We start from the raw sequence: 72089 nt of genomic DNA, 5'->3' as shown, positions 1-72089 counted from the left end.
AGAAATGTTTCAATCATGATTTAAAATATTTATTAAAAATCCAATTCAATGGTCAGGATTGTTCATAAAAATTCAGAAAAGTTACTTTTAGAAAGTTATCTTTTTCTCTAAGTGAAGGTCTTGGTGGCTAATTTGCATTAGTCTGCAGGAGCAATGGCTTAGGACTGGTGGTCATGATGGGCGGGAAATAAGGTATATGACACCTGGCAGCACAGAAAGAGCCACTGGGACTGTTCAGGATTTTAATTTACTTCAAAGGGGCAATGGTGAAGCCTGGCCATTCTCTGTTAAGTGTAAGAGGAGACCTGAGGAAGGAAAGGCTTTTTTCTTTAGGCCTTCTATAGCCAATTTGGCACCTGCCTAGTGGGAGGGAGAGCTGGTCCCAGAACCAATGTATTATAGCTGTGGAGGAGGGACTGCTCTTCTTTTCTCTAATGATGCTCCTGACAGCAGTCTTGAGCCATTCTGGATGTCCTATAGAATACAGCATGCTGGGATAGTGGGCATCAAGGCAGATAGGTTGTGCTTTAAAAGCAGTAAGGGTTGCCCAAGGGAGCATTTCCCATTGGTTGGGGAGTGTCCAGGAGTCACCCCACGCACTAGCTACAGAACTGTACAAAACTGAACCTCACCACTAGCTCATCAGAACACATTCTGGCCCTGCAGAGAAGAGAAGAGGACTGTACATGCTGTATGGAACATGTATGAAAACATCAAGAGTAGGACCTGCTCCCAGTTGTACCCAGGACAATGAAGTGCACTCCAAGGGCCAGTTTGCTAAACACCTGTGTAGTTGCCAGATGCAAGAGGATTTTTCCTGAAGTGCACAGCTAACTAGTAGCAACTGGAACTAGACCCTGCAGAAGTAAGGCCTGGCTCTTAAGTTCTGTCCTTGAGGTCCGGGGAGGCTTAAAAGTGACCAAGAGGAGCTGCTCTAGAAAGTTTGAAAATGTGGACTTCCAAGACATCCAGAGCATAAGTGGAACATCTTGGTAAAGGTGTCCAGTTGTTATGCTACTTCGTGAGAAACAGATTTAGGCTTGACCAGCTGGAGGATTTTGATTTTCATAAAATGTACCAAGTAAAAGTGCAGAAAATATCTACTTAGTGAGAGTACTTAATCTACTGCAAATTTGTATCCCACCCGCTTGCAACTGCCCTGCCAAATCCAACAGCTTCAGCTAGACTACGTCCAGTGGCTATCTGGCTTTGAGAGTACTTGGGTGACTAGAGGTTGCAGCCTTGCACATATGAAGGGGTTTGACTTCCGTTTCAAGTTAATATCTTCAACCTGAATGAACCTGGTTGTTGTATCTGAAATATGCTCCATCAAAGTTGTCCTGAAATCGTGCCTATGCCCAGATCTCCCTGAAAAAAACTTCTCACCGATCTTTTACTTTTTCAAGGCATTTTTTTCTCTTAAGTCTTTAAAAATGCATATATCTAGTTCCTCCACTGAATTGTTCTCCTATTGGTGTCACTTTGTTTATTAACTTTTACTCCACGGTTATACATTTGAGTGGGATTTTTATTGTATTGTCTTGCCATTTTTTGTTGTTGTATAGCTAAATGTGTTACACATCTTCACTGTCCAGTCTGTACCGTAGCTACCAGGGACTAAGTTCAAGTTTGTTTACGGAAACCTTTACTTGGGCATCTAAGGACAGTGTCTTTATTACTTTTGGTTTACTACCATCCACCCAAATTAATTATTCACATTCTTACAATACAATTATATCTTTCAGATAAAACATAAAATACATTGACCCTTAATTACAGTTTGGGAGACAGGATGCGGAAGTAAACATTTTACAAATATCTTGTATGCCAAATTACAGGGGCCATGGGCTATAATGCAGTTTTAATATCGTGGGCAAAGAATCTGCAACAATAAGACCCATGTCAATATTAACAAAGTGTATTGCTTGAAGAGGGTTTTAAATAAGATGAATGAAACAACATTGATAGGTTTGACATAAAACTCCCCGAAAACCATTCCCCACAAAGTCATACAAATAACAAGAATGATATAGAGTGCAGGGAGGAGGAGGATAGAGAGAACAAGACAGAGACACAGACTCTGAGAAATAGTTAAAGAAGGGGAGAGTGGCAGATTCTAAAATGGCAAAATAATCTCACTAAAAGACACAATTTGTCAGAGAAAGACCTAAAAAGAAGAAGTAAGAAATGAAGTTTAAGGAACAGAGACTTAAATGAACATACAAAGGGAGTTCTCGACACAGCAAGCAAGTGGTGGCTAAGAGCTGCAAACAGATACAGTGAGACAGATGAAGAGTGACAGAGAAGTAATGAATGAGTGAAAGACAATGAGGATAAAGGATGCACACATGCAAGGTCGACAATGAAGAAAGGTAATGTAAGGGGGAAAAGCATAAAAAATGAGGTTGACTACATGAATGTACAGAACAGAGAACAAGCATTTGCAATGCAATAGGTCTCGCATTTGCAAGAGTTTGAGCTATTGATATTGTAAATGACAATGCCTTTTATTTATGTTTTGGTTTTTAAAACATAAATAAAAGGCATTGTTATTAACAATGCCAATAGCTCAAACTCACGTAAATGTGAGACCTATTGCATTGCAAATGCTTTTTTTTCTTTCAAATGAAAAGGTTTTTAGAATATGTAATTAAAAGGTTGGTTCCTGGTTGAGGGGTTATAATATTTACTTTGTAAAAGACGACTGCACAACATTCACAGTTGGATCGTTTATAAATTAGGTGACACCATATATGCCTGACTTTTGAAATGGGGCGGCTGATTGGTCACAGGCAAATTCACCACTTGGATCGTTAGTAATGCATTAACCATTAATCAAGTTTTCATTGCTTGTTGCAAGAGAAAGAAACATCTAGATCCAAGTGCAAAAAAAAATGCCATTATTAATGCTTGTTTAAGGCTTATATTCAAATTGAGCCCAAGTCTGTAAACATGAAATAGATATAGTGGTGTTTCTTTGTGGCATTCATCTACGGCTTATCTTATCCCTGATCCCAGTACTGGCATACAGCATGGTCAAAAGTATGCATGCCTAAACCAAGCAATGTTTTATGCCTTTATTTATTAGATCAGATCTGTACAGAGGATAGTTAGGAGAGTACATTTAGAAAGATGTGCAACATAGGCCCAGGAGGGTTGCGTACTTACCACAGTTTCAAAAATACCGACCCTACTTAGCTTTATCGATTGTAAGTTTATGTTACATGGTTATCCTGTCAATCTAGTAAAGATATGGCTATTCTGAATATACGTTGGACATTGCAGATGCAGGACTGTTAATTAAGGGTATTTGACACCACAGGACTAATGTACTGAAATGTGTGAGAAGGTAGAAAAAACTAGAATGTGTTATTTAGAACAAGTTCCAGTACTTTATGCAGCATGTGTAGATAGGGATGTGTATAACATAGGGTGTTAAAGTGTAGGTGAAGGAGGGTTGAATCTAAAGCATAATTTGACCACATTCATCTGCTGGACAAAATGACAGTTCAATTTTAAAGACATTATAGAAGACTTTGGATATTACAAGATGGGGTCGTAAATCCTGTTTTCATATGGCTTTTATCAAAAAATCTGTTGGCCCTGGCAGCTGCTACGAGGCTGTGGGTGGAGCTGAAGTCTGACCACCCTCTTCAGTGGTGGGTTAGAACCTACTACTCAGTAATCAAATAATACTAACAGTTGCATATGTAAACCAGAACTTACATACAGTCCAGCATGCATTTCTCCAAAGAAGGGAAAGGGCACCGAGATGGCAAGCAAATCGGAGCTGACATCATCCTGCTTGTGGGTCACCGCTTTGCACGGAGATTAGCGGCATGCAGGAAGTGAGCTCACCTATGCCAGCTGACGTTCTAGTGGGTGATGGGGAAGGTGACACACAAGGTTTGGCTTAAAAGAGTTTAACAAACTAGGGGCATGCAGCTGGAACATGTCTCTCCCAAAGAAAAGCCCACATAACATGCAATTAGTTATAAAATGAAAAAATATCGAGTATTATTCACGTACCACGAATCCAGAACACTGGCTCCTACCAACGACACTGAATGAGGGAGTCGGGAAGGGGGGTCCTGAAGCGTGTGCTCTCAGTCTCTAGCACGACAACACGCCCCCACCACTCGACGAGTGCTTTCCACCCATCTGAGAATCTGTCCGCTGGGTTCTCCTGGGCATTTAAAATGTTCTTAAAATCACATTCACTATGTCGTTAATGAGTTACATTTTGACGCTGTGAGAGCACATTCTGTTAAATTAAAGCGGAAAAAGACGTGGGAGCAGGCTCGGCTTTAAAGTAGCGGTGTGGAGTTAGAAACATTAGAAAGTTTATTAAACATTGTGAAAAGAAAGTAGTTACTCTACTGTGGAATTGGGTCCGAGGGCTTCTTATGGCAATCCAGCTTCCTCTGAGACACAGTGGTGCGCATGTCACACACAGCGCAAAAACAAGACGTGCATGTGCACTGGTGAAAACGGAACCTGTGGTGGGGCGGGACTTCCGTCTTCTGTGAGAAGCCCGCGCACATGGAGTGCCTGGCCAGAGAAGCAGTGGAGACGCGGGGCTCCCATGCCCGAGGGAGAGCCCCGCGGAGGCTGAAGAAGTCCGGAGTGGCACCGATGAGGTGAGTGGGGCTTAGTTGTAGGGGGAGGGGGTGTGTGTCTATGTACGCTGTGTGTGTGTGTGTGTGTGTGTGTGCGCGTGTGTGTGTGCGCTCGTGTGTGTGCGCACAGCGGCGGAGGGGGGTGTCTCTATGTTTGCGTGCGGGTAGGTGCGCTCGTGTGTGTGCGTGTGTGTCTCTGTGTGTGCGCTTGAGTGTGTCTGCTTACAAGGAGCTAAAAGGAAGACAGGAGATGGTGAACGCGCGCGCGACCTGATCCGGTTCCTGAGGCTGCGCGTGCCCATCTCTTGTCTCCCTTTTAGCTCTTGTTAAGCAGAGCTGACAACAATAGGTCTCGCTGCGACATCGCTTCGCGATGCGTCACAGGTTCGAGACCTAAAAAGGAGTGCAGTAAAAGGAGGACAATGCAGGAGACATAATTGTAAAGAGTAATGATGAGGTAGACATTGGGAACAACTGGAAAACCGGAAGATGAAAGAAATGAGGTAAAAAAGAGAGTGAACACAGGGTTAAAGGGGTAAGGTGTTTTAGTATCAGAGCTAGCAAGAGACAGAGAGAACATTAAACACAGATTTAAAGCAGGTAGGGTTAAAGACTGAGAGAGGGAAGGTGGAAAATGAACAAAAATTGTGAAGGGTAGGGTGAGGGGTAGGAAGGGACACAGTGATATAGACCTGAGAACATGTGCAAAAGGATCACAGTGAGAGAAAGAGAAGAAGACAATAATAAAGATAGTGTGTGACTGAAATAGTTACAGATGTACATTGGCATTATTAGGGACAACATTTCTGTTTGGATGTGGTGTTCTTTCTCTAAAAAGTAGACACAATTTCAAGCCAGTTTTAAACACAGTTACTCATTTCTCACACATCGCAACCTAAATTACTGTGCTGTGTTGTGGGAGAGGAAAAGAACAGAACAGCACCATGTCTACTAAGTAATGGCATGTCTGCTCTCTCACTAGCTGCTTTTACACTTTCTGAGTGCCTAGGGCCAGGCATGCACCTTTTCACCTTAGGGCCTAAGGATAGGGGGACAAAGAGAGTGAGTGCGAGAGCAAATAAAAAAGTGGTTGTTGGTGTCAAATGAACATAGGGCCAGAAGATGTATGAAGAGATTTTGTGGTTGCAAAGACTCGATTTGCAAAACTACAGCCTTTGCAACTGCAAAATGACCCTTTGGTATGTACAAATCCAAACCATGATTGGAATAAAGTTGATGAATCATAATTTGGACTTGCGAGTACATACCAAATTTCTATTTGGAAGGGGTCTATTTAGGATGTCCTTTCCAAATAGTGACTTGCAGTGGTGTGCATTAGGGTGAGGGACCAAAATCCAGTTACAAAACATTAATATTTTGCTGTAGTGGTAATCTAATTGAAAATGGGAATAGGACCCTTTTGTTAATGTTGAATAATCATTTTTTAGTCGTAGCCTTAAAAAACGATTCTAAAACATTTCATTATTTTAATGCATTCCTTTTTCCTTAAAGATTGCTTTATTCAAAAGTAATTAAAATTATGGTCGTCTGCTTACCCCACTAAACATCCATACATGTGATGGCTTTGGATCAGATTTGGTCCAAGTTTGTGACCTACCTCATCTGCCTCATTAATATACATGAGGTAGGTCGAATTGCACCCCACTATTTTTGGACAGGGAAGGACTTGCTCCCCCTTCTGCATTCCTTTATTTGAGTTGCCATGGGAATCAAACAGTAACAGGGAGAATTTAATCTTAGAAGGAATATGTAAACCTTTTAATGTTTAGCCAGGTAAATGGCAGGTAACACCACTGTTAAACTTCGAGGGGCAGATTTATGATAACTGGCGCATCCCCAGGGATACGCCAGTTATTTTGCGCCGCTGCTCCGCCACCCATGGTGCGCCGCATTTACAATGCAGCGCACCATGGGGCAAAAACGGCACAGATGCGTGACGCATCTGTGCCGTAAAGGTGGAGCATTGCTGGAGTTGCGTCGCAAGCGCGACGCAGCTCCAGCAAGGCTCGGGGTGCCCCATCTTTACAATGCTGCATCAAGACCTACGCCTGCTTCAAGCAGGCACAGGGTTTTGACGCAGCATTGGCCTGAAAGTGACTGAGTGAAATCTTATAGATTTCACTCAGCCATTTTTGCGAGGCGCACCTGGCCCGGAATGCCCACCCTGCGCCGGAACGCCCACAAGTGGCGCAGGGCTTTACAACGTGACGCATCTGCCTAGATGCGTCACGTTGTAAATGGGTCGTAGGGATGTGCCACGTTTATGCCGCAGTTGCGTGAGGCAAACGTGGCGCATTCCCAACATAAATCTGCCCCCAAGTAGGCAACATAACAAACTATGAAATATAAAAAAAGATGACAGATATTCAAAGTCTAGTGTTTCCATTGATTCTGTATTACTTAATTAACCGTAATCTGTGAATTTGAAGTTTGTGCAATTTTGAACAAAAGACATTACGAAAATAGAGATATTGATCTATTTGGCTCCTAATGATTTGAAGTCTGCTCTCATCATTTTATATTGTTTGGATGCTACCAAGAAATGTAATGTACACATTTGTATCTGTTATATGAACTTTATGTAGCTGTTAAATTATTTTGTCATTTTTACACAAGTAGCTGCAGTCTGACTGCAAAGCCCCAGATTCTTCCTAGGTCAATTATCATCGTTTTATGGCAAAGAACATGAGGGGAACGTATCAGAAAGAAGGGTTTCCTTTCAAATGTATCCAATTTCATTATAATATTTTGGAAAATTTGATGGAGAGTAATCTTAGGCTTTTTAATAACAATAGCAGCTTTAAGATATAAGAAGCATGTTTGGTGGGTCTTAAAATATTTGGATCAATCACCCTATTGCAAAGAATGTTTTAGAAGGTATGAAGCAAATAAAGTAGAAGTATGCAATGAAATTGGTTCAGGTCCATCAAGTATTTGAAGATGTGTAGTATTAAAAGGTCACCTTCCTGTGTTTCAGCTGCATAGACCAGTAATTACCAGAAATTACATTTCCTCTATACCACTTTCATACATACATGCTTGCAATTGCGTGGAGCAGAATTAATGTCTGGATGCTGTACACTTACTGCCAACTTTGTTAGGAAAGACATTATAAGATTATATTGATTTCAAGGTAAATAACAACTTAAGGCTATATGCTATAGGCTAAGCAAACAAATATTGAGGTTTGAATTTGGCTGTCTCTAATAAATCTGTTAACTGGTGAATGAAATGAAAAGATAAAAGAGACATTACGTTTTTATTTGTAGTATGGATTGTCTAGAAACGTTTGCTGATTGATACCATATTTGGAAAAACAATATTAAAACACGAACATTTTCCCCAAAAATACAGAAAATCTAATTATTACAAACCTGTACATCGACAACATAAACACATATTTTGACAACGAGAATGTTGAATTAAATATCTAAAATACAGCAATATCAACACAAAAATTACCAAACACAGGGGCCTATTAGGATTACGGACGGAAATGTGTTCTGTCCGCCAAGGTCGCGGCATAACCACTCCGACCGCACCGCGGATAATCTGCGGCTGCGATTAGGATAATATTGTCAAGAAACTCCGACCGTGGCGGACGGATCACATCAAACACCGTCCGCGCGGACGGAGCACACCAAAGACCGCCGCAAGCGGACTGTACCAAAGAAACCCCCTCCGCCGCGGACGAACATGACCGCGGGAACAGGCACAGCCGCCGCCATACCTGCTGAGGCTCTGGCCTCGCGATTAGGATAACGCCGCCAGTTCAACGGAATCCACCACCTTCCTCGACCGCTGCGGAAACAATGCATCGACAAATGGAGCATGATTGCGGAAGGACCACACGAACACCATCCCTTCCGTCAAACCGATTACAAAATGGCTGACGGAAGTAAATACAAAACGCAATAAACAGGACACCGACTCACCTGAAACACCCACCCCCAGCAACTACACGCCCCAATGACACCCCCCCAAGCACCGAAAAATGCACCCAAGTCAACACACCCACAGAACACCTGACTGCCAACAACCATTGGGACAGAACCACCACACAGAGTATAAAATGGCTCCCTCCCCCAACCACAATCCTTTGCATCACTGCATAGCTGCAAGCAAGAGGCTGAATACCACGAACATCAGACACACAAAAACACACATACAACCTGTACACACCACACAAACACCCACCACACCATCCCTACACACCACACACCTGCACATCCCATCCCACCCCACCAACACCTTGCACATCACACACCATGGCACCAAAGAAAAATCCCAAGTTCACAGACAGTGAGTTGAAAATCATGGTGGATGAAATCATCCGTGTGGAACCACATCTCTTCGGTACCCTAGTCCAGCAGACCACCGTGGCAACCAAAAACAACATGTGGGACAGGATAGTGACCAGGGAAAATGCGTCAGGAACTGTGCCACGCACCAAACTCGAGATCCAGAGGCGGTGGCACGACCTCAAGACAAGGGTGAAAGGCATCAGGGCAAAGAACCACCTGCGGGCACACCACACTGGCGGCGGCACTCACCCGGAGCCCATACCATATTCAGAAAGGGAGGAGAAGGTGCTGGGCATACTGCACCCTGAGAGTCTGGAAGGAATCGAAGAGGGACTAGAGGCTGGTAGGTACAAACCAATGACCACTATCACACTGCCATGGTCTGCCTTGCGCAACTGCCAAGACACATCTCCCAGGCTCCAATCCATGCATGTGGGCCACATAGTCACCCAAATGTGAAGTCCTGGGCTCAAATGCACCCACCATGACCAAACACAAATGTTGCCACCAGCCATGCATGTTGTCAAAGCAGCCAGCACCACAACTCCCAACAGGCCCCCATGTCCACAGGGAGGGTGGTGGTGGGTGGGGTGTGTGAGAGACCAGCACTACAACTCCCAACAGGTCCCCATGTCCACAGGGAGGGTGGTGGTGGGTGGGGTGTGTGATAGACCAGCACTACAACTCCCAACAGGCCCCCATGTCCACAGGGAGGGTTGTGGGGTGTGTATGACAGGTGGGTGGGGTGTGTGAGAGACCAGCACTACAACTCCCAACAGGCCCCCATGTCCACAGGGAGGGTGGTGGTGGGTGGGGTGTGTTAGAGACCAGCACTACAACTCCCAACGGGCCCCCATGTCCACAGGGAGGGTGGTGGTGGGTGGGGTGTGTGAGAGACCAGCACTACAACTCCCAACAGGCCCCCATGTCCACAGGGAGGGTGGTGGTGGGTGGGGTGTGTGAGAGACCAGCACTACAACTCCCAGCAGGCCCCCATGTCTACAGGGAGGGTTTGTGAGTGGTGGGGGTGTGTGAGAGGTGGGTGGGGTGTGTGAGAGACTAGCACTACAGCTCCCAACAGGCCCCGATGTCTCATCCCAGAGCAAGATTGAGTCATCACACCATTTGCTGACCACTGCATCTCCTAATGCAAACTGACAGGTAGATACACATCTTCACAGGGGGAACATCCAATAGCAGGACAGGACCACACATATCCAAGTATTGCCTTCCCAACTCCACGCCACCATATAGGCCTGTACTGTCAACCACAACAACATGATTACAACAACAACCATGTCCTGATTACATAATAATTTGTAATTTTGTTAACAAAAACATGTCATGTCCACAACATTGATCATGAAATCTTGTCCCTCAGGTGATCGCAACTTGACTGGCGAAAGCAGCAACCGCCAGCACCAGTCGCCCCCCTCCCAGCACGGACTCTCTGGGGACGATCCCATTGCCAGCTCGGGTGCAGAGGACGATGCGGGCCCAAGCAGACTCCCAGGGCCATCAGGCTCCCAGGACATGCCTCCACCACCTTGGCCTGTGTCACTACTCCCACACCTGCCATTGTGAGCTGTGCAGCCACCACCACCACCACCTCCACCACCACCACCATCACCACTCCTTCCTGTGCCACCCTGCCTGACCCATTGGCCGATGATGGGCCATCGACATCCCAGGCAAGCAGGGAGAGTGGACGTGAGAGGACACAGGTGAGGGCACAGTTCACAACCAGGAGTGCAGTTGTCAGGCGAGGTGGGAAAGGACACCCACCCCATCCTGGCGCCGAAACCCTGGAAGCCATCGCCAGAGTCCATGCCTCCTATGAACGGTCGCAGGCACAGTCCGATCGGGCCCACCAAGACTCGCAAGAGAACAGCCAGCTGTTGCGCTCCATTGATACACGCATAGGCCAAATTGTGGACCTCATGGGCCAGCAAACTGCTCTGTGGAGGGATTGGTTATCCCGCGCCACACCACCACCCCCTCACCCAAGTGCCCAGCGGGACCGGTCACCAACACCACCGCCACCCACACCTGAGCCCACGGACAGGGACGTGGCCCCTGACCAACCTGCCCCCACAGCTGTCTCCGCTCCGGCTCCAAGACGGAGGGGCCGTCCGAGGCTGGATCCAGGTGAGAGCAGTGTAAATGCCCCATCTACCCGCTCTAAGAGGGGCCGCCAATGACTTCACCCATGCTTGAGCCTGCCATTCACCCTGCCAACTATCCTGCCCCACAATGCCAAGCATTGGCACACGTCTGTTGGACTAGGTGGACATCACACAATTTGGTGTCCCCACGGTGTTTTCATCTGCCATGACCTTCAACTCTCACTTCCCCCCCAACACTTACTTGTAAATATGCACCAACATCAATCCTCAACCTGTTAATAAACCTCACGTAAACACTCAATGATGTGTGACCTCCAAGTGGGTCCTGCCACGCCTGTGATGCAGCTATAATCTCTGATATCATTACTTATAACGAAAAATAAATTAAGTTACGTCATTTGTCGAACTGTCGCAGCAGCAATATTGTATACATCATGTTCTGCTTATGTGGATTAGCCTACATAGGTGAAATTGGTCGTGAATTTCGCCTGCGATTTAGTGAACATAAGTCTGCTTTTAGGACTAAGAAGGTCACGGCACCTTTGGTACAACATTTCATTGAAATGAACCACAGTGAGAAAGAACTGAAATGGTCTATCCTTGAGAAAGTGCAATTGAAAGTAGGACAGTCAGGGGAAATCACCCGCAAGAAACGTGAAACGTTTTGGATCTATCATCTTGACTGCATAAAACGTGGCCTTAATGAAGAAATTAACAGGTATGTCACAAAATGATCCGGTTCCTCCCTGCCTATACCACTTTCTATATCTGTACCTCTTCATATCGAAGTTGCAAATGTAACAGCAAATGTGGCTTATTATCTTACTTCATCCTACTGTAGATGAGATGTATATCATATATGATGCAGTATTTGTATTCTTTGTATATATTTAGTTGGGATTTGTTCACTGATTTATTATCACGTCCTTGGTAATTTGTTGAGTTTATATGCTGACATGTTTTTTTTATAAAATAAGATATCACTGTCCCTTGGTTGAACTCCTGATTAATTTTTTATTATATCACATACACCGTCTACATCACGGTGTATCAAGTTAGAATTTTCTTTTATTATGAGTACTGTAAGTGCTATAGGCCTCCTTTGCTGAACATTAGCACAATGCATTTCTATCTTTTTGCATCGACCTTCACGTTTACTTTTCTCCCCAGTCAATTGCGGCGCCATTGTAGGACGTCGTTGATGTTTAACATCATAGCGTTTTTCTAAACGGCTATTATCCCAGTCGATCATGGCGGCATTGAAGTACATCGTTTATTTTCAGTACCGTTTTTCGCTTCCCAAAATCCCTTACGGCTACATTTCAAACATCGCGACATTTCATTGTGTAGCCGGATGCACAAAAACAGGGGCGGCAACCGGACTTTTAATCACTCGTCATGGCGCACTAAGCGAAGTTCACGCCAGTGCGGTTATCAATTTATGGCCAGGTGAGTGTTTGAGATAGCAGGAGTATAAAGAGCTCTATTCGGTGATTTATTTGGTATAGTAATCGTGTTAATCGGGGTCTCGCTGTGTGTTACACTTTTTCTTTGAGCAACTATCGCGGTGCATTGTACAGCATAAATAATGATTTATTTATCGTGTGGGTTTTAATCTTTCATAGAACCGCATTGCATGTATATACACTATGGAGGGCAATTACGAATCGCTTTTGTGCTTGCTAAGCTTTAAAACAACCTGCACATATTTCCATTTGTTAACATTAGCATTTGCACCTAAGATTCACAGGTAGACTTGGTCTAGTTAGTCCTAAATATCGATATATCTAGTTTGTTACACATGGGCAAGTGTAGTCTGCCAATCAAGCTTCTGGAGGCTGGATGCATAAATCCTTTGATGTGATATGTAGTTACTCGTTTAACTTTTATATCACCAGCTTAGATGGAGAAGCGCTTTACATCGCTTTTTGTATTATTAAAGCCTTGATTGGCTCATAAGTGCCCCCTTTTCTTCGTCACTCATATCGGGGCCATGAGCCTAACCAGCAGTGAAATGTGCTTGCAGGCACGATATGTCAGGTCGGGCCGTATTTCGCATCTGTATGATTAAGACCTCCTTTTGGCTTATTAGGCCCTCGACTAATACCTAATTTTGGGCTTGGAGTACACACATTAGTGAAATATGTACACAGGCATTTTTTGTATATACTAATTCCCTCTAATAAATTTAGATTTGTACATATGTTTTGACAGGACATTGGGAAGCACTGGGAGTCGTCCGTTCCAATATATGTGACATAGAGATCACGGTTGAAAGAAACCTGGGATATAAAATCCAGCTAATAGAGGTAGGTATTGGTTATTGGATTTAGCCTACTAGGAATATACCCGTTTGTAGTGATAAAATGATCCTTTACTACTCCTCTTTAACTTTTAGTATTTCCAGTTGAAGAGAAAATAACAAACACGTCACATGAAGAGATTTAAAGTGCCCCTTTGAGTATCCACCGTTGTGGTAAGAATGAATTAGAGATATTTTCATTATTAATGTTCTTCCTATACCGTTGAGAGGCCATAGATTGATTTGTTGGTCTTTCCACCAATAGAATGCTGCATCTAAAGGCGAATAACACAAGAATACCTAACCCGGACACTGAGTCTAGAATATTTGCTCCTCTTTGTAAGTATATACCACCTTTATTTACTACATAAGATAAGCTACGACTAATAGACTCATTGCAGATTCCACCAGTTGCACTAAATAGGATATCCCTTAGTGGATAGGAATAGAGTGTTATCCATTGACCTCTCCTTACCCATGTTGGTTTGTCATGCACTGTGACTTTGTAGTTTATGCACTTTTGTATGGTTTTCTTTAACTTTCTCTTTTATTAGTGACAGACTGGTCTCTGTTTATGGGATGTCTTGATGTTGTTCTCAACAATGTCATGTATTTATTTATATGGCAGATCTGGTTTTGGTGACAAAAATTATTCTTGTATATATATTCCAGATCCCCTGGACACTTGGGTTGTTTTCATTGGAAGAGGTCCTGAAGAAGGTGGCCTTGAGCCGCCGAAACGCGCGTCGACCAAGTGCGGGATCTCACATTGGGTGTTGAGACCTGTATTCACGATTTTTTCTTCCTTGTTTCATATGGTGTGGTGATGTATGTAGATAGGGTGAGAATGTTGTGAATGTTGGTTGTGTGATAGCATTGTGATTTTTGTTTTTCTCCAGGGGTATAATAAAATTATGTTCATTTGTGAATAAAATTTAGATTGTATATAGCTGCATATTACATGTTTTTATGATGTCTTTTTTCTCTTTCTACTTTTTTGATTTATTTAAAAAAAATCTATATATAAAAAATTGTCTTCTGTATAAAGAATAGTAAAGAATTTTAATGTATTAGCAAACGAGAGAAATGAAAGTATTGAAATATAATGAAATAAAATCTATACCTTTTTGAAAGAATGGAATGTATTGTTTAGCGTTTGTCACCGATTTGAGGTATATTGACATTTAAAGTTTGTGGCCGTGAAGGGAAATTTCTCTCTTGTTGTGTGTTAGTTCATTCCCCTCCTTTGCCTGGCTTGTACTAGCTTTGAGGGGGTCCCATCAATCTTGCTATTGGCATGCGCGTTTTTTTAACCGTGGGATTTATACTGTGTATCTTTTCTTATTAGGTTCAGTTACTTAGATATAAGATTATTACCTTGTTGAATTCAACACTGACATTCATTTATGACCAGATGTTCATTTACATGTTTTAGGAGGTGATTGGTATATCTTGCTAAACCCTTCTTGGGTATATCCCCTGTACTCACTTCTTCCCTTTTAATACACTATAATTTCCTTTTCGGTGGTGAATGGGATATGTTGATGGTTGAAAAAATTCATTCGATATAATTTGTTGTTTTATCTCTAGCAATTTAGATAGAGATATTGCCTGTGTCATCACTGATTACTTAGTAGATCCTCTTCTATTTAGTGCCACATAAAAATGGATAAGTTTCAAACCTTTGGTTTTACAGATGATGATTTCAACTCACTTATGGGTAGAGTTACTGGAGCTACAGGTACGACCCCCTCTCACCATTTAGAGAACAGTGAATGGCAGAATCTATTGAATATGCGTAAAAAACTTAAACGGATTGCGTCTCATGCGTATTATATGTTTGAGTATCTCAAGGAAGGTGTCATTCCCACTGGTTTGAGAGTACGTAATGCCCCTGCATTATTTGTGGAGATCAGAAAGTTCCTGGAGCAGGGGTCCCTAATATCTAACCGCTGCTCCAGGGACTGAATGATGCTTATTATTGAAACAGCCAAGGAGATAGCATCTACCCTCATGCAGAAAATCAGTGATTTAGAAACCAAACTGAATACCTCCACGGCTGTGGACGATGCTAAGAGTTGTCTTGATAAAATTAAATCACAAATGAAAGACTTTGACATCTACCTCACAAATAAGAAGACAGAGAAACTACGGAAAGACGTTAGATGGTTTACCAAAGAGAAAATCTACCCTTATCTCAACTCCACCTATTACCAAGATGGTGGACAGGGCAATTACAATACTAACTGTAATGGTTACCAACACAGGAGGTATACTAATTTCTCAGACTCAGGCTCATCGGGCTCAGAAGGGCATAATTATCAAGATCAGAGTAGTGGACAATACAACACCAGACCCTTCAGGGGTAGATCTACCCAACGAACATTCCAAGGGCGGGGTTTTTTACTCCGGGGCCAATACCGAGGGAGGAATGTACGATGGCAGGATCAGGGAGCCCAGCAACACATGAGCCCTCAACCTCCTCAACAATACGTAAGGACTCGCAACCAACAGTATTGGTGGTAGACGAGATAATGAGGAAACCTGCTACCCACACTGAGATTAGTTTACCTATTTACAACCTTTCATCTGTAAGTCTTAAACCTGAAGATATCCAACTACTAAGTAGGGGCGTGTCATTCGTCCCTAGTACAAATCTCAATAAATTTAGACTACATGAGGATTTGTTCGCCTTCTTTCGGAAGGTCAGACTTAATAGATTCTTCTCGGACCGGCCATCCATGGAGGAAGACAATAATTTGTCTAGATGTAAACCTCCTTCTACATTCACCCCTACTTTGGATATGAGGGGTCCCGAGGTACGCATCTTTGAACAAAGAGTACTTCGTGATATTGCTCGTATCGTGAATAATCCATACAAACCTCAATTTAACCTGTCTAAATTAGAAAATACATCCTTAGAGAGAATGAAAGGGGATTCTACTTTAATGATTAAACCTTGTGATAAAGGTGGCGGGATCGCCATCTTTGATAAAGAGACCTATGATCAAAAAATGACTGCCATGTTAGCTGTAACTGACCACTACAGACCGGCACAACCCAGAGAGCTTGATAGATTGAACGCACAGATCCTTGACATGACTCTTGCAGCTCTTTCAGATGGGTTCATCTGTGACGATGAATATGTTTTCATGAATAAAACCTGTCCGGTAACATCTACCCTCTATGGTCTGCCTAAGACTCATAAATCGGAAATTGACCCCCCCATGAGACCTATCATATCAACTATTGGTTCGTGCACTGAACCTTTATCAAAATATGTTGACTCTTTTTTGTGCCCATTAACACATAAATACATCTCCTATATTCGCGACACTGGCGATATTACCAATAAAATAGAAGGAATCCCATTCAACCCAGCGACTGACATTCTTGTAACGCTCGACATTGAGGCGTTGTACACCAACATTCCTCAATGTCCGGTGTTACTTGCAGTGTCAGCCTTACTTCAAAGATTCCCAGACAATCGGCCAGGTAATTTTATTCTGCAGTGTCTTGAGATGGTACTGATGAATAACTTCTTCGAATATAATGGCTCTTTGTTTAAACAAATCAAGGGCACTTCAATAATAAGCATCTTGTGCCCCCAGTGTAGCCAACACGTTCATGGGAGAGTGGGAAATACATAACATCTATAATGAGATGGCTCCGTTCTTCGAGAATGTATCTATATGGAAAAGATTTATAGATTACATTTTTTTTATTTGGAGCGGTTCTGTTGAGATGTTACAAGCCTTTGTCCTTTGGCTGAATGCAAGTGACACTAATCTAAAATTCACAGTGAATTACAGCCAATCTCAGGTAGATTTTCTAGACATCAAGATTGATGGTACTAGTGGGCATCTGAAAGTAAGTCTGTTTAGGAAGGAAATGGCGAAGAACACAATTTTACAATTTAATAGTTTCCATCCGAACTGCCAACGTGAATCAATTCCATTTGGTGAGTTCCTACGTATTCGCCGTAACTGTAGTGACATGACTGCTTTCCATAAACATGGAGATGCCCTTAAGGAGAGACTTCTCCAAAGGGGCTACCCGCACATGCTTGTGCGACATGCCTACAAGCGAGCAAAGTATTATGATAGGGAAGCATTGTTGCAGGGTTCAAAATGTGTTAAACAAGATCGTATTACATGTATTATTAACCATTCCACTCTTAATCTTAAAATAAGGAATGTTATAAACAAAAATTAGAAAATCTTGAACTTTGATGATGCTCCAGCCATACCATTGCCCCTACTGGCATACAGACGTAATAGGAACCTTAAAGACATATTGGTTCACACACGTCAAGGGAAGAAAGCAGCAAGTGACAGCCAACGCTCTATTACAGGTTTACCAATGATATTGGGCAATCACAGATGTGGGTCCTGCCACGCCTGTGATGCAGCTATAATCTCTGATATCATTACTTATAAGGAAAAAAAAATTAAGTTACGTCATTTGTCGAACTGTCGCAGCAGCAATATTGTATACATCCTGTTCTGGTTATGTGGATTAGCCTACGTAGGTGAAAATGGTCGTGAATTTCGCCTGCGATTTAGTGAATATAAGTCCGCTATTAGGACTAAGAAGGTCACGGCACCTTTGGTACAACATTTCATTGAAATGAACCACAGTGAGCAAGAACTGAAATGGTCTATCCTTGAGAAAGTGCAATTGAAAGTAGGACAGTCAGTGGTAATCACCCGCAAGAAACGTGAAACGTTTTGGATCTATGATCTTGACTGCGTAAAACGTGGCCTTAATGAAGAAATTTGCATATGGCCTGGCGCCTAGAGGCCACCAGGACTCCAACACGCACTACTGAAAATGAAATATTTCGTTTGTCAAATTACCAACAATTTTATCCAATATGGTTCATCAAAATTTTTTTTATCACATAACAGTCATTGTAAAGAAATATACTTTGTAAATTGTCAATTTCACATTACATTTGAATGGCAAGAGTACAAGGAGGATCTGTTGCACAACAACTCAAACAATTAGAATATTTAACTAGACGTGAATTGAACCAGCGGTTACACGCGTCAACACTTATACAGTATCACCGTGTGAGACGTATCCCAAGGGGGCTGCGGCTAGGTATCAGACCCATGTTATATAGGCTGAACAATAATCCCCAATTTATGGAGAAGTGGTTCGAAATACTCAACAAATGTTCACTCGACTTGATACTACTTTTGATTGAAGAATTAGCTAAAACTATTCGAGACCTTGAGGAAGAGATCTTTAATGTCAAGAAAGAACTGTCCACTACAATGGAGGATGAGCCATGGAGCAAATTTCTTGAAGATCTAGAAATCAAACTTGACAGATATGGGAAGGAGCTACAGGAGACAAAATTGCGCAAGTTTAAGCGCGATACAATTGACTATAAATTAAATGAAGCTTATACTTGGGCTGAAATATATGCAAAGAGGAGGTACACTGGTAAGAAGCAACAAGCAGCTTCATCTGAAGAGAGTGGAGTATCTGATAGCGACATCAGTACTACTAGACAACCCATGGATAAACAGCAATTACGTAAACCAAGAGAGCACGACCCGACTCCCGGGGCAGAGAGTTCATCAGCATCAACATCTGATCTTTTTTTAGAGAAGGGCCAAGCCCAGAGCAAACCACCGGACATACCAATCCTAGTGAGCGAAAAAAAACGCGACGAGGAAAAGGAAAAGGGAAAGGAACGGGAAAACAAAAAACGGGTCTACGGAGTCAGACGAAAACCTCGTGATCAACATTTCTAATTATCAATTGACGAAGTCTGAAGAAAAATTGCTTAATAAAGGTACAACTTTTGTCAACACTTACCACACGAACCAATTAGAAACGGAAATAGCTCTTTTTAAGTTCATGAGGATTTTGAGATTGAAGCATTTCTTTACAATACTAAATCCCATTGAGAATGAAGACAACACTTCTGTCAAATTCAAACCTAAAAGTACGTTTATGGCTCCCATCTCCCACAAAAGTTTGGACACCTTTGAACTGCTAGTCAAGGCTGATCTCAGCAAGATTCAATACAAGAGGAGACTTAATTATTTAACAAGGTCTGAATACAGCACTCTCCAAACTTTGATTAACAACAAAGAGATCGTTATCCAGAAAGCCGACAAAGGAGGAGGACTCACAATAATGGATTCGGATTTTTATGTAAAGAAGGGATTTGAACATGTACAGGATGTGAATACTTATGTCAAACTAGAAGGAGATCCAACTATTGAAATAACCAAAAATCTTGACGCAATTCTGGACAAGGCAGAAGAATTAGGTTGGGTGATCAGCACGACTAAACGCTACTTGAGACAAATCTACCCAAGAAGGCCAAGAATACATTTTTTGCCAAAAAATACACAAAGATCTGAGAAATCCCCCATTCAGGCCGATAGTATCTGGCTGTTCGTCGATTTTTGAAAATCTGGGCATTTTCATTGATGCGCACATGCAATCATTTATTCGAAATTGGCCGACTTATCTGGAAGACACATCGGATTTTTTACGGAGTTTATCAACCATTGACACAGAAGGAGTTATGGACTGGACACTATGTACAATAGATGTGACATCATTGTACACATCCATCCCCCACAGGCAAGGTCTAGAAGCCATGGAATGGGCTTTACTTCGGGATGACAAGCCTGAAGAATTGAAATGTTTAATTCTACAACTGTTGGAATTCTGTTTAGAAAACAGTTACTTTTCATGGGCAAATGACTACTACCTACAGCTCACGGGGACAGCAATGGGTTTTCCTGGAGCCTGTATATATGCCAACATCTTCATGGCGAAGTTTGAACTGGACTACATCCTTGAAGACCATACTTGGCAAGAGGGGCTTGTATACTATAAGCGATTCATCGATGACATCTTCATAATATGGAAACGACCAATTGCAGATCTAACCCATAATATCAGGAGCCTAAACCTTGCAAATCCCAGAATCCAATTCACACACACCATCAGCAAGACAGCTCTACCGTTCTTGGATGTATGGATAGAACTTAAAGGCAACTCCATCATCACCACCCTCTACAAAAAACCCACAGACAAGAACACCGCTTTACTGTATGGAAGCTTCCACCCTTCAAATCTCATTAACAATCTGCCAGTGTCCCAATTCATGAGGATCAAAAGAATATCTTCAGATGAAGAGAGTTGTAATAAGCATATCGAAGAGCAGAAGCAACGATATTTAGACAGAGGATACCCGAAAAAACTGCTGGAAGCACACATGGATAAGATTAAAGCCATTCCTAGGGCAGATCTCCTAAAGAAAAAAACACGGACTGAAAACAAAAGAATGGTGTTTGTTTCTAAATACTCCACTGCGTCCAGAGATATCAAACGCATTATCTTGAAGCGATGGGAGATTGTACAAGTGGAAAAGGATTTTGGTACCTTGTTTAGTGATAAACCCTTGTTTGCGTACAAGAGAACGCAGAATTTGAAAGAGCTCTTGAACAAACCAACACGGAATATGGGCACCACCCCGCAACAAGAAGTATACAAAGGCACTACACGATGCTTCAACTGTAAAAATTGTAACAATGTAATAGCTGGAAATATCCTACTGCACCCACGGACAGGAGAAAAAATCCAACTCAGACACAACACAACTTGTAATTCCGAACACGTAGTTTATTCCATCAAATGTCCTTGCGGCTTATTATACGTCGGAAAGACTGAACGCAAATTGAAACCACGGCTTGCGGAGCACAAAAGCCGCATTCGGAACAAAAACTTGACATCACCACTTGCTAAACATTGGTTGGAGGCTGGGCACACTATTCGCAACTGAGATTTCAGATCATAGAATTACTGCCGCAACGATTAGGCTTTGACAACTCAAAAATCCTACTCCAGAGGGAAGCTTTTTGGATTCGGAAACTCCAGACTTTGGCCCCAACTGGGTTAAATGACAAAATGGACATGGCTTGCTTTTTATAGCAAACAAATCAAACACTGAACACCGTTATAAGCCCACAGTACACAAGACCTCATGGGGCACTAACACACAGTGATACTCATATACATATGACACCAACAGAGAGCACACATAAAGTATGTCATCATTTGTTTATATTAATCAGATTGTAAATAAGAAGGCGATATGTTGTTCACATAGTCTGCAAGTACTTTAGGTTTAATTGTCATTAGTTTCAGAACTTGTTATTTATTATTTTTTGTTGATTATTTTTTATATTGTGTTCGCCCTCTCCCGTTTTTTAACTGCTTCAAAGACTCTTACTATTCTAAATTCGAAAACGAATGGCTTCCTAAATCGGTAGTTTTGTATTAATGCACACTCAATGCAATAGAGTGAACCACTCAATAGATGGCGCTTGCATATCGTTAGTCCTATCTCTATTTTTTGAACAGAGTAGTAACGAAGAGAAGGGACTTTTTTATAAACAGCGCAATCGGGTTAGAGCTTTGACACTTATGCCTCCGGTCGAGCAGAGAACAGACCTATAGCGTTGTGTGGTGACCCACTTGTGGGACACCCCCGCGCCGCACGGCCACCAGCTGCTGCGTGTGCCCCCAGTGCCTGCCTCTGTCTCAGCGCCGGCCTCGCTGCCGCCCTGAGCGCTCTCCTTGGTTTTCCCCCCGTTTTTTGCCTGCATTTGTGCTTGTTTTCTTCGTGTTTTCACTGCCTTTTTCCCCGTTTTTGCCCGAATTTGTGCTTGTTTTCTTCGTGTTTTCACTGCCTTTTTCCCCGTTTTTGCCCGAATTTGTGCTTGTTTTCTTCGTGTTTTCACTGCCTTTGTTCCCGTTTTTTGCCTGAATTTGTGCTTGCTTGTTTTCTTCGTGCTTCACTGCCTTTGTTCCCGTTTTTTGCCTGAATTTGTGCTTGTCTTTGCATCTGCCCATCTCGCCGCCCCCCGCTCCCGCTTCCCGCCACCGCCTTAGCCCCGCCCCTTTTTTCTTCTGTTTCCCTCCCCGCTCCCGCCTCCCAGCTGCTCCGCCCACCCGCGCACTTGGCCTTAAATGGCGACCGTGCGACGCAGGTGAGTGTGACCCACTTGTGGGACACCCCCGCGCCGCACGGCCACCAGCTGCTGCGTGTGCCCCCAGTGCCTGCCTCTGTCTCAGCGCCGGCCTCGCTGCCGCCCTGAGCGCTCTCCTTGGTTTTCCCCCCGTTTTTTGCCTGCATTTGTGCTTGTTTTCTTCGTGTTTTCACTGCCTTTTTCCCCGTTTTTGCCCGAATTTGTGCTTGTTTTCTTCGTGTTTTCACTGCCTTTTTCCCCGTTTTTGCCCGAATTTGTGCTTGTTTTCTTCGTGTTTTCACTGCCTTTTTCCCCGTTTTTGCCTGAATTTGTGCTTGCTTGTTTTCTTCGTGCTTCACTGCCTTTGTTCCCGTTTTTTGCCTGAATTTGTGCTTGTCTTTGCATCTGCCCATCTCGCCGCCCCCCGCTCCCGCTTCCCGCCACCGCCTTAGCCCCGCCCCTTTTTTCTTCTGTTTCCCTCCCCGCTCCCGCCTCCCAGCTGCTCCGCCCACCCGCGCACTTGGCCTTAAATGGCGACCGTGCGACGCAGGTGAGTGTGACCCACTTGTGGGACACCCCCGCGCCGCACGGCCACCAGCTGCTGCGTGTGCCCCCAGTGCCTGCCTCTGTCTCAGCGCCGGCCTCGCTGCCGCCCTGAGCGCTCTCCTTGGTTTTCCCCCCGTTTTTTGCCTGCATTTGTGCTTGTTTTCTTCGTGTTTTCACTGCCTTTTTCCCCGTTTTTGCCCGAATTTGTGCTTGTTTTCTTCGTGTTTTCACTGCCTTTTTCCCCGTTTTTGCCCGAATTTGTGCTTGTTTTCTTCGTGTTTTCACTGCCTTTTTCCCCGTTTTTGCCTGAATTTGTGCTTGCTTGTTTTCTTCGTGCTTCACTGCCTTTGTTCCCGTTTTTTGCCTGAATTTGTGCTTGTCTTTGCATCTGCCCATCTCGCCGCCCCCCGCTCCCGCTTCCCGCCACCGCCTTAGCCCCGCCCCTTTTTTCTTCTGTTTCCCTCCCCGCTCCCGCCTCCCAGCTGCTCCGCCCACCCGCGCACTTGGCCTTAAATGGCGACCGTGCGAACGCGCAGCGTTGACGCGCAGCGGGCGCGCCGATTGTGCGCCGAAGGCGCGCCAAAGGTAAGCCCGTCTGCGCCCGTCCGCGACCGGACCGCGACCAGCGCCAGGACCCCTGGCCCCCACCGACGGAAGCCGACCCGACGAACCTACAGCGCCGCCGACCTCATCGCACTCAACACCGGCCACATCCCAGGATGTCACCGAGCCGCCCCGAAGCACACCCACGGACCCTTCAGCTGCCTCGCCTGCAAGTTCACCTGCATCCGGACCTTCCCTGCACCCGCCAAGCCGACCTCCAGCAGCACCCACCTCAAGTGCATCCTGCTCAACGCCCGCTCCGTCCACAGACACGCCGTAGAACTCTGGGACCTGCTCGACACCACCGCCCCCGACGTTGCCTTCATCACCGAGACCTGGATGAACGCCTCCTCAGCCCCAGACATCGCCATCGCCATCCCAGAGGGCTACAAGATCACCCGGAGGGACCGCGACAACCAGACCGGAGGAGGCATCGCCATCATCCACAGAGACACCATCCGCATCACGACCAACACCGACGACACCCTCACCACCGCTGAACACCTGCACTTCCAGATACACACCAACCCGAAGACCACCCTCAGAGGCACCCTGATCTACCGACCCCCGGGACCGCGCACACGATTCAGCGAGGACATCGCCGACTTCGTCAGCCCGCACGCTCTCCCCTCCGCCGACTACATCCTCCTGGGGGACCTCAACTTCCACCTGGAGAACAACAACGACCGCAACACCATCACCCTGCTCGACAACCTCGACAACCTCGGACTCAAGCAGCTAGTGACCACCCCCACCCACCTCGCCGGACACACACTCGACGCCGTCTTCTCATCCAGCAAAGACGTCACCTTCAGCCACGCAACAGGACTCCACTGGACGGACCACAGCTGCGTCCACTTCACCTTCAGAAGAACGACGACCCACCACCTCCAGCAACAGGTTGCTCGAAGAAGCTGGAACAAGATCACAGCCGACCAGCTCACCGCCTCCCTGAGCCAGCACCCCCCCGCCAGCTCAGCGAACCCCAGCCAGGCCGCCGACAACCTCACGAAGTGGATCAGCAACTGCGCGGACGAACTCGCCCCTCTGAGGACCCCGCCCAGCAGATCCTGCAGCAGAAAAACACCATGGTTCACCGACGAACTCAAGTGCTCCAAGAAGAACTGTCGAGCCCTCGAGAAAGCCTGGAGAAGGGAACCAACGACGGACAACATGACCACCCTCAAGCTCGCCACCCGGAAACACCACCAACTGATCCGCGCCACCAAGAAAAATGCATACAAGGACCGGCTGGACAACAACGCACACAACTGCAAGGAACTCTTCAACATCGTGAAAGAGCTCTCCAACCCCAACGCCGGAAACAACGACATCACCCCGTCGCAAGACCTCTGCAACTCCCTCGCGTCCTACTTCCACAACAAGATCGCGGACATACACAACAGCTTCAACAACCAACCAACGCAAGCCACAACCGCAACGACGCCACCATCCACCACCCTCCGCACCTGGACCCCGATCAGCACCGAAGACACCATCCGCACCATGAACTCCATCCACTCCGGATCTCCGACTGACCCCTGCCCTCACCACGTCTTCAACAAGGCCGACGCTGTCCTCGCACCCCACCTGCGGGACATCATCAACACCTCCTTCGACTCCGCCACCTTCCCTGAGAGCTGGAAGCACGCCGAACTCAGCGCTCTCCTCAAGAAACCCACAGCAGACCCCACCGACCTCAAGAACTACCGTCCCATCTCGCTCCTCCCGTTCCCGGCCAAAGTCATCGAGAAGACCGTCAACAAACAGCTGGCCGCCTTCCTCGAGACGAATGGATCCCTCGACCCCTCACAGTCCGGCTTCCGAGCGAACCACAGCACCGAGACCGCCCTCATCGCCGCCACCGACGACCTTCGAACTCTGATGGACAACGGAGAAACAGCGGCCCTCATCCTCCTGGACCTCTCCGCGGCTTTCGACACTGTCTGCCACCGCACCCTAGTACAGCGCCTCAGCAACATCGGAATCCAGGAGAAGGCGCTGGAATGGATCACCTCCTTCCTCGACGGAAGAACACAAAGAGTCCGCCTACCACCGTACAAGTCAGAGGCCACCAAAGTCATCTGCGGCGTACCCCAAGGATCCTCGCTGAGCCCAACCCTCTTCAACGTATACATGAGCCCCCTCGCGGCCATCGCACGCCAACACAACCTGAACATCATCTCCTACGCCGACGACACCCAGCTGATCCTCTCCCTGACCAACGACCCCGCCACCGCCAGAGCCAACCTGCACGAAGGGATGAGAGACGTAGCCGAATGGATGACGACCAGCCGCCTGAAACTGAACTCAGACAAGACGGAGGTCCTCATCCTGGGCTCCACGCCCTCCGCCTGGGACGACTCCTGGTGGCCCCCCGCCCTGGGCACCGCACCCAAACCGACGGACCACGCACGCAACCTGGGCTTCATCCTGGACTCCTCCCTCTCCATGACCAGACAAGTCAACGCCGTCTCCTCGTCATGCTTCAACACCCTGCGCATGCTACGTAAGATCTTCCGGTGGATCCCCACCGAGACGAGGAAGACGGTCACCCAAGCCCTCGTCACCAGCCGACTGGACTACGGCAACGCCCTCTACGCCGGAACCACTGCCAAACTCCAGAAGAGACTCCAGCGGATCCAGAACGCCTCGGCGAGACTCATCCTCGACATCCCCCGACGCAGCCACATCTCCGGACACCTGAGAGATCTGCACTGGCTCCCGGTCAACAAGAGAATCACCTTCCGGCTCCTCACCCACGCGCACAAAGCCCTACACGACCAAGGCCCGAGCTACCTCAACAACCGGATCAACTTCTACACTCCCAAGCGCCTCCTCAGATCAACCAACCACGCCCTCGCCACCGTCCCCCGCATCCGAAGAGCGACAACAGGAGGAAGATCCTTCTCCCACCTGGCCGCCAAGACCTGGAACTCACTGCCGACCAATCTGCGCCTGACCCAAGACCACCTCTCCTTCAGGAAGAAGCTCAAGACCTGGCTGTTCGAGCAGTAGCGGCACCCCCCCCCTCCCAGCGCCTTGAGACCCTACGGGTGAGTAGTGCGCTATACAAATGACTTGATTGATTGATTGATTGGTTTACATAGGTAAGCCTTTTTTTAGAATATCCAATGGCGAATAATCTTGTCGAGTTCATGCTAGTCTACTTAACTCATGCGTGTACCTTTTTTTACGCAGAGTCATTAAAACAAGAAGTGGAAGCGTCCTTAGAGCAGAAACCCGCAGGTAAGCGGATGGAGTTAAACTAGTAGGAAACGCCAAGTCTTTAAGCGCCACGTTTAGTAGCGGTACATTGATTCCTTTGACTTCAATGTTCCACAGGCAGCATCGTTCTCAGGCGAAAAAGCGGTGTTAAGCTTTCATTGAAGCCCCGCAGGTAAAACAAACTTTTTTACATAAAATCTATACCGCTTTTTGAAGTAAGTGACAAGAAATATTGAGATTTGCTTCATTTGCATATTACAGATATGATGGATTAAGGCCACATTTAAGAAAAACAACAGGTGAGCCTTACACAACATTAATGACACTGAAATGTCATTGTTTATATATACTTTTTGAACCCAATTATTGAAAGCCTGTGATTATTATTTTTTCGCAGACTCTATACATCCAAAGGAGGATCAGGTAAATTTAAGGACTCCCTACAGGTGGAGACTAATTTGTAAAGATGATTATCATTCTAAGGTCATTACTTATTTTCACACAACACGTCGATGTTAAAACATTTCCTTTTTTCTTTTTTCATCATAGAATTTTCTTAATGCTTCACATTACACAGTAGCATTAAGTACTTACAATCACGAGGTAAGCATTATATTATATAAGTTAGTACACGGCAGCATGGATCCTCCCCGACACCGAAAGTAATGAGGTTTCCTTTTTGTTTTTTCAACAGACCCCTGACGAAGGGGCTGATGCCCCGAAATGCATTGGGTGTTTTTGTAATTTTTATTTGATGTATGAAGTTGTACTCTTGCCATTCAAATGTAATGTGAAATTGACAATTTACAAAGTATATTTCTTTACAATGACTGTTATGTGATAAAAAAAATTTTGATGAACCATATCGGATAAAATTGTTGGTAATTTGACAAACGAAATATTTCATTTTCAGTAGTGCGTGTTGGAGTCCTGGTGGCCTCTAGGCGCCAGGCCATATGCAAATATTACGTCAGTGTGCAGGCACTAGTCCAACACAGCACACATACTGCATAAACATATAAAACTTAACCATTTGGAGTGCAGCACCCGCTCTCATACATTCTTAATGAAGAAATTAACTGGTATGTCACAAAATGATGCGGTTCCTCCCTGCCTAGACCACTTTCTATATCTGTACCTCTTCATATCGAAGTTGCATATGTGACAGCAAATGTGGCTTATTATCTTACTTCATCCTACTGTAGATGAGATGTATATCATATATGATGCAGTATTTGTATTCTTTGTATATATTTAGTTGGGGTTTTTCACTGATTTATTATCACGTCCTTGGTAATTTGTTGAGTTTATATGCTGACATGTTTTTTTTTATAAAATAAGATATCACTGTCCCTTGGTTGAACTCCTGATTAATTTTTTGTTATATCACATACACCGTCTACATCACTGTGTATCAAGTTAGAATTTTCTTTTATTATGAGTACTGCAAGTGCTATACGCCTCCTTTGCTGAACATTAGCACGATGCATTTCTATCTTTTTGCATCGACCTTCACGTTTACTTTTCTCCCCAGTCAATTGCGGCGTCATTGTAGGACGTCGTTGATGTTTAACATCATAGGGTTTTTCTAAACGGCTATTATCCCAGTCCATCATGGCGGCATTGAAGTACATCGTTTATTTTTAGTACAGTTTTTCGCTTCCCAAAATCCCTTACGGCTACATTTCAAACATCGCGACATTTCATTGTGTAGCCGGATGCTCAAAAACAGGGGCGGCAGCCGGACTTTTTATCGCTCTTCATGGCGCACTAAGCAAAGTTCACGCCAGCGCGGTTATCAATCTATGGCCCGGTGAGTGTTTGAGATAGCAGGAGTATACAGAGCTCTATACGGTGATTTATTTGGTATAGTAATCGTGTTAATCGGGGTCTCGCTGTGTGTTACACTTTTTCTTTGAGCAACTATCGCGGTGCATTGTACAGCATAAATAATGATTTATTTATCGTGTGGGTTCTACTCTTTCATAGAACCGCATTGCATGTATATACACTATGGAGGGCAATTACGAATCGCTTTTGTGCTTGCTAAGCTTTAAAACATCTTGCACATATTTCCATTTGTTAGCATTAGCATTTGCACCTAAGATTCACAGGTAGTCTTGGTCTAGTTAGTCCTAAATATCGATATATCTAGTTTGCTACACATGGGCAAGTGTAGTCTGCCAATCAAGCTTCTGGAGCATGGATGCATAAATCCTTTGATGTGATATGTAGTTACTCGTTTAACTTTTATATCACCAGCTTAGATGGAGAAGCGCTTTACATCGCTTTTTGTATTATTAAAACCTTGATTGGCTCATAAGTGCCCCCTTTTCTTCGTCACTCATATCGGGGCCATGAGCTAACCAGCAGTGAAATGTGCTTGCAGGCACGATATGTCAGGTCGGGCCGTATTTCGCATCTGTATGATTAAGACCTCCTTTTGGCTCATTAGGCCCTCGACTAATACCTAATTTTGGGCCTGGAGTACACACATTAGTGAAATATATACACAGGCATTTTTTGTATATACTAATTCCCTCTAATAAATTTAGATTTGTACATATGTTTTGACAGGACATTGGGAAGCACTGGGAGTCGTCTGTTCCAATATATGTGACACAGAGGTCACGGTTGAAAGAAACCTGGGATATAAAATCCAGCTAATAGAGGTAGGTATTGGTTATTGGATTTAGCCTACTAGGAAGATACCCGTTTGTAGTGATAAAATGATCCTTTACTACTCCTCTTTAACTTTTAGTATTTCCAGTTGAAGAGAAAATAACAAACACGTCACATGAAGAGATTTAAAGTGCCCCTTTGAGTATCCACCGTTGTGGTGTGGTAAATAAATAATTAATTACCGGTACTATTTTTCTATGCATTAACTGAAAAGGATAGCTCAATAAATAAGAGGCAGAATCCGTGGTATCTGAGTATTACGGGCTTTAATCAGATGGCTCGAGCCAATGGACCATCGGGTTCCATCACCTGCAAAGGCTCAGGAAGGGACAGACACAAGCATAAAAAGGGACAGGGAATGTCATATTAACATCATACAGTATATATAGTAAAACAGTAGAATTGCATTGAATACAGTAGGCGTAACAAGTGACAAACGAAAGATAAGAACATATGGGCGTACAAAGAAGGCGTGCACGGAGACATGTGATGTAAACGTCACAGAAGTGTCATGAATGGGTGGATACATGGAGGGGGCTACCTGGGCAGCTGGAACCTTTAACCTACTGGTGCGCGCAAACGGGCCATGACGTGTAACCGGGGAGAGCTGGGGGCTCTGACTTCTGGCACTAGAAGAGGAGACTAAAGTCTGGGATGTCAGGACGACATGTACCTATAGCATATCTGGTATCTCGTGTTTGGAGTACATGTTGATAGAATCTAAAAGTCATCAGGGCAAAGGCTACTTGACACTAAGGCTGGTGTATGCATATATTCTACATGTATTGCGTGTGCTATGAATCTTCTATGGATACTAATTCAGTAATTCTCTTGCATCGAGACAGAAAGACTAGACTATAGCTGAAGATGTTTATGCGGTTCGTTAGCTTAGGAATGTGAAGCCGGGGAGCTGAACTGATAACTGTAGGCATAACATATTCTTGGCAGACAGGCAGGCAGGCCAGGCCGGGCACCGCGCTGCTTGGCAGGAAGTAAGTGAAGGGTCAGGGATGTGGGAGGGGCTACATCGCTCCTCGAAGTGTTTCAGGAGACTGGAGCTTGAATCTGGTGTCCGGGCCCTACGAGGCCTAGAAACGGGTGCAACTCGATGATTTAACGTGCACAATGAAAAGACGTTGGCAACATAGGCCTAATACTCGTTGCTTTCACGAGGACTGGATAACTGGCATACTAACGTTGGACACAACTATAATTGCGTCTTTATTCGGGCAAGGGGGAACATATGCATATTGATCATGCACATATAACATATAATGGGGAACACGTAGGGACACATGACAGGGCAAAATTCAATTTTCCTCATTCCCTCCTTGTTCCCTACGTTTCCTTCAGGAAACATCAATATTCATGATACCATCTATCTGTTCATATAGCATCATTTGCTCGTCTCGAATCTTCTTGGAACGGGACTTAGGACTTGGAATACAAGAGGTAGCGCACAAGCCGCAAATCGCAGGGCCACATTGTAAACAGAGACAGCAACTGAATATGATCATTAATACTATTCCTAGGAATGACAATACTTTCCATCCCCAGGCAGATATTATACTCCAGAGCCAACCGGACCATGTCCAGGTGCCTGGATTCTGGTGTAACTGATGGGCTATTTTGTGAAGTCTTGTTATAGCTGAATAGACAGACGGTGCGTTATTAGGAATGAAAATGCAGCAACTAGATCCGATGACTCTACAAGCTCCGCCCCTATCGGCCAGTATAACGTCAAGGACAAGGCGGTTCTGAAGAACGACAAATCTCATAGCAGATTGTTCTTCTGTTAAGTTACCTAGAGCGGAAGTAGTCTCATTCACTACTGCTTCAAGGGTTCTGGTTAACCTACGTATTAGCTTACTATTCTGGACAGGTCCTATGAAGAAAAAGAAACCTTTATTGAAGTCTGTATACTGTTCTAATGCAGTTTCAGTTTGATCGACAATTGGGGACTCGATCTCCCTTCTATGTCTGACGTGTACTAGATGTGTATTTCTGTGATAATCGGATGGGGCTAGGAAAACTGGTGGCAGTAGGAAGGCAATGTAACATGTTCCATCCCAATCCAGGGGCAGACGTACATATGCAGTCTGACCACACACAAAATACGAATGACGTGAGGCTTTGAAAGTAGACTTCCCACTGTCACTATACTCGACCACAGTAGTACAATCACTGTGTCCTAGATGTACTGAACCATTCTTTCGGACACATAATTCGCCTTTTACTGGTAGAACTGTAATAGCAGGTAAGTCTGGAGTAGTCTCGGACTGAACATTCAAAACCATGAAATTCGAGGAATAATTACCTAGATCATATACTTCATTTTCTAGATCTAACCCTGTTCTATGGGAAAGACCTTCCTTGTCCGGGAAACATGTTCTATTCAGAAGGGACTTATCGTCTGAGGATGATGTTATCGTAAACCATGCTCCGCACGAACCATTGTGTGAAAACGGATAGGGAAAGAGTGGCAGAACTCCCTTCGGTGTCTGGAAAGGGGGGAGTCGACCACACACCCAACAATTTGTGGCATTGCTAGTCTGGTTTGAATAATGTAGCATTCGGATAAAAGTATTGTTGCGCATGGCAAGTCGATAGGATAACTCGTGAGGGGGTAGTTCACTAAAAGTGTGCTCTACTGTATCATTAGAGGAGAAATGTACATGCGAATCAATAGGAGGAAAAAATACATGTAAAACATAACTTATGCATGTAACCGTAAGACTCAGAAATAACATAAACAATAACGTAACCACGCATCTGCTGCGCAAAGTTTTACAGTAACGTATTTTCTTGGAGTTTCTATCTCTCTCACTATGGGGGTCTATCTCATACATGTCAGGAACCTGTCTAACCGCTTCACCCAAGAGGGACTTAAACAATTAAACTGTCTGACTTACTAGACCGTAGTTTGTTTTTATACTCCTGCTGCGGAGTTTTCTCTAACAGGGGGAGTTTAGAGTCAGTATCGGGGCAGTCCTTGAAAAAAGTCTTTGGACGGAGTCCATGAAAACGCTTGATGTGGCTGGAGTGTAGCCAGCCTTTTCTTCCTTCTAGCTTTACGGCGGTCCTTGTGGTCATCAGAACAAGTTTTGGCTCTTTCCAGCGGTGCTCCAGCGGACTTGAACGATCAAAGTTCCTCACTAGTACTAGGTCGCCAGGAATGACCTCGTGTGGTTTCACTTGAGTGTTGTCTGGAAAGGCAGCCGCAACCTGTGAACGACAAGAGAGTAGTGCAGACATCAAGGAAGCTAGGTAATCTGTCAGCATATTACTGTCAACATCGGTAATTTTACGTGGCATCGGTGTACCCCACATGTTCGGGGGACGACCGAAAACAACCTCAAAGGGTGACAGACCTGAACGGGAGTGAGCGACCATTCTCATGTAAAAAAGGGCGACTGGCAGTGCTACCATCCAATCTACGCCTTTCTCTGCGCAAACCTTTGCAATGCGGATTTTCAGAGTCTGATTATGTCTCTCGACGAGGCCAGCTGCCTCGGGATGTCGCACACAGTGGAACTTCCACTGGTACCCTAACAGAAGAGATACTTGTTTCATGAGTTCGGATGAGAATGGCTGGCCGTTGTCTGAATACACGACCCTGGGTAAACCATAGCGCGGGAAATACTCACGAACCAACTGCCTGGCAGTGGTCGCGGCAGTGTAATCTGGGACTGGATATGCTTCTGTCCATCTGGACAAAGCGCATACAACTACGAGGACATACTTGAAACCTCGACATCGATCCATCTGAATATAATCCATCTGGAGGACTTCAAAAGGGTGGTCAGGAGGATGGAATCCACCTTGTTCCACCGGAACACCTTTACCTGGATTGAATTAACAACATATCATGCAGGTACGTACTTTCTGTTTAGCTGCTGCTCGTAAATGCTTGTTAAACCAAATATTCTGGATGCTGTCTAACATGGCTTTCTCTCCTAAATGTGCTGGACTATGTGTGGTGTTAATAATGACTTGAACCATAGAGTCGGGGAGAAACCATGTGGCTTTTCCCTTCGTCAACCATCCCTGATCTGTCTGGACCCCTCCTTGTTCAGACCATTTCTTGATTTCATCGGGAGTAGCATGTGTCTGTATGTCTAGTACATCTCGTGTAGGGTCCTTCACTGTCATACAAGTCGTCTGATCTGGAACATCTGTCTTTGTCGTGTTAACTGGAATGTCTGGAGTCTGAGCTGTCAGCTTGGCTGTTCGATCTGCTAGATCGTTACCTTGAGAAATGGTATCAGTGGCTTTCGTATGTGCTTTGCACTTCATAATGGCAATGGCTGTCGGTAAATGTATTGCTTCTAACAGAGCTTGAATGAGGGGGCCATGCTGAATCTTGGCTCCATGAGAGGTCAGGAAACCTCTTTCTTGCCAGAGTACTCCAAAGTCGTGAACGACTCCGAATGCATAACGTGAATCTGTATATATGTTTACTTTCAGGTTCTTGGCTCGTATGCAGGCTTGGGTCAGAGCAATGAGCTCTGCTGCTTGAGCAGACAGGATGTCAATACGATGTGTTTCTATAACTTCAGTTTCAGTAGTCACTGCATACGCGGCTACTAACTCTCCTGAACTTGTTCTCATACATGAACCATCCACATAAAGTGTCAGGTCGGGATCAGGTAATGCAATGTCTGTCAAGTCTTGTCTTGGCTTTGTCATGGTAGTAATAACTTCCACACAGTCATGTGTGGCAGGGTTTGATGTAATCGAGGGTAACAGTGTAGCAGGATTTTAAATGTTGCAGCGTCTGATTTCTATGTGTGGCTGAAACAGTGTCAGTTCATATCCTGTTAAACGTGCAATTGTCAAGTGCTGAGTCTGTGTTCGGTTTAAAAGAACTTCCACGGAATGTGGAACTTGTACTGTCAGGGAGTGTCCTAACACTATGGAATCACTTTGTCTGATAGCTAGAGCTGTGGCTGCAACTGACTTAAGGCACGCAGGCAGAGCCTGGGCTACTGGATCTAATGTGCTAGAAAAATAAGCACAAGGCTTGTGTTGTCCTGCTTGATCTTGTGTGAGAACAGACAATGCTGTACCATCACGTTCAGTGACAAAAAGTGTAAAAGACTTACTGTAGTTTGGTGTCGCTAATACAGGTGCATTACATAAAGCTTTCTTTAACTCATTAAAAACAAGTGTATGTTCCTGGGTCCAAGGGAGGACAGTCGATGTGGCTGCCTCCTGTGTCGTTAACTGTATCAGTGGTTTGGCTAGATATGCATACTGAGGAATCCATTGTCTGCAATAAGAAGTGAGGCCGATAAAAGCTCGTACCTCCTTCTGTGTCTGGGGCTGTGGAAGATGTGCTATTAACTGGATATGGTCAGGTGTCAACTGTCTACCCCTCTTGGACAGTAAGTGTCCAAGGTATACCACTTGCTGGACACAGAATTGCAGTTTGGAAGGGGACACCTTGTGCCCCATCTCTGCCAGAAAATACAAGACTGTCAGTGACGCACGTTCGCAGTCACGTTCTGTACGGGCTGTGATCAATAGATCATCGACATACTGGAGCAGGGCAGTGTCAGTTGGCATGTGAATACTGTCTAGTTGTCTTTTAAGTGCTTGACTGTAAATACTAGGACTTTCTGTGAAACCTTGAGGAGCTCGTGTGAATTTATAGCTTCTTCCATTTAAACAGAATCCGAAAAGAAACTGGCTGTCTGGATGAATGGGGACACTAAAGAATGCGTCCTTGAGATCAATAACTGTAAAGAACGTAGCTTCAGAATCAATGGCAGTCAATAGGGAAGAGATATCTGGAACCACAGTGTACTGGGGTATGATACATTTATTAAGTTCTCGGAGGTCAATCACTAATCGATAAACTGGAGGTGCATTTGGATCAGTACGTTTAAGAATCGGAATGATAGGAGAATTACATACATTGGAGTCAGTTTCTACAACTACTCCTTGAGCAATGAGCTCGTCAATAATTTTCGATAAGGCTGCTACAGCCTCAGGTGGCAATTTGTACTGTCGGATTCTTGGTAATACAACACCTTGTTTCAGAGTGACACGATATGGTGTAATGTGCATACAACCTACATCAGTTGGACCTTGCGCCCATAAATGCTGTGGTACATTCAGTAATCTTGGATCAAAATCACGTAACACATAATGACCTTTAAAATCACGTAAAAACAATCTCACTCCTTCTGGGGAACAGCATATAACCGCTCCTAATTCTTTCAGTGTTTTAATACCAAGTAAATTCTCAGGACATGATTTCGTAAGTAACAAGTCTGTAGTTCGGGACAATGGACCAACTTCTAGGGAAACTGGTTTCGATATTTCATTAACAATAGGCTTTCCTGAAAATCCCAGGGAAACGTTTCTTGAGCCTGAGAGTGGAGCCCCTTGAACCTCGTCATGACTGATGGTAGTCCTACTTGCCCCTGTGTCAATCAGAAACTTTCTGTCTTTCCCTAATACTTGACTGTGTACATAGGGACCCTCTTGATCTACAGGAATCTCGATGAGAGGCAAGCCAACCTCCCTCTCTAGGCTATTTCATGAATACTGCTGATATTCTGGATAATCTGACTGTGCATACTGGTACATCTGTTGTGTAACGTGTTGTGTGGCAGCTATAGGCTGCGGTACTGTAACTGTCTGTTGTGCATTCTGCGGCGGTTGCTGCGAATTCTGCGGAACATGTTCCTGTCTAGGAGGACGCGGTCTCTCTTTCGTCTTACCTGTAGCTATGTTGTGTTTCAGAACTGCACATTCGTTTATATAATGACCTGACTGTTTACAGTAATTACATGTCCCTTTAACGGGAGCTGCAGAATGACTAGTTTGATTCAGACCCCTCTTCTGACTATCTGGTTGAACAGACTGTGCAACTAGTACTTTCATTTTCGTGTCTTTCATACGTCTTCTTTCGTGTTCTTGCTCTTCCCTGATTCGGTTCTGGTGATACTGTAACATCTGGAGCATTTGTGACGGGGTATTAGCTTGCCAAGTACTTTCGACTTTCAATACTCTATTCTTAACTTGCGGTAAAGAATTCTCAACTAGTTTGGTAACAAAAAGATGTGGATACGACTCACTACTTGTTTTCAGACCACTATTAATGATGAAACATTTCTCAAATCTAGAATAAAAATCACTAGTGTCTTCGTCTTGTTTCTGTTTACAGGCTGAGATGGCATCCCAATCTTCCTTTTTCGTGGCTAGCAATCTTGGCAAGACTTGTATTAACAGTTCGGGCAACTCTTTGGCTCTATCCCCAAGACCAGTACCTGGGACCCGTGCATTATCTTCGTTCTCTAACGCGGTCCAGTCAATCTTTTTCTCTCCCACCTCCCATTCTTTTTCTTTGAGTTTTTCATATATGCCCGCAGGCAACAGGACCTTTAACATTTTGATGATATCTGGATACGTGTATTCTCCCATACGGAGCATGTCTTTTAATTCTCGGTGGAACCCTGCTGGATCTTTATCGTGACAGGGCACTAACTTTTTCATTTCTAGTAGTTCTATTTTCGTTATAGGGGTGTAAACAAATACTCGTTCCAGATTACCCCCCGTTCCCTTAACAGGATGCACTTCTCGTAACGGATTCTGTCTGTCTATGTAGAATGGGGGTGAAACAGGAACAAAATGCGGAGTCAGGAACCTTCTGTATTTGTGGCGTTGTTCTAAAATGACGCTAATTAGATCGGTACCTAGACCTTTCCATCTGTTTAGGAGTAACTCGTTCAATACATTATATAAAGGACCTGGATCAGAATGCTGACTCTCGTACAGTGTAATGAGGTGCTGGATCATGTACATACCCACCAGTCGCTGCTCGGCTGGGGGCAGCTTCAGAAACATTTGAGCCACTACTTCGTCTGAAAACGTGGTAGAATCACTAGTCCATCGGACTGCTGATCGGGCTAGTTCTTGTGGTATACACCTGTTCCAACGCATTTTTTACTCCGCACTACCATTACAACGCGACCATTACTCCGCATACCATTACAACGCATTGCGCTGGGGGGCGCTCTAGGATAGGTAATAAGTATAATTTACTATCCAACACCTTCCCTAGGGTCCACGGGGACTGGAGTTAGAATAGTAAATTATACTTACCACTATCCAGCGCCCCAAGGCGCTATGCGTTGTAACGGTATGCGGAGTAAAAGTCGCGTTGTAATGGTCTGCGGAGTAAAAGTATGCGTTGTAACGTCATACATCCGTTCTTGTTCATGCATGGTACTAAGCTCACTGTAACCTATTCGTAATTTCAGAACTTTATCAGTAGCCTGGAATACTTGTTCAAGAGAACACTGTTCTGGTACGGGAGGAGGAAAAGCTTTCTTGTAATCTAGGCGTGTGTGTCTATCAGAAGGTCTCGTTCTACCTACATACGCTATTCTGGTGGGATTCTCGTTGTCTACCTCTTCATCTGAAGAGTCATTCTCTTTCTCGGCTACTCTCTTTGCTTCCTCCTTTTGGTGTATACTTATAATTTCTTTACGAATCTTTCTGTACATGGTTTCTATACAATTTTGTGTTCTGTGTTTTCCTTCTGCTATATTGTCACTCCATCTTGTCAAGACTTTCATATCTTCCTTGTTTTTATCAGGATAATCTTGTTCTCTTATTAAACAATTTATCAGAAATTGCAAAATCATGCCTTGAATCTCGACTTTCCTGTGTACCATAGCTTCGTGAATACTTTCTGGTTTCTCCCCTGTACGGATAAAGTGATATATTCTGTCTAGATGTTGTTCCATATTGGATATGGTAACCAGGAAGCTTGCAACTCGTCGTAAACGTATGGAATATATTAACATGCTATCTTCACCTGGTACTGGGTCATATCTACAAACAGATCCGCACTCATTAAGATACTTTCTGAGGGCTTCGTACGTAGCCACTTTTGGCGTACGCTGTAACGCTACATCTCTCAGCGTCCGTCGCCTTGATTGAGGCGGGGTGATAGGAGTACCTCCCCCTGCTCCTCCTGAACTGGAATCGTCAGTTAATACTGAATGTGCGGCTGCTGGTAACGTGACTGGCAAAGTAGGAGTACGTAATGTGGGTTGGTCCTGGGGTGCTGGCACATTAACAGGACCAACGACTGGAGGCACAGTAATTACATTAACAGGGGGTGGAAGTTGAACCGGTGCAGGATTTGTATTAGCATATTCTGGGACAGTGTCGTCCAAATAGGAAGAAAGAAAAATTTCAGCTGCAGTCGGTTTATGACGTAGCTTAGTCGGGACCAAGGGTGGCGGTAAATTACAGAGTGCTTCCGGGGTCGCTTTAGGCAAACCCTCGGCGAGAAGAGGATACATACCTTTAATAAGGGCATTTCTCTGTCTGTCTGACTGTTCTGCTCTAATTCGTTCACCTTCTTCTAGTAATTCCCTTTCTTGGGCTTTTTCTGAGGATTCTCTACTTAATTCTGCTTTTCTGAATTCCTTCTCTGTTCTTTTATGGGATTCTTTACGCCATAATTCTATGGCATCTTTCTGGGATTGTCTGGCTTTCTTTTTCCATAATGCTTCTTCTACTCTCATGATGCACTCGGCATCCCATGTTCCTGAAACAGGCCATCTATATTTCTCTTCGAGATCCTTCGTGTAATCAACCCATAAATCTAGATACAGTATGGCATCTAAGCCATGCTTATGATACATGAAATGTCCAGGACTGTCCCTGGGAGGGACAGGAACTGATTCTTCGAGTAACCCTTTTCTGGTTTTTATCTGACGTAGTTTCGAAAACAGCGGCATATTTGAACCGTACTTGAACTTGAACACAATACACAATGAACACAGTAATGAATAGCAAAACAATCATTCATACCACGACATCAAGAACACATTAATAACAGTTCGAACAGATACTACCTAATACATTGAAAACATAATACTTGAACTTCTCGTGAACAGACTTACTAGAATTACTGGATGCACTGCTAAAACAGTACAGAACATACCGGTCTCCTAAAGAGACACGTCATACCGTATCCACCTAGGTGAACACGTCGGACCGGATCTGTGTACCCAAACCCGTCGGACCGGGCACAAATTAATGAACCCGTCTAGATACGTCCCAGCAACGGTACTCACCGGGAAGCAAACTGAAGGCCTCGGACTGGACTGGACTGCTACGACGTCTGGTTACTGCTACGCACTACGCATGCGCCTCGGGCTTCGGGCTTCGGAAACAGGTGGGCCTCCGGATACCTCGGACCTTGCTCTCTCGGCTTGGGCTCTGGTCGGGACGACCCGCCTTCGTCACCGCCTCGTCTGGATGCCGGACCGCAGTCTCCGTCTCCTCCGTGGGCCTGAGGGAGACTTGAAGCAGAAATATCTGCACGTGCACAGTAGAGTTCCGTCACGGCTGTAGAAGGGTCAGGGGGCCTGCGTTATATCGCCGGCGCGTGGGGAAGGGGCTCGTCCCTATTCGGGCGCCATTATGTGGTAAATAAATAATTAATTACCGGTACTATTTTTCTATGCATTAACTGAAAAGGATAGCTCAATAAATAAGAGGCAGAATCCGTGGTATCTGAGTATTACGGGCTTTAATCAGATGGCTCGAGCCAATGGACCATCGGGTTCCATCACCTGCAAAGGCTCAGGAAGGGACAGACACAAGCATAAAAAGGGACAGGGAAAGTCATATTAACATCATACAGTATATATAGTAAAACAGTAGAATTGCATTGAATGCAGTAGGCGTAACAAGTGACAAACGAAAGATAAGAACATATGGGCGTACAAAGAAGGCGTGCACGGAGACATGTGATGTAAACGTCACAGAAGTGTCATGAATGGGTGGATACATGGAGGGGGCTACCTGGGCAGCTGGAACCTTTAACCTACTGGTGCGCGCAAACGGGCCATGACGTGTAACCGGGGACAGCTGGGGGCTATGACTTCTGGCACTAGAAGAGGAGACTAAAGTCTGGGATGTCAGGACGACATGTACCTATAGCATATCTGGTATCTCGTGTTTGGAGTACATGTTGATAGAATCTAAAAGTCATCAGGGCAAAGGCTACTTGACACTAAGGCTGGTGTATGCATATATTCTACATGTATTGCGTGTGCTATGAATCTTCTATGGATACTAATTCAGTAATTCTCTTGCATAGAGACAGAAAGACTAGACTATAGCTGAAGATGTTTATGCGGTTCGTTAGCTTAGGAATGTGAAGCCGGGGAGCTGAACTGATAACTGTAGGCATAACATATTCTTGGCAGACAGGCAGGCAGGCCAGGCCGGGCACCGCGCTGCTTGGCAGGAAGTAAGTGAAGGGTCAGGGATGCGGGAGGGGCTACATCGCTCCTCGAAGTGTTTCAGGAGACTGGAGCTTGAATCTGGTGTCCGGGCCCTACGAGGCCTAGAAACGGGTGCAACTCGATGATTTAACGTGCACAATGAAAAGACGTTGGCAACATAGGCCTAATACTCGTTGCTTTCACGAGGACTGGATAACTGGCATACTAACGTTGGACACAACTATAATTGTGTCTTTATTCGGGCAAGGGGGAACATATGCATATTGATCATGCACATATAACATATAATGGGGAACACGTAGGGACACATGACAGGGCAAAATTCAATTTTCCTCAGTGGTAAGAATGAATTAGAGGTATTTTCATTATTAATGTTCTTCCTATACCATTGAGAGGCCATAGATTGATTTGTTGGTCTTTCCACCAATAGAATGCTGCATCTAAAGACGAATAACACAAGAATACCTAACCCGGACACTGAATAATACCATATGAGTTTTCCCTGAGTCTAGAATACTTGCTCCTCTTTGTAAGTATATACCACTTTTACTTACTACATAAGATAAGCTACGACTAATAGACTCATTGCAGATTCCACCAGTTGCACTAAATAGGATATCCCTTAGTGGATAGGAATAGAGTGTTATCCATTGACCTCTCCTTACCCATGTTGGTTTGTCATGCACTTGGATTTTGTAGATTATGCACTTTTGTATGGTTTTCTTTAACTTTCTCTCTTATTAGTGACAGACTAGTCTCTGTTTATGGGATGTCTTGATGTTGTTCTCAACAATGTTATGTATTTATTTATATGGCAGATCTGGTGTTGGTGACAAAAATTCTTCTTGTATATATATTCCAGATCCCCTGGACACTTGGGTTGTTTTTATCGGAAGAGGTCCTGAAGAAGGTGGCGTTGAGCCGCCGAAACGCGCGTCGACCAAGTGCGGGGTCTCACATTGGGTGTCGAGACCTGTATTCAGGATTTTTTCTTCCTTGTTTCATATGGTGTGGTGATGTATGTAGATAGGGTGAGAATGTTGTGATTTTTGGTTGTGTGATAGCATTGTGATTTTTGTTTTTCTCCAGGGGTATAATAAAATTATGTTCATTTGTGTATAACATTTAGATTGTATATAGCTGCATATTACATGTTTTTTATGATGTCTTTTTTCTCTTTCTACTTTTTAGATTTATTAAAAAAAAATCTATATATAAAAAAACTGTCTTCTGTATAAAGAATAGTAAAGAATTTTGATGTATTAGCAAACGAGAGAAATGAAAGGATTGAAATATAATGAAATAAAATCTATACCTTTTTGAAAGAATGGAATGTATTGTTTAGCGTTTGTCACCGATTTGAGGTATATTGACATTTAAAGTTTGTGGCCGTGAAGGGAAATTTCTCTCTTGTTGTGTGTTAGTTCATTCCCCTCGTTTCCCTGGCTTGTACTAGCTTTGAGGGGGTCCCATCAATCTTGCTATTGACCTCCATGTTTTAATCACATGATTGTCTTAGAATTTGTTGTTACCAGGTGCAGGGATCAATGTTGTTGAGAATCATGCCTCTGTGGGAGTGACCTAGGGATAATGAGAGAACACCAAACACAGGTCAGGACAGTGATTCACACCCATCACAACACACTGTACTGCAATATCCAACAAACCACACTCATCATCAATTAAGTGGATCAAAGGACACACATCAGGGAGCTTTGCATGTACACCATCTACCAAACACATTTGCAAACAGAACATACCATAACAGGTAGCATAGACACACCACATCCACACTCCACCAGCAAACATACATCACGCATTGTCTACCTGCACAAGAGGTAGTTACTCACATTCAAGGAAAATAGCGATCAATGAGCTGACGCCTCTGGTCCACACCTTCTTCCTCACCACTATCCTCATCAGTCGACATGGGTGGGATGGGAGGCCGAGCAACCTGTTGGTCTTCAGGGTCCATGATCAGTTCAATGTTATTGCGCAAGGCCAGGTTGTGGAGCATGCAGCAGGCAATCACGATTTTGCATACTTTGCCTGGTGAGTATGGTAGGGCCCCTCCGGTTTTATCCAGGCAGCGAAACCTAGACTTCAGCAGTCCAAAAGTACGTTCCACCACTCGACGTGTCCTCCCATGGGCATCATTATAACGCATTTCACCAGGTGTTGTAGGATTACGTATGGGACTCAGCAACCACGGCCGGTTTGGGTACGCAGAGTCGCCTATGTGGGTGGATGACAGACACAAATATCATTACCAGGATTGTTGGGAACACCATGCCACACATACAACACAACTGTCCTCACAGCATACTCACCTACAAGCCACGCACGTTCTGGACGCAGATTAGCCATCAGTTGGGGGACAATGCTGCTCCGCAGGATGTGTGAGTCATGTGCGGAGCCTGGAAATCTGGCACACACATGGGAGATGATGTTGTCAGCCAGGCACACCACTTGCACGTTGATCGAATGGTAGTGCTTTCGATTGCGATATACAGGTTCACGTGCCTGGGGTGGAATGAGACCGATATGTGTGCCATCAATGGAACCCACTACATGTGGTATCTGGGCCAGGGCATAGAAGTCCCCTTTGACTGCTGCCAACTCTGCCGGCCGTGGAAAATGGATGTAATCATCCTTGTAAAGCATCATGGCATTCAGAACATCCCGCAGTACCATGCTGAACATGGATTGTGACATCCCCCCGGCATGTCCAACTGTGTACTGGAAGGTGCCAGTTGCAAAGAAGTGAAGTGCCGCCATCACCTTTGCTGTGGGTGTAATAGCTCCATGATATGTTCTGCGTGGCTGCAGATGAGGTGACAATTGGGCTACAAGCTCCAGCAATCTACGTCGATCAAGCCGGAATTTGCGGATCACCTCCTCGTCAACCATGTCCTCCAGCACAGTGTATGGTAGATGCACATTTGGAGCCCTCCCCTGTGGGAGTAGATGGGAGCAGATGTCAATTGACCAACAACGTATAGCTGTTCCACACTATCACATGTTGACCAACACAATACAAATAAGACATGTTGCAGACAATGATTATATGTGTGACGTCACCATTATTTCATGCAATACAGATAAATACAAAACAATGTTCTGCCACACACAACATCATGTGTGCAAACATGTCCAATGTAACGTGCACACATGTCGAAAAAACTGCCAACAACACATGACTGAGGACCCAAATGTGGAAAAGCGTCACCACAGACACACATGCACACACAACACGAAAATGGAACACACCCTCCTTGTCTTCATGCACCAATGACCCCACCTACAATGCTGTGCATCCTCACATGACATGCATGGGCACACAACAGGCAACACACATACGCATACACAGAATCCATGCATACCCCCATCATTGTTACTTGCACACACAAACCACACACTCACAACAGCTTCTGAATGTGGTTAGACACCCTTGATGTACTGTGTAGATGTGTACAAATTTAAATGTGTGTACGCAAAACCAAGACATCAACACGTCGCCATGCACATGTGATGCAACTTGGGTGCACATCAATAGCCATAGTTAACCACTGGCAAGGTCAATGGTATGACCACACATGCAAAAAAGTGGACATGAAATACACACGTGGCCACGGGCCATTGACTTGACATCATAAGTGTTGCAGCATTCTGTACATGTCCTAACACACATGTACAACTATCAACATTACATGTGTGCGGAGACATGCAGTGTACGCCTTCCACCTACACAGAAGTTTATCGGTGTTCATGATATTGTGCATGACATATGCTGTATGTTCAAGGACCATCACGGTCACACCCCTCAAAACGCATGTGCGGACTACCGCGACGGAGCATCATTTGAAAATGAACACTCAGTGGAGTCGCTATGGCGGGGCACGCATTCCGCGTGGGCGGTGCAGGCTAACACATACTTTAGAATATGCAATTCGAAATGGCAGTTGATACCCCCCCTTATAGTCACAATGCAGCACCCACCGCAGACCGCCGGTCCAGCCGGGTCACCCACCGCCGGGTGGTGGCCGGTCACCCACCGCCGGGTGCTGGCCGGTCCCCCACCGCCGGGTGCTGCCGGTTACCCACTGCCGGGTGCTGGCCGGTCACCCGGCGGTGGGTGACCAGCCTGGACCAGCGGTGGGTGAACGGCCAGGCCCATCCATGCCATGGTAACCTCAATGCACTGGCCGATCACCCACCGCCACCACCCGGCGGTGGGTGACCGGTCACCCCCCGGCAGTGGGTGACCGGCCAGCACCCGGCGGTGGGTGACCGGCCACCACCCTGCGGTGGGTGACCGGCTAGCACCCGGCGGTGGGTGACCGGCCAGCACCCGGCGGTGGGTGACCGGCCTGGACCAGCGGTGGGTGACCGGCCAGGCCCATCCATGCCATGGTAACCTCAATGCACTGGCCGATCACCCACCACCACCACCTGGCACTGGGTCACCGGCCACCACCCGGCAGTGGGTGACCGGCCTGGACCGGCGGTGGTTGACCGGCCAGGCCCATCCATGCCATGGTAACCTCAATACACTGGCCGATCACCCACCGCCACCACCCGGCGGTGGGTGACCGGCCTGGACCGGCGGTCTGCGGTGGGTGCTGCAATGTGACTGTAAGGGGGGGTATCAACTGCCATTTCTAATTGCATATTCTAAAGTATCTGTTAGCCTGCACCGCCCACGCGGAATGCGTGCACCGCCATAGCGACGGCAGGGTTTGATTTGGTTCAAATAATGCACCGTCGCGGAAGCGCGCAAATGCGGTTGCAGATCTGTGACCGTGACGGTCCGTGCACATGTAGCCAATGAAAAGAGGTAACACGGGCGCGTATGCACATTCAAATATAGCGGAAGCCGTGCACCGCCACACCAGGGCCAGTCATTGGCTCTTTTTGAATGAGGCATCCAGGGCAAAACCAATTGCTGCAGACGTGTGCCACTGATATGAGCTCAGGGCCCTATATATGTGTGAATTTCTGCAGCACACATTCACTGCTTTCAGCCACTGCTGCCTGGGACCATCACCTCGACCTGCTGCTGCTGAGCTATCCAACAACTGATGCCTGCGACCATCACCTCGACCTGCTGCTGCTGAGCTATCCAACAACTGCTGCCCGCGACCATCACCTCGACCTGCTGCTGCTGAGCTATCCAACAACTGCTGCTGTACTGCCACAGTCGTGAACCTTGCCATGCAGAGAGTGCGAGAGACCCGGTCTCGTCCCTTCACCGCAGCGGAGCTGGATGTCCTTGTGGACGGTGTGCTCAGCCACTATGAACGGCTTTACGGTGCCCCCGGACAGGTGGTAAGTGCAGTGGGGAACATGTTGGTGGGCATGAGGTTGTCACTGACTCCTGGCTTCTGCAAGCTTTGCGGTGTGCTGTGGGAACTTCACATGTGTTGTACTGAGCATGGCTGCATGAAGATATGTGTTCCTACGATGTTTGTGAATGTGAAACTGTCCACTGATATTTCCCTCTTGTCTCCCATCATGGTAGGTCAAGCTGCACCTTTCGCAAGGCCGTGTGGAGGACCATAGCATGTGATGTACGGGCAGTGGGGTTGTGTAATAGACGACACACACACTGCCACAAGCGCTGGGACGACATATCCAGGCTAAGCAAGAATGTTGCCGAGATGACACTGGGGATCATTCCAAGATCAACCCATCTGGCCGACGCACCATGACCCCTCTAATGCACCGTATCATTGCTGTGACGCATCCTGACCTGTCTGCCCGGCTGAGAGGGGATCAACAGCAAACTAGCGGTAAGCAGACTGTATGTGTGTGAGACTTGTGAGTGCATGCATGTATTGGTGCTCAGAAACAGTAGTGACATCCGTGGTGCGTATGTTTTGCTGCAATTACATGTTGGTGCCATTAGTGGAGTGAGCGGTAGCCTCCATGTCCGCCAGGTGGACATATCACTTGCTTTGTATTCGAGGGTTCCAGGACATGCCCTTGAGGTCTGTGGTCCCACGGCATGACATGTGTGCTGGTCTGCATGCAGTTGCCCTGTTTGGATTATGTACATGTTTCACAGCCAACACCGGTTCTTTGATATGAGGATGTCTGGTAGGGGTGGGTCGTTTGCAGGATTGGTGCTACATGTTTTTCCGACTGTATGGAAATTTTTGATTTTGTAACCTTCTGTACGTGAGTGTGGCACTTAGGTAAAACTCTTTTCTCTCTCTTTCAGCTTTGGCAGAGGGCACTGACCCACAGACGACGGAGTTGAGTGGTGGCAATGCATCCGGATCTGAAATCACACACACGCAGAATGACACTGAAGAGGGCATCCCCGGAGAGGGGGACAGAACTGTCCCTGAGGACTCACATGTGGAGACACCATCGTCCTCATCCTCATACAGTGGTGGTGAGTCAGCACTGTTGGCACAGACAGGGAGTGGGCAATCAACACCTTCAGTCGGGACACAGCACACATGGCCCACACTGCCACCCACTGCAATAAGTACTGCTCGTGCTCGCCAGAGTAGGGGGAGCAGAGTTGCCTTCGGTGCAGGCACCGCACAGCCTGCCCCTGTGACACAAACTGCACTTTGTGCTGAGGCAGTAGATCTGCTGCGACAGCTGTGTGTAGGGCAGACCAACATGATCAATGCATTCCAAGACCACGATAGGAAGTTGGGGCAGGTGGTGGCATTCATGGAGGGGATGCATGGCGATGTTGCTGGTCTCCACAGAACAGTTCAGTCATTAGCAAACACTGTGTCTTCAGCCATTGTACAGTCGCATACACAGGGTGCTACTTCTGTTCCCCCATCCACACCACTTGATGTCTCAGGGGAGAGTGAATTTTCAGACCAGGCCTCATTTTCAGGTTATTGCACTAGAAGCAGCCACAGGCAGCAAGGCAGGGCACGGAGGGCACAGACACCATTCCCTAGGACTGGAAAATCTTTCACCGAAGACGACGTGAGCTAGACTGGAGTTGGTACACAGGATCCTCAAGGGGTGTTGGGGGAAATGGCTTCACATGCTACACAGGCATCACCCACAAAAGGTACTCCCAAGGCAAGGGCACCTCCCAAGTCCAGGGACACTCCCAAGGACAAAGACAATACAAAGGAAAGGGCTACTCCCAAGAGCAGGGACACTCCGAAGGACAAGGACACTACAAAGGAAAGGGCACCTACCAAGAGCAGGGACACTCCCAAGGACTAGGACACTACAAAGGAAAGGGCAACTCCCAAGAGCAGAGACACTCCCAAGGACAAGGACACTACAAAGGAAAGGGCACCTCCCAAGAGCAGGGACACTCCCAAGGACAAGGACACTACAAAGGAAAGGGCACCTCCCAAGAGCAGGGACACTCCCAAGGACAAGGACACTACAAAGGAAAGGGCAACTCCCAAGAGCAGGGACACTCCCAAGGACAGGGTCGCTTCAAAGGACAGGTACACTACAATGGACAAGTCTGCACCCAGGGACAGGGCACCGCCCAGGGATCTGGGACATTCCAGAGACAGGACACCTCCTACGGCCAAGGCACATCCCAGGGCCAAGGGTTCTCCCATAGACACAAGCTCCATCAAGGACAGACATACATCACCCCTGGCTGCACTGAGGCTGATGTTGTTGAAGGAACGTAAAACACATGTGTCAGCGGTGGAGTCCCCCCATACCTCTACTCCCATCCACACCCCGCTGAAGCAGAGGAAGGAGTACACTGTTGTTGCATCCCCCATTACACATGATGCAGAGGGTAGAAGGCAGGGCCAGGGCAAGCGTCAAGCAGGGTTCAGCACGTCCCCAGAGAGCAGACCCCCACCAGCACATGATCCACCTTTGATGGGTGATGTTTCTGATGAGCCCGCACCACTTACCAGTCCAGTCATGTCCAGGGTGCCCCTACATTTCACAAAGAAACGGAGACACACACCAGTGAGACCTGACCACCCCAATGTCGCTCCAGTACAGCTGTCCCCAGCTCCCAGAGCCACCCTGCCTCCTGGCCCATACAGCCCTGTGGCTCATCATTTCAGTGGTCCTAGTGGGTCAGCTGCAGTTCACTCTCATGTGTCAGATAGTGGCAGTGTGTCTGTTGTTCGCTGTCATGCATCATGTAGTAGCACTGTATCAGTTGTGCCCTCTCCTGTTTCAGTGACTGGCACTGTGTGTGTCCGCCACTCTCATGTGTCAGATGCAGGCATGGTATTTGTTGGCCACTGTACAGGGACATGTCCTGGCAGTGTGTCTGGGTCTATGGCTCATGTGTCAGTCAGTAGATCTGTGGCTGTGTCTCACACTCCTGTGTCTGGTGCTGGCAGTGTGTCTGGGTCTATGGCTCATGTGTCAGTCAGTAGATCTGTGGCTGTGTCTCACACTCCTGTTTCTGGTGCTGGCAGTGTGTCGGGGTCTATGGCTCATGTGTCAGTCAGTAGATCTGTGGCTGTGTCTCACACTCCTGTGTCTGGTGCTGGCAGTGTGTCTGGGTCTATGGCTCATGTGTCAGTCAGTAGATCTGTGGATGTGTCTCACACTCCTGTTTCTGGTGCTGGCAGTGTGTTGGGGTCTATGGCTCATGTGTCAGTCAGTAGATCTGTGGCTGTGTCTCACACTCCTGTTTCTAGTGTTGGCAGTGTGTGTGGGTCTATGGCTCATGTGTCAGTCACTACAGCTGTGGCTGTGTCTCACACTCCTGTGTCTGGTGCTGGCAGTGTGTCTGGGTCTATGGCTCATGTGTCAGTCAGTAGATCTGTGGCTGTGTCTCACACTCCTGTGTCTGGTGCTGGCAGTGTGTCTGGGTCTATGGCTCATGTGTCAGTCAGTAGATCTGTGGCTGTGTCTCATACTCCTGTTTCTGGTGCTGGCAGTGTGTCGGGGTCTATGGCTCATGTGTCAGTCAGTAGATCTGTGGCTGTGTCTCACACTCCTGTGTCTGGTTCTGGCAGTGTGTCTGGGCCTATGGCTCATGTTTCAGTCAGTAGATCTGTGGCTGTGTCTCACACTCCTGTTTCTGGTGCTGGCAGTGTGTCGGGGTCTATGGCTCATGTGTCAGTCAGTAGATCTGTGGATGTGTCTCACACTCCTGTTTCTGGTGCTGGCAGTGTGTTGGGGTCTATGGCTCATGTGTCAGTCAGTAGATCTGTGGCTGTGTCTCACACTCCTGTTTCTAGTGTTGGCAGTGTGTCTGGGTCTATGGCTCATGCAGGGGCGGCTGGTGACATTTGAAAGTGGTGGGGCGTAAACTAATTTGCATATTGCACCGCAGCGAGCGAGCCCGAACCACCTTGCATCCATCCATACATCATTCATGCATCCACCCATCCATCCACCCACCCACACATACATCCACCAATTCTGCATCCATCCTGCATCCATCATTCATTCATGCATCCACCCATCCATCATCCATCATTCATTCATGCATTCACCCATCCATCCATCCTGCATCCATCATTCATTCATGCATCCACCCATCCATCCATCCACCCATCCATCCTGCATCCATCATTCATTCATGCATCCACCCAACCATCCATCCTGCATCCATCATTCATTCATGCATCCACCCATCCACCCATCCATCATCCATCCTGCATCCATTCCTGCATCCATTCATGTGTCCACCCATCCATCCACCCATCCTGCATCCATCATTCATCCATGCACTCATCATCCATCCACCCATCCATCCTGCATCCATCATTCATTCATCCACCCACCCATCCATCCACCCATCCAGCATCCATCCATCCATCATTCATTCATGCATCCATCCATCCACCCACCCATCCACCCACCCATCCATCATCCATTCCTGCATCCATTCCTGCATCCACTCATCCATCCATCTATCCTGCATCCATCATTCATTCATGCACCCATCCATCCACCCTGCATCCATCCTGCATCCATCATTCATTCATCCACCCATCCTGCATCCATCATTCATTCATGCATCCACCCATCCATTCATCCACCCATCATTCATCCTGCATCCATTCATGTGTCCACCCATCCACCCATCCATCCACCCATCCTGCATCCATCATTCATTCATGCACTCATCCATCCATCCATCCATCCACCCATCCTGCATCCATCATTCATGCACCCATCCATCCACCCATCCAGCATCCATCATTCATTCAATCATGCATCCATTCATCCACCCATCCATCCACCCATCCATCCACCATCCATCCTGCATCCATTCCTGCATCCACCCATCCATCCATCCATCATTCATTCATGCACCCATCCATCCACCCTGCATCCATCCTGCATCCATCATTCATTCATCCACCCATCCTGCATCCATCCTGCATCCATCATTCATTCATGCATCCACCCATCCATTCATCCACCCATCATTCATCCATCATCCATCCATCCATCCATCCACCCATCCTGCATCCATCATTCATTCATGCACCCATCCATCCACCCTGCATCCATCCTGCATCCATCATTCATTCATGCACCCATCCATCCACCCTGCATCCATCCTGCATCCATCATTCATTCATCCACCCATCCTGCATCCATCCTGCATCCATCATTCATTCATGCATCCACCCATCCATTCATCCACCCATCATTCATCCATCATCCATCCATCCATCCACCCATCCTGCATCCATCATTCATTCATGCACCCATCCATCCACCCTGCATCCATCCTGCATCCATCATTCATTCATCTACCCATCCACCCATCCTGCATCCATCCTGCATCCATGCATCCACCCATCCATTCATCCACCCATCATTCATCCTGCATCCATTCATGCATCCACCCATCCTGCATCCATCATTCATGTATTTTTATGACCATATAACTTGCACACAGCTTGTCAGTGTGTAATACCAGTCTCGAACCTTGTACTCCAGCACCAATGATACATGATTAATATGAATTGTTTTTAAAAACATGTATTTATTCGACACCAATTTCACACCTTAGTCGGAACATCATTTTTATTTGTTTTTTAAAATATCTATTTATTTAACACTAAAGTAAGTCATGTATACATTTTTATGGTTCGATAAGAGGCTCGAACCTGGTTTCCCAGCACCAAAGTCGGCCGTGCTATCCGTCAGGGGTTATGTAACCGGGCTATGTAGTGACCAGCCAATCCTGCGCCAGGATTGGCTGGGGGGGCACCAGGACTCCTCGCCCAGTCGCCCTGTGTAACCCCGGGGGCTGCGGCCCGCCCCTTGGTCCTCTCTCTAAGGGGGAATTAACAAGAAAACGATCTGCGCATGCGCGGGCATGTTTGTGCCCAAAAATACACTTGCGCAGCTGCAGCAGCCCGATCCTCCCCCCACCCCCCCTTGCGCACTCCGGGAAGGTCGGGTATCTCCCGGTTTCCCGGCCGACAGATAGCGCGATTTTTAAAAATAATTGTGTTTGGCTTCTAGTGACGACGTGGTGGGTCCATGGGGCTTAGTGGGGCTTCGCCCCTACGCCCCAATGGACGCACCGCGCCTGGGCTCATGTGTCAGTCACTACAGCTGTGGCTGTGTCTCACACTCCTGTGTCTGGTGCTGGCAGTGTGTCTGGGTCTATGGCTCATGTGTCAGTCAGTAGATCTGTGGCTGTGTCTCACACTCCTGTGTCTGGTGCTGGCAGTGTGTCTGGGTCTATGGCTCATGTGTCAGTCAGTAGATCTGTGGCTGTGTCTCATACTCCTGTTTCTGGTGCTGGCAGTGTGTCGGGGTCTATGGCTCATGTGTCAGTCAGTAGATCTGTGGCTGTGTCTCACACTCCTGTGTCTGGTGCTGGCAGTGTGTCTGAGCCTATGGCTCATGTGTCAGTCAGTAGATCTGTGGCTGTGTCTCACATTCCTGTTTCTGGTGCTGGCAGTGTGTCGGGGTCTATGGCTCATGTGTCAGTCAGTAGATCTGTGGCAGTGTCTCACACTCCTGTTTCTGGTGCTGGCAGTGTGTCTGGGTTTATGGCTCATGTGTCAGTCACTACAGCTGTGGCTGTGTCTCACACTCCTGTGTCTGGTGCTGGCAGTGTGTCTGGGTCTATGGCTCATGTGTCAGTCAGTAGATCTGTGGCTGTGTCTCACACTCCTGTTTCTGGTGCTGGCAGGGTGTCTGGGTCTATGGCTCATGTGTCAGTCAGTAAATCTGTGGCTGTGTCTCACACTCCTGTTTCTGGTGCTGGCAGTGTGTCTGGGTCTATGGCTCATGTGTCAGTCAGTAGATCTGCGACTGTGTCTCACACTCCTGTTTCTGGTCCTGGAAGTGTGTCCGAGGCGAGTAGTTGCAGCAGTACACCAGATTCTGTGGTGTGAGGTTTAGTTCCCATCACTAAGCATGGGCGGAAAATCGGTTCCGCTTGCGGATTTTGCGGATTTTCGGCAAATTCGCAATCCGCGAGATTCGCGAATTCCCCACAAAATCCGCGAGCGGAACAGATTGGGTCAAAAGTTGAAGCTGACTTTTGTAACTATTTTAGAATGGCGCCGGCAAGCTGCCAGCAAGTTGCCAGAGCCATTCTAAAATAGCTACAAAGTCAGCTTCAACTTGAAGCACTAATAGATAAAGTAAAGCAGGTGCTCAAGTTGAAGGTCAAATTAAGTTACACAATCAGTAATCACCCCGAGTTTGGGGTGATTAATGATTGTGTAACTTAATTTGACCTTCAACTCGAGCACCTGCTTTACTTTATCTATTAGTGCTTCCTGTTGAAGCTGACTTTGTAGCTATTTTAGAATGGCGCTGGCAGCTTGCCGGCGCCATTGTAAGTGGGGCTGAGGGCAGAAGGGCACAAAGTGGGACAGAGGGCAGAAGGGGACAAAAAACGAGTGGGGCACAGGGCAGAAGGGTACAGATACGAGTGGGGCAGAGGGCAGAAGACTACAAAAACGAGTTGGGCAGAGGGCAGAAGAGCACAAAAAAACGAGTGGGACAGAGGGCAGAAACGAATGGGGCAGAGGGCAGAAGACCACAAAAACGAGTTGGGCAGAGGGCAGAAGAGCACAAAAAAAAAACAGTGGGACAGAGGGCAGAAACGAGTGGGGCAGAGGGTAGAAGACCACAAAAACGAGTTGGGCAGAGGGCAGAAGAGCACAAAAACGAGTGGGGCAGAGGGCAAAAGTGCACAAACACGAGTGGGGCAGGGGGCAGAAAGGCAAAAAAAACAAGTGGTACAGAGGGCAGAAGGGCATAAAAAATGAGAGGGTGGCAGTGATGAACCAGAGGGCGCATCACGGTCTCGCCCAAAAAAAACCTGCGAACACGCAAAGCGCCCCGCGAACATGCGAAAACGCCCCGCGAACACGCAAAGCGCCCCGCGAACACACAAAAATATAAAAATCCACAAATTCGCACAAATTTGCGAATTTTGCAGATCGCAAATTCGCAAATTTGCGAATCGCAAATTCGCAAAATTCGCCCATGCATACCCATCACTCACATGTCATTTGACTTTGTGTGTAGATTGTCGAATGTAACCAGCCTTGCATTATGAATGTCCTTGCGACGGGTCGCTTGACCCATGTACTTGTGTTGCCATTGATTTACCTGTTCTCTGCCATGGACTGTTGATGCATGTGGCCCCTATCATGTGCTGCCTCTGATGTACCTGTTCTCAGCCATGGACTGTTGATGCACTTATCCCCTCTCACCTGCTGCCAGTGATGTACCTGCTCTGTTGGGCACAATGCCCTGTTGCTGTTCTGATACTGCATTCTGCCCTCTCATATGCTGCCTCAGATGTACCTGCTCTGTTGGGCACAATGCCCTGTTGCTGTTCTGATACTGCATTCTGCCCCAGATGTACCTGCTCTGTTGGGCACAATGCCCTGTTGCTGTTCTGATACTACATCCTGCCCTCTCATGTACTGCCAGTGGTGTACCTGCTCTGTTGGGCACAATGCCCTGTTGCTGTTCTGATACTGCATTCTGCCCTCTCACGTGCTGCCAGTGATGTACCTGTTCTGTGTTATGGACTGTTAATGCACTTATACCCTCTCATGTGCTGCCTCTGATGTACTTGCTCTGTTGGGCACAATGCCCTGTTGCTGTTCTGATACTGCATTCTGCCCTCTCATGTGCTGCCAGTGATGTACCTGCTCTGTTGGGCACAATGCCCTGTTGCTGTTCTGATACTGCATTCTGCCCTCTCATGTGCTGCCAGTGATGTACCTGCTCTGTTGGGCACAATGCCCTGTTGCTGTTCTGATACTGCATCCTGCCCTCTCATGTGCTGCCAGTGATGTACCTGCACTGTTGGGCACAATGCCCTGTTGCTGTTGTGCTACTGCATTCTGCCCTCTCATGTGCTGCCAGTGATGTACCTGCTCTGTTGGGCACAATGCCCTGTTGCTGTTCTGATACTACATTATGCCCTCTCATGTGCTGCCAGTGATGTACCTGCTCTGTTGGGCACAATGCCCTGTTGCTCTTCTGATACTGCATTCTGCCCTCTCATGTGCTGCCAGTGATGTACCTGCTCTGTTGGGCACAATGCACTGTTGCTGTTCTGATACTGCATTCTGCCCTCTCATGTGCTGCCAGTGATGTACCTGCTCTGTTGGGCACAATGCCCTGTTGCTGTTCTGATACTGCATTCTGCCCTCTCATGTGCTGCCCCTGATGTACCTGTTCTCTGCCATGGACTGTTGATGCACTTGGCCCCTTCATGTGCTTCCTCTAATGTACCTGTTCTCTGCCATGGACTGTTGATGCACTTGGCCCCTCTCATGTGCTGCCTCTGATGTACCTGTTCTCTGCCATGTACTGTTGATGCACTTATCCCCTCTCACGTGCTGCCATTGATTTACCTGTTCTCTGCCATGCACTGTTGATGCACTTGGTCCCTCTCATGTGCTGACTCTGATGTACCTGTGCTCAGCCATGGACTGTTGATGCACTTATCCCCTCTCACGTGCTGCCAGTGATGTACCTGTTCTGTGCTATGGACTGTTGATGCACTTATCCCCTCTCATGTGCTGCCTCTGATGTACCTGCTCTGTTGGGCACAATGCCCTGTTGCTGTTCTGATACTGCATTCTGCCCTCTCATGTGCTGCCAGTGATGTACCTGCTCTGTTGGGCACAATGCCCTGTTGCTGTTCTGATACTGCATTCTGCTCTCTCATGTGCTGCCAGTGATGTACCTGCTCTGTTGGGCACAATGCCCTGTTGCTGTTCTGATACTGCATCCTGCCCTCTCATGTGCTGCCAGTGATGTACCTGCTCTGTTGGGCACAATGCCCTGTTGCTGTTCTGATACTGCATTCTGCCCTCTCATGTGCTGCCAGTGATGTACCTGCTCTGTTGGGCACAATGCCCTGTTGCTGTTCTGATACTGCATTCTGCCCTCTCATGTGCTGCCAGTGATGTACCTGTTCTGTTTGGCACAATGCCCTGTTGCTGTTCTGATACTGCATTCTGCCCTCCCATGTGCTGCCAGTGATGTACCTGCTCTGTTGGGCACAATGCCCTGTTGCTGTTCTGATACTGCATTCTGCCCTCTCATGTGCTGCCTCAGATGTACCTGCTCTGTTGGGCACAATGCCCTGTTGCTGTTCCGATACTGCATTCTGCCCTCTCATGTGCTGGCAGTGATGTACCTGCTCTGTTGGGCACAATGCCCTGTTGCTGTTCTGATACTGCATTCTGCCCTCTCACGTGCTGCCTCTGATGTACCTGTTCTTTGCCATGGACTGTTGATGCACTTGGCCCCTCTCTTTTGCCGCCTCTGATGTACCTGTTCTCTGCCATGGACTGTTGATGCACTTGGCCCCTCTCATGTGCTGCCTCTGATGTACCTGTTCTCAGCCATGGACTGTTGACGCACTTATCCCCTCTCATGTGCTGCCAGTGATGTACCTGCTCTGTTGGGCACAATGCCTTGTTGCTGTTCTGATACTGCATTCTGCCCTCTCATGTGCTGCCTCAGATGTACCTGCCCTGTTGGGCACAATGCCCTGTTGCTGTTCTGATACTGCATTCTGCCCTCTCATGTGCTGCCTCTGATGTACCTGCTCTGTTGGGCACAATGCCCTGTTGCTGTTCTGATACTGCATCCTGCCCTCTCATGTGCTGCCAGTGATGTACCTGTTCTGTGCTATGGACTGTTGATGCACTTATCCCCTCTCACGTGCTGCCAGTGATGTACCTGTTCTGTGCTATGGACTGTTGATGCACTTATCCCCTCTCACGTGCTGCCAGTGATGTACCTGTTCTGTGCTATGGACTGTTGATGCACTTATCCCCTCTCATGTGCTGCCTCTGAGGTACCTGCTCTGTTGGGTACAATGCCCTGTTGCTGTTCTGATACTGCATTCTGCCCTCTCATGTGCTGCCAGTGATATACCTGCCCTGTTGGGCACAATGCCCTGTTGCTGTTCTGATACTGCATTCTGCCCTCTCATGTGCTGCCTCTGATGTACCTGTTCTTTGCCATGGACTGTTGATGCACTTGGCCCCTCTCATGTGCTGCCTCTGATGTACCTGTTCTCTGACATGGACTTTTGATGCACTTGGCCCCTCTCATGTGCTGCCTCTGATGTACCTGTTCTTTGCCATTGACTGTTGATGCACTTGGCCCCTCTCACGTGCTGCCTCTGATGTACCTGTTCTGTGCTATGGACTGTTGATGCACTTAGCCCCTCTCACCTGCTGCCACTGATGTACCTGTGCCTTGCCATGTACTGCTGATGCACATAGCCCCTCATGTGCTGCTTCAGATGCACCTGCACTGTTATGGACACTGCCCTGTTATTGTTCTGATACTGCATTGTGCCCTCTCATGTGCTGCCTCTTATGTACCTGTGCCTAGACATGGATTGTTGATGCTCATAGACCCTCTCATGTGCTGCCTCTGATGTAGCTGCTCTGTTGTACCCAATGTCTATGCTCTTGGCTACTGTAAGATTATACCCCTATTATGTTTAATAAAGCAAGTCAATCATGTGAAGTGGTTTGTCGTTGTCATTCCTGGTTGTGTACTTGAATTGTGGATATATTGGTGCGATCGTCAATGAAGTTTCTCAAACATGACACTCCCCCTTCCAACATCACAGCCCTGGCAGGTACTCCCCTTCCGACAGCAGATGGTGTGTTGCGTACCTGCGTCGTCGTCGATGATGGTCCATGACTTGCTGGTGGTGGAGCACGAAGAGTATCGGAAATGCATGTAGCGCTGGGTCCATGACCGCGATTTGTTTGTGGTGGGTATCTTTGAAATGTGTTATATCTTCGCTGTGGTGAATCCGCCGTGTTCAGGCAGGGTGTTTTTCCACAACGATTTGATATGTGTTTTCCGCCATCGTGATTTAGAGGACGTTCGGAGACGTCATTCCGAAAGGCGGTGTCTCTGGATTGGTTACGTCCGCCGCGGGGTCAGGTGTAGTTCCGCGGCGGTGCGTGCTCTTCCGTCGCGCACGGACTTTTGACAATGTTTCCCATCCTAATATGGCGGATGGCCTGACCGCGGCAGGCGGACAGGAAAAAGGCATTTTCCGCCTACTCCAGGCCGGCGGTCGACCTTCCGTCCTCCATCATAATCGACCCCATAGTGACTACTAAAATATAAATATATTGAAGACCAACACATCAATAGTATATTTTTTATATATATGTGTGTGCATGTGTGAGTGTATATTTTAAATGTGTATGTATATATATATTCACTGAAAAAAACATAGGTTTCACAAACTCATTATAGTTAGGAATTAGCATTTAAAAAACCTTTGAAATTCACTGAAAAAAACCATAGGTTTCACATCAGTTATAGTTAACCATTGAAATTCCCACGTTATAGTTAGTTGGACTCACTATAACTCGCGCGCCCGCTATCCACTGCTGATGATGTCACATATTACATCATTCATGACATGGTCAGTGACATCACTGATGACATCACTGATGATTTACACTGTTTTTCCCCGTGGTGCGCTCAGGGTGCGCGTACCGGAGAGCGTACCCGGGAGCGCAGCCAGCGCTTACCCCGCGAAAATTTCCCAAAAAGTTTTTTTGCCCTTTAAGGTCCTTCTAGGCCCCCCTCAGAAAACCTAGGGGGTCAGGGGGTCTCTACTCTTCCCCCTTTTAATTATTTCCTCCTTTCTTTTTCACCTCTTGTGTCTCGATTCTACCGAGACACAAGATGGCGGACTCTCCGAACTGTTTAGAATGTTGACAGACACCCGACAGCCAATCAGCTTTCCGCTCGCGCACTCCCGTAGCGTGCCGGGTGCGCTCCCCGGTACGCATACCTGTAAGTGCTCGAAGCGCGCATATAGATATATATGTGTTTTTGAAGTTCATTTTCGTAAAAACCACTAGAGCAATTTTCAGCAAATATAGCAAAGGCACATCTGCGTACCAGTCCCTACAATTTTGCCAAGTTTGGCGTAATTCCGTTCAGCGGTTCCTATTAACTGTTTACTTTATTTGAAAACTTGAATATAGTACATATTCAGAGGAAATAAAGAGTATAAATAAAGATACTTCTCATTATGCCAGCCTTAGGGAGGAGCACAATGTTGTTGCAAACCCATGCCTACATATCTTTGCAACTATGGCTTTGTGTCACATTCCATGGGTTGATGCACTGGAATCGCCATGTGTTAGACCTGTCAGCCTAAGGGTGTTCTTGTGTTCTTCCCCCAAACATTTTGGCTCTCCTCCTCCAGTTTGCTGGATTTATTTTTGTTGGGCCTTGGGACTGTGTGCAACTTACCACTATTAACCAGTGCTGAAGTGCTTGTGCTCTCCCCTTAAACCTAATTGGCATATTTAATGTACTTTTAAGTCACTAGTAAAGTGGCATTACCTGTACCCAGGGCCTCTAAATTAAATGCTACTAGTGGGAATGCAACACTGATTGTGCCACCCACTCTTGTAGCACTCAGGCCTGCCATTGTAAAATGTGTGTGTGCAGTTTTAAACAGCCATTTCAACCTGGCAAGCTGGCAAAGTAAACATTTTGCCGAACCCAATCCTTCCTTTTTAATACATTAAGGGCCATATGTATCAACATCTCCATTTGCGATTCTCAAATAGCGATTTTTTGCGAATCGCTATTTGAGAATCGCAAAATGCTATGTAAGTAGGATTTGCAATAAATTTTGCGAATCCTACATATTCCTTAATAGCGAATCTCAAATTGCGATTCACAATTAAGGAATACCTCCCCATTCATTCCTATGGGCCTCTAGACCCATAGGAATGAATGGGAAGACATTCTCAATTTGCGATTAGCAATTAGCGAATCGCAAATTGAGAATGCAATTTCAAGGGTGCAGGGGGTGCCAAAAGGACACCCTGTTGCACCCCTGAAATAATTACAAAAAGGGGGTGGTGGTGATGGACAGAGTATCTGAGTTAATCAGAACACTCCTACCCAGTCAACAGATCAGGGCTTGATCCATCACCGTTTTTTAGCTCACTGCACCATCCCAGTTCAGAACCTGGCTATATGCAATTTAGTCTGTCCCTGGCCCAGTGCATCATGGGAACAGGGCAGACCAAACTACAAAGCCAATTCTTCACTGGAAAGGAAACATGCTTCCGGGGACCGGTTTCTGGCATTACAGCCGTCTTCGGCCCGGCTTGCTTGAATCCTGATGGTGCAATGAGCAAGGGACTCATGTCTGAGCATACCCTTCCACACTCATGGTGGCCAAAATAATTACAAAAAGGGGGGTGGTGATGGACAGAGTATCTGAGTTAATCAGAACACTCCTACCCAGTCAACAGATCAGGGCTTGATCCATCACCGTTTTTTAGCTCACTGCACCATCCCAGTTCAGAACCTGGCTATATGCAATTTAGTCTGTCCCTGGCCCAGTGCATCATGGGAACAGGGCAGACCAAACTACCAAGCCAATTCTTCACTGGAAAGGAAACAAGCTTCCGGGGACCGGTTTGTGGCATTACAGCCGTCTTCGGCCCGGCTTGCTTGAATCCTGATGGTGCAATGAGCAAGGGACTCATGTCTGAGCATACCCTTCCACACTCATGGTGACCAAAATAATTACAAAAAGGGGGGTGGTGATGGAAAGAGTATCTGAGTTAATCAGAACACTCCTACCCAGTCAACAGATCAGGGCTTGATCCATCACCGTTTTTTAGCTCACTGCACCATCCCAGTTCAGAACCTGGCTATATGCAATTTAGTCTGTCCCTGGCCCAGTGCATCATGGGAACAGGGCAGACCAAACTACCAAGCCAATTCTTCACTGGAAAGGAAACAAGCTTCCGGGGACCGGTTTCTGGCATTACAGCCGTCTTCGGCCCGGCTTGCTTGAATCCTGATGGTGCAATGAGCAAGAGACTCATGTCTGAGCATACCCTTCCACACTCATGGTGGCCAAAATAATTACAAAAAGGGGGGTGGTGATGGACAGAGTATCTGAGTTAATCAGAACACTCCTACCCAGTCAACAGATCAGGGCTTGATCCATCACCGTTTTTTAGCTCACTGCACCATCCCAGTTCAGAACCTGGTTATATGCAATTTAGTCTGTCCCTGGCCCAGTGCATCATGGGAACAGGGCAGACCAAACTACCAAGCCAATTCTTCACTGGAAAGGAAACAAGCTTCCGGGGACCGGTTTCTGGCATTACAGCCGTCTTCGGCCCGGCATGCTTGAATCCTGATGGTGCAATGAGCAAGGGACTCATGTCTGAGCATACCCTTCCACACTCATGGTGGCCAAAATAATTACAAAAAGGGGGGTGGTGATGGACAGAGTATCTGAGTTAATCAGAACACTCCTACCCAGTCAACAGATCAGGGCTTGATCCATCACCGTTTTTTAGCTCACTGCACCATCTCAGTTCAGAACCTGGCTATATGCAATTTAGTCTGTCCCTGGCCCAGTGCATCATGGGAACAGGGCAGACCAAACTACCAAGCCAATTCTTCACTGGAAAGGAAACAAGCTTCCGGGGACCGGTTTGTGGCATTACAGCCGTCTTCGGCCCGGCTTGCTTGAATCCTGATGGTGCAATGAGCAAGGGACTCATGTCTGAGCATACCCTTCCACACTCATGGTGACCAAAATAACTACAAAAAGGGGGGTGGTGATGGACAGAGTATCTGAGTTAATCAGAACACTCCTACCCAGTCAACAGATCAGGGCTTGATCCATCACCGTTTTTTAGCTCACTGCACCATCCCAGTTCAGAACCTGGCTATATGCAATTTAGTCTGTCCCTGGCCCAGTGCATCATGGGAACAGGGCAGACCAAACTACCAAGCCAATTCTTCACTGGAAAGGAAACAAGCTTCCGGGGACCGGTTTCTGGCATTACAGCCGTCTCCGGCCCGGCTTGCTTGAATCCTGATGGTGCAATGAGCAAGGGACTACATGACTGAGTGTAGTTGACAGATGGGCTTTTTCAATTCCTCCTAGACAGTCGCACACAACATGGAACTTATGTGTGACTGGATGTGCTTTATTCAAAGGATGGACTGAGAGCTGGGTTATGAGGTACAGCACATAAGCTCCCAAATAGCACATCCAGTCAGGTGTTTAAAGGTGGTGTGCAGTTCCTATGTAAGAAGGGGGTAGGGCTGTCAAGCATTGCAGTGCCGTCCTGACAAGGGGCACCGCCCTATGATGAAGCATGGCACCTCTTGGGGTGTGTGAGGGTATCACAGAGAAAGACCTGCCTTTCCCCTACACACCCCTGTCCTCCCTACCCCTCCCCCAATTCACATAGGAACTGCACACCACCTTTAAACACCTGACTGGATGTGCTATCACGGACTGAGTGGGACGGAGGAGCTAGACTAGTTTCACTTATACTTCAATAGGCTGCACCCTGTCCCAACACAAAGGGCTGCATACCTCATGTAGTAAGTCTGGATCCAGGGCCCGGGGAGGCAGGGCACCTGTGCACTTCAAAGTTACAGCCTCTAGAAACTTCTCCTCACTTCAAAGGCACACCTGGGTAAATATACTGGACCTCAAACACAGCCACTTCAGTACAGTTCTGGATCTGTGGATACTCTGCCAGAAAGAAGGACTGATATGCTGCTGAAAGGATTGCCAATCTGCTGGACTGCTGCTCTGAAGAACTGCTGCCTGTTCTGCTGATATGCTGCTTGCCTCTGTGAGAAGGACTGGGTCTGAATCTCTTGAACACAACCCAGCGTGACTCCAAGGGTTAGTTGGCTGGCCTCATGATCTGAAGCCTCAGCGACATAAACAGTTTCCAATAGCGTTGCACCTGCACCTGCCGTCAGTGAGTCTACCTCTCCAAGTGGTGCCACCCCAGTCCTGGACCCTTGGAATTGAGCTTAAGGTGCTCTACCAGCCTCTGCGGACCCAGCAGAATTGATGCATCTCCTCTGTTGCATGACGCAACCCTAATCAGAACTTATGCATCTCAGATGCTGCATTGATTGGAAGCATCGAAAAGAAGCACATCGCTGCCTCAGCCTGCAACATCTTCAGAACTGCTGCTGCATAACACATTCTCAGTGCAGTTCCTTGTATCCCTTGTCAATGGCAACCGAGACCGCAATGCAGGACTCCACATCAAAGGCTCACATCTCCTTGAAACAAACAAATCGCCTTATCGCCTTGACCTCGAGCCGCATCTTCATCCCTGTGCTTCGATCCATCGATGGTATCATCGATGAGGATCAAACACAAGATGATGGACGGAGCGCTAAAGCTTTTCAGACACTCATCTCCAGTCACAAATCTGGATTGAATCCATAATTTTTCTTTAGCTCACTTTTCCACCCCAGTTCACACAGCTATATGCAAATCAGTCTTGACCCGGGGCCTCATGGGAACAGTCCAGCCCGAACTGCCAAGCCATGTCTTCCCTGGACCGGAAACAAGTATCCTGGGACTGGTTTCGGGCTAACAGCCCTCATCAGCCAGGCTAGCTTGAATCGAGTGACAAAGTGAGCAAGGGACCCACGTCTTTGGCATACCCTGTCAACTTAGGGTGAACAAAGCAAACACAAGGAAATGATGGGTGGAGCACTGAAACCTTTCAGACACTCACCCCCAGTCACAGATCTGGTTTGAATCCATCATTGATCTTTAGCTTCCTTCGCCACCCTAGTTCAGACACAGCTATATGCAAATCAATCTGGACCCTGTGCCTCCTAGGAACAGTCCAGGCCTAACTGCCTCTAAGTTAAACCTGACTACTTTGTGCTAAGCTGACAGAAAGTTGAGCCAGAAAGTTGAGCAAAGGTTTATTTAGGGTTTGCTCCTGCCTCAGCCTGAAAAGGATTGGGGTTGCTGCTTGACCAGGCTCACACCCCAATCACCAGCATCCCAATTTCTAACAGTTTCTCAGTATCCAGTCTTGCACTTTTGAAGGGGCAAGAGTACACAATATTCCGAGTGAAGGGTTCAGAGTCTTTTGGGCACTGCATGGAGGTACACAATTTCCCAGAAGCCTCCAGCAAGGTCCAGGGCTAATCCAGTTGGAACTGCTCAGTTGGGCTCAGCAGGGTTGGGTGCTTTTTGCAGATTTTTGTGTTCCTAGAGATAAATAGGAGGCTAGCCAACTAGCTCTTGGAGTCCACTCTTCTGTACTGGGTGCAAGCTTGGAAAAGGTCCAGTCTTGGGTTTCTCCCGACAGGTACAGCAGCAGGTGCAGTCCTTCTTCCACAGGTCCAGAGGTGTTCTGAAGAGGGGCCTGTGTCCTGTGCCAACCCGTGAGTAGGAGAAACTCCTGGCTACTTTCTAACCAATTGTGTGAAAGTTTCCAGAAGTCCCCCACCCACTTTGGCAGCACTTCCTATGTAATTAACTGTAAATTATCCCACAGTGCTACTATCTACCTAAAATGAATATAACGGAACCATTCGTATCCTGTGAGTAGGTCTGGGCACACCCCGAGCGGTGTCCTAGGGAAATAGGAAACTCCCCCAGCAAACCAGTTCTGAAGAAGCTTTCCTTCCAATGGGATTGGTGCCACCTGGCTACTTGGTCAAGGACAGTGGCATGCTTAGGTGTGAGCTACATGTACCTATGATAGACAATGCCCCTTTAAAGCTTGCACATTTTGTGGGCACAGACCCAGGCATCCTGACAGGAGGAGGTCACACTTCTCCCAGCCAAGGCCTTTGTTCCCTTTCCCTGGAGCCATTCACAAATCCCAGCAGGCTGCTAGGTGACAGGTGGGTATTAACTCTGAAAAGTCTACAATAGGCTTTAGGAAGGAAATAACTTTCTAAAAGTAACATTTTCCAAATAGTAATTTAAAATCTGACTTGACCAGTAGATTGAATTTTAAATTACTGTTAAACTGAATCCTTGCACTATGCATCTAGATATTCCCAAAGAGAAGATTTGCATTGCAAGATGGTATAATGTAACCTAATGCTTTTCTTTTTTACCTGATCACTTAAGTGGTGGCACAATAGGTGCTCCAGTCATTTAACATTTAACTCACATATCCTGGGTCCACAGAGTATCACATAGTAGGGACTTAATGTTAAGTTGATGACTATCAGGTATTAACCAACTCTGCATGTTTTAGGGGTCACATACATTGGGTGCTAGATAGCAGTGCCACAGTTTTCAGAGTAAATACACCAGAAAAATCCAGTAAAACGTAGAGGGGTAACAATGCAAAAAGGAAATATTTTATTTAAAAAATATTTTTTTAAATAAAAAATGCATGTAGAAAATAAAATCATTAAAACATTTCGGATAAATTGAAAATATGTTAGTCAATAAATATGTTGTACCAAAAATGTACATTTGTGCAAATTATAAAATTAAAAATATTAACAAATGTAGCACTTTATGAAGGTCAGATTTACTATTACCACTCCAAACGCAGTCACATTGGAGAACGTGTTAGACTGTGGGGAGCTCAAATTCATTGTTCTCACTCCAAACTTGGCTACATTGGAGAAAGTGTTGGACTTTGTGGAGGTCTATTAGGTCCCTGAACATAGCCACATTAGTGAAAATGTTGGACATTTAGGAGTCAAAAGTCTCTCTTTTCACTTCAAACCTATCCACATTTGGGAAAATGTTGGACTTTGGGGAGGTAAGAATTACTATTCCCACTCCAAACTAAGGGTATGATTACGATGACGGTGGAAACACCACCGACAGCCCTAATGTGGCGGGAGGATAGGTGGCGGTCGGAGAGACCAGCCTCCACAGATCAGACGGGCTCAAGGAGGGATCATCAAACCCTACAATGGTGGTGGTGCCTGCTACGCACTGCAGTAGGAATTATGATGTTCCTCCTTGCCAGCCGTTTCATGGTGGTTTACCTGCTATGAAAAGTCTGGTGGATAGGAACATTGGGGGCCTGTATCGGGCCCCCTTTGCCCCCTGGCCCTCAGTTTTGGGGTTAGAGGGAACCTATGGTACCCCCTATGTATCCCTGCACCATGTCGGAGGCACCGCATTATGCCTGCCACGTAGGACAGGGATATGTGTCATGTCCATTTTTTGTACAGCCGCATGTGCTGCAGACCACAGCACCTGTCACAATACAAAATATAGACATTGCAACAGCCATGGTGGTGGTCGAATCCTAATTAGGATGGCCGTACCGCAGACTTGTAGTTGGGTGGTCCCGTTTCCAAATGGATGGCGAAGTAAGTCCAACCGCCATCCTAATGAGGCCTTAACCCACGATGGGGAGAGAGTTGGACTTTGGGATGATTAGGTTTACTGTTCCCACTCCAAAATTAGCCACATAGGGAAAGTGTTGGACTTGGGGGAGGGGGGGGGGTTAACTTTACTATTCTTATTCCAAATATTAAAAAACTAAACCAATTGAATAAAATGTAATAACTGATATCACAATCAAAATAAATAAATATAGATTAAACTAAAACAGAAACACTAATTACAGAAGCAAAAAAGGATAAATTAAAATATTAAAATATACCTAAAATACTATATTGAATGTATGCCATAAACTAACTCACATCTTAACCTAATTTATAAAATGTTAAAGATAACATTGTTTTTTAAATCAAAACTCTCTTCTTATACATGGTTAAAATCACAAATATGTTTCCAATTTAAAAGAACATTTGAAAATGCATATAATGACCAAGATACAAATTAATATAGACTAATAATGTAAATGTCATCTTAGAAAAGTACATTTAAATTGAAAACTTTAATTCATAAAATTAAAATTATATATAAGCAATATATTGAATACTACTTATATATACAAATAATTACAGCAACATCAAAAAGTAAAAACCTGAATTATTTACCCATATAAATTAAACAAAACACATGATTACCACATAAAACATACACATTTTCCTGCCACAACATTGTAATATAAACACATATCTACATATTTTCAATTACAGAATTAACCACACTGCGTATAAAATAGAAAAAAATGTAAGTATGCATTCAGTTTTTAAAATATGGCTAAAACAGTTCTATTAATTTCCCAATAGAATATAAAACAAATGAATATAAAATGCTCCCACCATCTCCCCTACACACCCAATAATTCACTCTTTAAACCATATTACAAAATATAACATAGAATCCCAAAAATTGCAAAAATATTTTAAAGCACAAGAGACAATTTGATATTCTCAAAGTTTATTTATCTCCCAACAATATGGATAAAGGCCTGTCTTCCAGTAAGCTGCATAGAGATTTCTATCAGCCCAAAACAGTTAGGTTGGGAAGGATATTGTAATACAAAAAGAATGGCCTTTGCAAAGCCAGATTAAATACTGTTCAACATTGAACAGGGGTGGGGCAGGACCGAACTGTCCGCAAGATGCCCGCAGGCTTCTGACTCTCCATGTTGCTTTGGAGACTCTTCCCAGACCACAACTGCAGTTTGTAGCTTACAGGACATGAATTGAGCTGGGACACCAGGCAAATGTGGGGAATAAGTTATTTTTGCTTTATAATGTTTTTGAGCCTTTTTTGTACTGCTTTTTTCGCCTTCATTGCTTCCCTCCTGCTCGGCGGCTGCAGCCACCATTTTGTTACATGAAGTCCTTTTATCCCCGCGCTGCCCCACTATAAAAATATTACCTGAATCCTCTAGACCAAAAAGATGGTGATTTAACAACTACTTATTGCGAGACCAAACTTTTATGGAAAAATGTGCAGTTTTTTTGGAAGGACCATTTTGACTCTAACATTACTTCAGATCTACCACTCCACAATATTTTGGGACCCCTTCAAGGCAACAGCTAGAGGTCATAATATTGACTACGTTGCTGCTAAAAAGAAAAGGGTTTTTAAGGAATCCGCAATCTTAATCTCATCTATTAAACAAATTTAGCATGAATATTAAACTTCTAACAAGGAAGCCACCCTTAAACATCTAATTCTAGCCAAATTTACCTTAAACAAAACATAGACAGAAGAGGCCTATGGTGTGCTATTCGAATTCAAATCCCAAAAGTCCAAAATAGTAAATATTATAGATGATAAAGGTCTTAATCATTTTAAGGATGAGGACATTTTACAATACTTCACAGACTTTCATTAAAATCGATACACACCAGAACACTCTCTATCAAATGCTGCCCTAGACTCTTTCTTTGATTCTCTTTCACCTCACTCTCACCAGCCACAAGATTAGTCTATACTTGACAAGGGCATTTCCATAACAGAACCTTATGGGCAGCTCTAGCTAAATTACCTAAATACAAAGCCCTGGACCAGATGGTTTTACAGCCAATTTTAACTTTTGCTTTTCGTATATTCTACTCACCCATTTCCTCTCTTTTTATCAATGCCTTTTTCTCAGCAATGGTGAAATGGAACTCTAACTATATTAAATGTCTAGGAATCAAGCAACCCTCCTCAATCACAAAAACCATCCAGATTAATTTGAACGATGTTCTTCAAATAATTCTTCAAATGTCAGAAAAGTGGTTGTCTCTCCATTTATCCTGGTAAGGTAGGTAGGACACAATCAAGATGATGATTCTCCCTGCCATACGTTTTTATTTAGCCATGTTACCAGTTAAATTTCCTTGGAGATTCTTTAAATCTCTTAATTGCTCCCTGAACAAATTACTATGGAACAAGCAGAAATTATGCATATCTTTATCTATTTTATGCAATCCCAAAGATGAGGACAGAGTCAATGTTCCTAATTTTTAACAATATCATTGCTTATTTTTCATAGAACAAGTTTTACATCACATACACTCAGCTTCTGAGGCACCCGTAAAAGTCTTCAGCAAATGGAGGACTGTTTGATGTTCCCTTTCCTTTTTCAGTTTCTGCCTCATTTTCTTCATCCTCCATATTCATTGCATCACCTCCCATTACACATTTTATCTCCACTATATCTCTATTTCCTACCAGATCTCTCTCTCATCACATTATTTTTTGTAAAGATTGGGTTGCTAAAGGAATAATTCAGGTTAAACAGCTGCTTCGAGAGACACACTTCCTCATCTGAAGTTCAAACCAAATGTAGCCTCTCCACTGCCTCCACTCTTAAATATGAATCATTGAAAAAACCTCTTACACAACATATATCCTTCATATCACAGGATTCTCCTCCATGTAATTAAAAATACATCATATCTCATGCAATGCTAGCACTACACATACTTTATACTACTTTTATCTCAGGTTGCTTTTAACTCCAACCTCTCTCTGCAAATATAATCCAAGTCTATGAAACTCATGCTGGACCTGTACAAGTACCCCAGGGACCTACTCGCATTCATTTTATCATTGCCCATATATTGACTCTTTCTGTAGGAGGGTTTGCAAAACAATTTCATCAATATATTCTATTAATGTTCCTTTTGAGTTCAAATACATTTTTTGGGGTAGTTCCTCACCCAATTAGATGGGTGCCTTTAAAGTGGGTAAGTGTGTGAACTTGCTTATTGCCATTGCTTTTCAAATCATTCCATCTAATTGGAAAGAGGCTACCCAAGATACGTTTACTCGATGGTGAAACTTACTCTGTCATCACAAAAGACTCAATAGAGCATTTGCTACTTACACACAACAACTTCTTCAGAAGGATACTTTTTGGTCACCTTTTACCACTTGTACAACGCGATCTTTTAGATCGCGGTACTTGACATCGCAGATTTTACAACGCAAGTCGTTACAACGACTTGCGTTGGAGGGCGCGGATTTAGGAATTTTAAAATTTTATATTCTAACACCAGTCCCCGTAACAGTAGGGAAAGTGTTGGAATATAAAATTACAACATTACTTATCCCACAGCGCCATCCAGCGCAAGTCGTAGTAACGACTTGCGTTGTAATAGCTGCGTGGAAAAGGTCGTGCGGTGTAAACACGACGTTTCCCCTATTTAATGTACTGTTATCCATGTGTACGAACGATGCTTTTGATAATCAATAACAATTGCCACCGGTAAGGTTGTTCATCTTTATTATTCCTTTTATTGTCTTTTTCTTCATCTACTTTTTCCTCTCCTTTTCTGATGTTGTTGTTCCTTTGCTCACAAAACATAAAATACAAAATGCGGTGCTTCATTTAATTTTTCTTTATCGGTCCATAGCTTTAAAAATGCAGCATTTTACTATTTGTTAATGTTTCAACTGTATGGTATATTTCTGATTTAATATTGCTATATTATCCTTTCTCTTAAGTATTAAACATGTTCTATTTAGCTGTACCTTTTTGATGAAATCATTGCACTAAAGCTTTCCTAAACTGAAAAAAACATTAAAAAGAGGTATTCTTGAATCCTCAAAAAATGAAAATGAATCTGAACAAAATGGAAAAGGGATTCCTGTAAAGATTTAGAAAGAGCAGAACACAGCTCTGAATCCTACTGACCTTTTTAGGTTGCATATATTGAGTGAGTTTTTGTACTTCTCGTATCAGTACTTTGGATTCTTAATGAAGATTACTGAGCCAGTCAGAGTGTATTTAGAGAGACGTGTTACTGCTTGGCTCAGAATAGCCGGTGAAAACATTTGACCTTCACTTTCTAGTCATTAGTTGGCATGCGAGTGTAATGTTGGAAGCTGTCAATTACCTTTTAATTGTGTCATTGGGTAGACACTTGATAGTCTGCGGTGTGATTGTAATGGCTTATGTGGCGACACTCTTTCACAAGCTCTTTTTCCTCGATATAGCAGGCTGAAAAAACATACATTTGATGCTTCTTGGTTTATTGAGTGGTACGTACTGAAATGTTGCATGTGTCATGACCTGAATAATAACATTAAAATGATCTTTCATGTAACGGTCTGTCTTCCACTATGCTAATATGCATTGGTTTATCAGTCAGAAGGTCTGGATTGACTGTTCTGCCAGAATGTCTAGCCAATATTTGTTTGCGATAGTCTGCCAAACGAAGATGTCAGGCTATCACAAAAAGGTATGTATGCTATCTTTAACCTGCTGAGCAACACTTCAATATGTGAATATCAGGTTTCAGCCAATGTCATATAGTTGTACTTTAACTTCAACCTCTCCAGCTTCTAGCCTTCGATCTGCTAATTAGTGGTAAATTTTACTCTGCCGGCACTCTTCCCTTCTAATTGTTTTCACTGTGAATGGAGAATGAAGCTGACTGAAATGCTGCAAAATCTAGTGGCCATATTGTAAATAATTTTATATATATACCACAACCATGCTTGGAAACATTGAAAGTTCTTACAGTAAGCTGAAGGAGAAGCAACTCATCAGCGCAACTCACACTGAAGTTGCTGGAAGGTGTTCTACTTGGTTCCTAAATCATCCACATCATAGAATCCTTTAGTTCATGACCTAAAATGAATCCTAAAGATTTGAGACTATACTTTGTGACCCTGTGATATTTTTTATTGCCTCAAGTTAGGAACGTGATACTGAAATTGACTTTAAATCAGCTTTTGGAATCCTGCAAATAACAATACAAAAATAAAGATACATAATGCACGTACACTTTTTTTATTTAAAGAGGAAGTTAGACAAAAAGCACTCCTAATAAGTTGATTTACAGAACTAAAGCAATTCATTTGTTTTTTTAATCAAAAGTCTAATATGTTAACATCTGTGGTGAAATAACCAGAGTGCTTTGTAGAATTTATAGCTTATTATTTTTACTGTTTTTTTGGACAGCCTTGGTCCAAAGGCATTAGAAAACTTAACAAGAGAATCAGATGTTACACATTTTTTCAATTCGACTGTTAGCCATATCTCCTCCCTATTGAACTCTAATGTCCCACAAACTGAATAGAAAAAGCCTGAATAATCAGACAGTTTTCATAGATATTATCAATATAGAAATTATGTTGAGCTATTGTCTTGTTCTGGTATAGAAGACTCTATTATGCAAATATAATTTTCTGATCTGACCTTGAGATATATATATATATTTCTTACAGGCAGTTGCCAGTAGGTATTTATAGTTAGGACTAACTATGGGCTGAGAACTCCGTTCCGCCTAGTGTGCGGAGTTTTGCCTGCA

At 45.6% G+C, this 72089-nt stretch overlaps 1 long non-coding RNA gene across 1 annotated transcript; it reads left to right on the top strand.

Moving 5' to 3' along the window:
• The first annotated feature begins 28480 nt into the window (after window positions 1-28480).
• LOC144785612 (uncharacterized) lies at window positions 28481-42003 on the top strand. The gene is made up of 4 exons (XR_013601989.1): window positions 28481-28570; window positions 29335-29429; window positions 41155-41253; window positions 41587-42003. It is a non-coding gene; the product is annotated as an uncharacterized LOC144785612 (long non-coding RNA).
• The last annotated feature ends 30086 nt before the right edge of the window (window positions 42004-72089 follow it).

The sequence above is a fragment of the Lissotriton helveticus genome, chromosome 10, assembly GCF_964261635.1.
Source record: "Lissotriton helveticus chromosome 10, aLisHel1.1, whole genome shotgun sequence".
Lineage (NCBI taxonomy): Eukaryota > Metazoa > Chordata > Amphibia > Caudata > Salamandridae > Lissotriton > Lissotriton helveticus.
The sequence above is the reverse complement of the archived record's forward strand: the minus strand, read 5'-3'. Positions and strand labels throughout refer to the sequence as shown.